Source organism: Mesoplodon bidens (genome assembly GCF_964165515.1).
Source record: "Mesoplodon bidens genome assembly, chromosome: 2".
Taxonomy (NCBI): domain Eukaryota; kingdom Metazoa; phylum Chordata; class Mammalia; order Artiodactyla; family Ziphiidae; genus Mesoplodon; species Mesoplodon bidens.
Genome location: NC_138177.1, coordinates 120566596 through 120638634, shown reverse-complemented (window position 1 = coordinate 120638634; position 72039 = coordinate 120566596). Strand labels below are relative to the sequence as shown.

At 38.1% G+C, this 72039-nt stretch overlaps 1 protein-coding gene across 2 annotated transcripts; it reads left to right on the top strand.

Moving 5' to 3' along the window:
- Nucleotides 1–23001: 23001 nt before the first annotated feature.
- On the top strand, nucleotides 23002–71820 carry ACADM (acyl-CoA dehydrogenase medium chain). 2 transcript variants are annotated; one of them, XM_081225771.1, is made up of 12 exons: nucleotides 23002–23106; nucleotides 32663–32750; nucleotides 34934–35031; nucleotides 35148–35217; nucleotides 35851–35951; nucleotides 36935–37015; nucleotides 46396–46526; nucleotides 48671–48779; nucleotides 52655–52795; nucleotides 53357–53452; nucleotides 69477–69725; nucleotides 71015–71820. In XM_081225771.1, exons 1-12 carry the CDS (start codon nucleotides 23077–23079, stop codon nucleotides 71084–71086), a joined length of 1266 nt encoding a protein of 421 aa, XP_081081897.1. In that variant the 5' UTR covers nucleotides 23002–23076; the 3' UTR covers nucleotides 71087–71820. The 2 variants fall into 2 exon arrangements, with proteins under 2 accessions (XP_081081897.1, XP_081081898.1); XM_081225772.1 differs by lacking the exon at nucleotides 69477–69725.
- Nucleotides 71821–72039: the final 219 nt, after the last annotated feature.

Below are 72039 nucleotides of genomic sequence, written 5' to 3'. Positions count from 1 at the left end.
GGGTTTCTGCTGGGAAATTCACTGATAGCCCTAATGGGGGTTCCTTTGGAGGTTACAATAATTTTTTTGTCTTGCTGCTTTTAGGATTCTACTTGTGTTTGATTTTTGACAGTTTCTTTATAATGTGCCCTGGAGAAGGTCTTTTTGCATTGAGATAATGGAGTAATCTATTCGCTTTGTGAACTTGTATGTCTAAGTCTCTCCCCAGGCTTGGAAATTCTCAGCTACTTTTTTCTTTAAATAGACTTTCTGCCCCTTTCTCCCCTCTTCTCCAACTGGAACTTCAATTATTCTAATATTTGTACATTTATGTACAAATGTACATTTGTACATTTAGTGATGTCCCATAGATTACGCAGGCTTTCTTCTCTCTTTTTCATTCTGAGAACCATACAACACTATTTTAGAACTAAAAAATTAGAAAGCATAGAAATAGCTCTACTGAATGTAATTTCAAACTCCAAACCCATTCTAATTTAAATTCCTTCTATCCTCTAACCTATGTGGAGTAGGGGGCCAAAATTAGCTTATCTTCTTTCCTGGCTCCATCTCCCCAGTTTGCTAGTCACTGTTTCTAATATCTGGAGGGTAGTAGGGTAGGTATTAGGCAAGTGGGGTACAGTTTTTGTGGCAGGTACAGTTGTAATCCACTGGCAGGGCCCTCTAGGTGGCAGTAGTCAATTGCTGACTCTATGGGGTACCTCTGTGGGTTCCTCATGAATACCATGGTTGGCTGGTCTGCCTTTTTCTGTCTGGCTCCTGCATTTCTGGGATCCACCCTCTGTATCTGCTCCTCAGGCAGCACGCCTGGTTAAGATTATTTCCACAGGGTCCTTATCAAGCCTCAAAAACATGCACCTTTACCCTGGCATGGGAGGAAGGACAGCCCAGTCTCAAAGTAGCCACATGTGTGTTCAGCCACCAGATGGGGCAGTTCCAGCCACAGCATCTCACTTTTAGAATAGTCATTGGTAAGACCCTCATGTTCCTAGAGACATGCATAAAGCTCTCCAAGTAGCCCCCAGGAGAAACCTCTCCTTGACTTGAGAAGAGGAGGTACTATCATATTCTGTACCTTTTGTTTGTTTGTTTGTTTGTTTTGCGGTACACAGGCCTCTCACTGTCATGGCCTCTCCCGTTGCGGAGCACAGGCTCCGGACGCACAGGCTCAGCGGCCATGGCTCACGGGCCCAGCTGCTCTGCAGCATGTGGGATCCTCCCGGACCGGGGCACGAACCCGTGTCCCCTGCATCGGCAGGCGGACTCCCAACCACTGTGCCACCAGGGAAGCCCCTATTCTGTACCTTTTAATAGTAGTAGTAGTAGCAGCAGCAGCAGCAGCAATCATACTGGGCAGTTTGTCAGGTCCAAGTTCAAGGACAGGTGAAAAGACAGCTTGACCTCTATTCAAGGTTTCTTTCTTTTTTGTTATTAAAGGTTTCTTTTACTTCTGTTTACTCCCAAAGCAGTAAATACACTGCCATTGATAAAAATAAGAAGAGGTCAGTGGATACAGCTCCCCATGCTTTAAGTACATTCCATAGAAGCCATTCCACAGTTCATTGGAAGTGGCAGCCTGCCAATTTTCCAGGTCAGAGAAGGATATGGACTTCATACCAGCTACATTAACATCCAGAAACAACTTAGAACACCAACAGAAGGCAATAACTCTGCTGTGCAGGCAGCCATATTCTCCAGGCTCTGAAATTCTTGCTGTACCAGTGCTGGGCAAACTCCTCTTTTCTGAGCAAGCTCTGCAGTGCCTAGAAGTTTCCATTTGTGACTATTTAGGGGATTTCTACCTTAGAGGAACACATTCTTCTCCTTCCCCTTCAGAAGAGAGTAGTAAGGTGAGTGAAATGCAAAGTACTCTGTCACCTCCTCTCCAAAGAAATCTCTTTCTCTTCAGCTGTTACTGAGTCCAAGATCTCTCTGCTTGCTGCACAACAGGCCAATAAATTGGGAGATGAGGTGTTGAGGCAAGGAATAGTGACTTTATTGGGGAAGCCAGGCATCCAAGAAGATGGCAGACTAGCATCCTAGAGTACCATCTTATAGGGGTCTGGATGCTAGTTTCTTTTATAGGACAGAGAGGGGAAGGAGGTGAGGAAGTAAAGTACAAAGGCCATAAGTCTTGCAGAACATCTCCTGGTTTGGCCAGCCTCAGGGAGGGGATGTGTTAATTTCTTCTTTCTTGCAGCCATTCACAGGTGGGCAGGGTCAGAATGTTTCCCTGTGAGCTGAACAAAGGCATTTTAGTATTACATTTAGGCAGAGGGGCAGGGTTCTCCGAGGGAGGCCATTATGTATGCCAATAGCTATAGACAATATTGTTTTAGTGATTATAGTAATAAAAAGCAAGAGAGAGCAAAGTTTAAAGTAAAAGTAACAGATCCAACATGGAGTCAGATTTTGTTCTTCCCTGTTATACAACCTCAGCTTTGTACATAGGCTGGAGGTGAGTAAACAGCTAAAACTGGCAGAACTAGTTTAGGACCATACACTTAGAATGTTCTACATGAATGGTCTGGTACCTATCTTTAAAATGAGAGGCGTATATCATTTTGTTGTCAGCTTTGGGGGCCTCCAATAGAGCATCTTGTTATTTGTCTACCACAGCCTGTTATTTGTCTACATTATCCTGACTTACATTATTACTGATGGCGTACTCGTGATTTCCTTCAGACAGAGACTGTATCACCCATTCTTACTTTCTCTGCAGTGCCTAGGAATGGTGTCTCGCTCACTGAAGACAGCTCATAAATGCTTGAGAGATTGAATTTAATTTTAAGGAATTAAAAAATTTCTCCCTTCCTCCTTTCTACCTATGCACATACTAATCACCTTTCAGTACAGGAACAAGACTACTTTTTCCATGAAGTAGTTCAGTTCCATTTCAGTCCCATTAATTTCTCCTTGTCTCTGAACTCCTCTAAAACATTGTTAATATGATGTTTGATATCACCATTCAAATTTTTGTTTATCTTACTTCTTCAGTGAGACCCTGAGCTCCTCAAGGATATGGATTATCTGACACTTATTTCTTTAGAGAAGGTCTTAACTAACATTTAACAAATATTCAAATAAATACCATGTTAAATCAGATAAATATCATCTTCCCTACATATATTTGAGAAGAGACCACTCCTTTTTTGGCTTGTGTTTTACATTGCACTGATCTAATGAAATTCAGACAAGTATCATCAGAGAATGTTAGAGCAAGAGGGACTTCAGAGAGTCCCAGTTCTGCACAGTGTACCCTGTTGTAATGTAACAGTACATTACAGAAGCTGCCTCCCTTCCCCCTCTGCTGACCATTCTAGTAACTGCACCTTCCTGAATCTCATTTCAGACTAACCGTCATTTCTCTAAGTTCCTGAAATTGTCTAAAGCCAGTTTTTAATTCTACTATATATAATACCACTTGTTTATACTCCAGAAAAATTGAAATTCTATTACTCATAGGGAATATTCATTTAGTCACTTCGGTTCTGGAGCCAGATTGCCTGTGTTCATAAGTTAGTTCTTCCACTTCATTGCTTGGATTTAACATCCTAACATCTCTGGTCCCAGTTTCCTGATCTAAAAAAATGAGAAGAGAACATCCCTGGTGGCACAGTGGTTAAGAATCCTCCTGCCAGTGCAGGGGACATGGGTTCCAGCCCTGGTCCAGGAAGATCTCACATGTCATGGAGCAACTAAGCCAGTGTGCCACAACTACTGAGCCTGAGCTCTAGAGCCCACGAGCCACAACTACTGAAACCCTCGTGCCTAGAGCCCGTGCTCCACAACAAGAGAAGCCACCGCAATGAAAAGCCTGTGCACTGCAACAAAGAGTAGCCCCCACTCACCGCAACTAGAGAAAGCCCACACGCGGCAATGAAGACTCAACGCAGCGAAAAATTAAATAAGTAAATAAATAAATAAATGAGAAGAAGAAGAAGAAGAACCTTGCAAGATTGTTGTGAGGCTAAGCGAATTAATGCCAGCAAAATACTTAGAACAATACCTGGGAAAAAACAAGTTCTCATTATTCTTATTGTTTTGTAGTGGTGGTAGTTGTGTTTAATAACTTTCATGCCAAAGACAAAAGTTTCTTATTTGTTTATGCTAGTACACTGAGTTCCTAAAAAAGACATACACACTTCTCTATCTTTAAATCCCTAGCACTATTCTTGGCACATAGTAATCACTCAGCAAATGTTTGTTAAATGCAATGTATAAATAATATGAATATTAAGAATACAGGCTTTGTGAGGCAGGAGGTAGATGAGCCCCTCCCCGCCAGAGTAAGCGATTGGAGATTCATTCCCTTTGGACTGATATTCCAAGACACGAATAGCAGGACAATTGAGAGAGGAGGCTGGGTCCTGCCCAGATAGAAGATAAGAGACCACATATTAGTCATTCTCAAAGTCAAGGAGAACTTCCCGACTATCGGCTCCTTGGAGGTCAAAAAGGGAGGGGGCGCCACCCCATAGTAAGTGATGCCAACTACCCTTAGGCCTCTTCGGTGGAATCCATCTTGGCTGAGAGATGCATGTGCACACACAGGAGGATCCTGAGATATACCAAATACAGACTCCGAACCAGGCAAATCAAAATGATTGGCCAAAGCAAACCTGGAAGAAATGCCTCATATAAGTGATTTAAACTACCATGAGGGCACGACTCTCTCTCTGAGTTCCCGTGTGTCTAGCCACACATATTATTTTTTTTCTCCTAATAAACACTTCACTTGTTTCACTACTTTCTGTCTTTGTGGGAATTCTTTTCTGCAAAGCCAAAGGGACAGGGCCTTGTCACTGACCATTGGTCTGGTGGCTAGGATTTGGTGTTCTCACTGCCACGACCCAACCTCAATCTCTGGCCAGGAACCGAAATCCTGCTTCAAGCTGCTGCAGGCCGAGGTCACTCGAGATCATTTGGACTCAGACTACTTGAGTTCAAATTCTAGCTCTGCCAGTTGAGACTTAACTTTCTGTACTATTATCACATACACAAAATGATGGTGATTACAGCTCCTTCTTCATAAGACGGTTGCAAGAATTAAATTATTGTATTCACGGAAAACACGTTAAGCTCTGACACACTGTAAATAATCCATAAATGTTAGATAATACTATTTGTAAAGGTTTCCCAAAGTAATGTGCACAAAGAATGTCACCTGCCATTTCAGTAACCAAAGAATGTTGCAGTCATAAAGCTGTCAGGCACTGCAGCCCTCCTGGTGCACCCTGAGGAGATTCAGGATGGAAAAACACCATATTGGTCCTAGAAAGTTAAAGTGCATATCAAAGGAATCATTTCAATAAGCCCAGGCTCTTTCATCTTCCCGTACATAGAAAAGCACAAAAGTCATTAACTTGAGATGTCTGGGTTGTTTTTTTTTTCTGTAATTAGCAGTAATCTTTTGATATTCAACTACCTGTTGTGTTTTTTTGTGGTTTTTTTGGGGGGGGTTGTTTTTTTTAAGATGTTGGGGGTAGGAGTTTATTAATTAATTTATTTATTTTTGCTGTGTTGTGTCTTCGTTTCTGTGCGAGGGCTTTCTCTAGTTGTGCCAAGTGGGAGCCACTCTTCATCATGGTGCGTGGGCCTCTCACTATCGCAGCCTCTCTTGTTGCAGAGCACAGGATCCAGACATGCAGGCTCAGTAGTTGTGGCTCATGGGCCTAGTTGCTCTGCGGCATGTGGGATCCTCCCAGACCAGGGCTCAAACCTGTCTTCCCTGAATTAGCAGGCAGATTCTTAACCACTGCGCCACCAGGGAAGCCCACCTGTTGTTTTTGTTTGTTTGTTTTTTGTGCAAAAACTCCTGTATATCCTGGCTCTTCCTTTACCTCTTCGAAACAGTTCCTCAGAGCTGTGAGGATGTTTCCGGGCTATAATCCTCAGTAACGCCCTGAATAAAACATAATTCTCATTGTTAGGTTGTGCTTTTTTTTTTTAGTCGACAGTTTTGTTCATAAAGTAATATAAGCAGACACGTAAGAGCATTTGACAGACCCGACTTTGAATTCTGATTCATTAGAAATATGGTCTTGAACACATTACTTAGCTTCTAAGTCCTATGTCCCGATCTAGAATTCAGATATTACCTCCTTTCCTAGGTTGGTTGTAAGGATTAAATGAAATGGAGTGGGTAAAATGACTTACACTGTGCCTGAGGCATTGTAATCATATAATAAATGGCTTGCTTTATTTTGCTGATATAGTTCTTGTTTCTATTATTAATATCTTTGACACTAAGGAATTTAAAATCTAGATGAGAAACTAAGAAATATGTATATATAAATAACTATATGCAAAGTAAATGTAGTAGAAATTAAAAGTTAACAAACGTGAAAGCAAGCAGGGCCCTCCAGAGCCCTGCTGGGTACAAAAGCCCTTCCTTGTCCCCTGTTTCTATTTGTAGAAAAAGTCTTCAACCTCCTAGACCTTTCCTGAATTCCAAAAGGCAGATTCAAATAATTACTAATCAAGGAAGGGAGGGGATGCAGAAACAAAGAAAAAGCAGTCAAGAAAGGATAGTGCAGCAGTAAAGCAGAGTCCTAGTTACTCCTCAAGGGAGATACACAACAATGTATCTTTGAGTTCTTCTATAGGAACTAAGGCCCCACACAGGTGGAAGTTGCTAACTTCAGGCTGAGCACAAGATTCCTGGAAGACCACCTTGTTAACTCACCACCAACCAACCATCTGGGAGTTCAAGTCTTCTGAGTATGAGTTGTATTGTACTCCTTGCTGGGCCCTTCAATAAACGCCGTAATTTCCTTCACCACAACCCAGTGTCAGTAAGTTGGCTTTTCTGATTGGCAGGCGAGCAGACCGAAGTTTGGTTTGGTAACAAATGCTTTGATGATTTGAGTAGAAGAGATCAATGTGGGCTACAGCAATAAAATTTCCTGAAAGAGATTGTAGGGGAGCAGAATTTGCCACCCTAAAATATGTCTCTTTGGCATATTAACTGTTTTAAGCTGGTTATTTTCTGAGTAACAGCAGACAGGGGAAGGAACCTGAAAACCAAGTAGGAGTTGCCTTTTTGTAAGAAACACTTACATTTGCAAAGGAAATCTCCATTTGTAAGGGTATCTCCCTCCCAGTACCTGTAAGAGGAGGATGGCCAAATCTCTAGAAACTTGTATCAGTGGAGAAGGCAAAGATGTAACTCTGCATCACAATCATCCTTGTTTCCTGTGCTTTCCCTGGTAATCTCCCAAAACTGACTAACCCCTCACTCAGCATCCTCTTTTGTCTTGTGCTGAGGATGGTATTTAAGGTGAGGACATCAGACATTTTGGAGAGTGAATTAGTTTTCTGGGTCTCTCTCATGTATACTTTTTTATTTTTATTTATTTATTTATTTTTGGCTGAGTTGGGTCTTCATTGCTGCACGCGGGCTTTCTCTAGTTGCGGCAAGAGGGGGCTACTCTTTGTTGCGGTGCACGAGCTTCTCATTGTGGTGGCTTCTCTTGCTGTAGAGCACAGGTTGTAGGCGTGTGGGCTTCAGTAGCTGTGGCACATGGGCTCAGTAGTTGTGGCACATGGGCTCTAGAGCGCAGGCTCAGTAGTTGTGGCGCACTGGCTTAGTTGCTCTGTGGCATGTGGGATCTTCCCAGACCAGGGCTCAAACCTGTGTTGAGGTTTGAGCATTGGCAGGCAGATTCTTAACCACTGTGCCACCAGGAAAGTCTTCATGTATACATGTTATTAAGCTTCATTTGATTTTCTCCTGTTAATCTGCCTCATGTGAATTTGGTTCTTAGACTAGTCAGAAGAACCTAAAAGCATAGAGGAAAATTTCTTCCTGCCTAAGAAAATAAAATTTCCATAAGGAAAAAATAGGAAATAGGTGGATACTCAAGGCAAAAAGAATTACCACACAAGGAAAGGTGAACAAAAGCACAACAGCAGTAAACACAAGGCTTATTTAAGCAGTAGAGAGAAGCACAATTGGTCGTGTCACCCGAAAACTGGGTTTGCCTGTTGGTGGGTGTTGAGCCAAAGATACAACCAAGCCAAAGATCAGGAGAAGGAAGGATTTATTACTTGTGAAACCTAGCAGGACCCTGTGGGGCTCCTGGGTACAGAAGTCTTTCTGTGTGTCCCCCATTTCTTGTTTGTAGGGAATAGACCCCAGCCTCCATGACCTTCCTTGAGTTCCAAAGGGCAGATTCAAACAGTTGCTAATTGGGGAAGGAAGGGGATACAAAGACTAGGGAGAAGCAGTCAAGAAACAATAGTGCAGGCTTCCCTGGTGGCACAGTAGTTAAGAAACCACCTGCCAATGCAGGGGACACGGGTTCGAGCCCTGGTCTGGGAAGATCCCACGTGCTGTGGAGCAACTAAGCCCGTGCACCACAACTACTGAGCCTGTACTCTAGAGCCCATGAGCCACAGCTACTGAGCCTGCACACCACAACTACTGAGCATGAGAGCCTAGAGCCTGTGCTCCACAACAATAGAAGTCACTGCAATGAGAAGCCTGAGCACCACAATGAAGAGTAGCCCCTGCTCGCTGCAACTAGAGAAAGGCTGCGTGCAGCAGCGAAGACCCAACGTAGCCAAAAATAAAAAATAAAAACAAATAAATTATTTTTTTTTAAATTAAGAAGAAAGGGCTTCCCTGGTGGCGCAGTGGTTGAGAGTCCGCCTGCCAATGCAGGGGACATGGGTTCGTGCTCCGGTCCAGGAAGATCCCACATGCTGCGGAGCAGCTGGACCCGTGAGCCGTGGCTGCTGGGCCTGTGCGTCCAGAGCGTGTGCTCCACAACGGGAGAGGCCACAACAGTGAGAGGCCCGCATACTGCAAAAAAAAAAAAAAATTAAGAAGAAAAAAGAAACAATAGTGCAGCCTTGGGGCAGGGTCCTGGTTCCGATCTACGGTGGCCTTGGCCTGCAGTGGCTTGAAGCAGGATTTCGGTTCCCAGCTAGAGATTGAGGTTGGGTCATGGCAGTGAGAGCACCAAATCCTAGCCACTAGACCAGTGGTCAGTGACAAGGCTCTGGCCCTTCAGCTTTGCAGAAAAGAATTCCCACAAAGACAGAAAGTAGTGAAACAAGTAAAGTGTTTATTAGGAGGAAAAAGAGTACAGTATGTGTGGCTAGACACACAGGTGAACTCAGAGAGAGAGTTGTGCCCTCATAGTAGTTTAAATCACTTATATGGGGCATTTCTTCCGGGTTTCCTTTGGCCAATCATTTAGATTTGACTGGTTCAGAGTCCGTATTTGGTGTATCTCAGGATCCTCCCATGTGTGTGCACATATCTCTCAGTCAAGATGGATTCCAACAAAGAGGCCTATGGGTAGCTTGGCATCACTCCCCTTTTGACTTCCAAGGAGCTTTCTAGTTGGGAAGGTCTCCTTGACTTTGAGAATGAGAAATATGTGGTCTCTTATACTCTATCTGGGCAGGGCCCAGCGTCCTCTCTCAATTGTCCTGCTATTCTCATCTTGGAGTATATGTCCACAGGGAATGAATTTCTAATTGCTTACCCTGTGGGGGCCCATCTACCTCCTGCTTTAGTTCCACCTGAAGGGATACACATAACTATATCTTTAAACTCTTCTGCAGAACTAAAACCCACACCAAATGGAAGATGTTAGCGTTCTTCATTCCAGAGGTCACAGTTTGATAACCTTGAGAAACTCATGAGACCACTTAAGGCAAGATCAAAGGAACCAGAGAAGCTCATTAGGAGACCACCTGAAGCCAGATTAAAGGAGTGCAGGCCCTGCACACACTCTGATCCTTATCAGCAACTCTGCCCTTGAACCATTGCTATAAAACCCTTCACCAAATCCTCCCTGGTTGGGACACACAGTTTTGAGAGGCATTAGCCTGCTGTGTCCCGCTTTGCCTGGCAAAGCAATAAAGCTATTCTTTTTCTACTTTACCCAAAACTCTGTCTCTGAGATTCAATTCGGCACTGGTGCACACTGCCCGAGTTGTCAGCATCACTTGCAACAAGTAAGGAGAACACCAGGGATAGTTCCTAAAGCCGTGTCTCCAGGAACAGCAAAATTGGGGAAGTTTTAAGCTAAGGGTGCATGTGAAGGAGCTTAAGCAAAGGAGAATTCAGCATACAATTGGGGCAAACATTGGCAGGCTCTAGTGAACAAAAGTCACGAGGGTGAGCCAAGGTCAACATCATCTTTTCTTAGTCACTATTTAGTCTGGTGGTTGAGTGCTCAAGGGGGTTTGGATTCTGCAAAATCCAAAATCCAGTTTTTGCTACATTGTGTACGATGTTATTGCTGTATGATAGTACGTGGACCAAGCACATGTATAATTTCTAGTATTATACATGATGCCGAATCTGGCCTCTGTACCCCAACACTGAATTAAATCTCAAAGACAGAGTTTTGGGTGAAGTATAAAAGAACAGCTTTATTGCTTTGCCAGGCAAAGGGGCCACAGAGGGCTAATGCCCTCAAAACTGTATGTCCTAACCCAGGGAACCCTGTGAAGTCTTATCGTCCAGGGGTGGGTTGCTGATAAGGATCAGTGTGTGTGCAGGGCCTGCATTCCTTCAATCTAGAGATCTTCTAGTGTCAGGTGGTCCCATGATCTGTGGCTCTTGAGGTTATTGAACTGTGACCTTCTTTCTGGATCACCTTCCATTTGGTGGGGGTTTTAGTTCACAGAAGAGCTCAAAGATATTATGTATAACTCTTGAGGAGGAACCAGGACCCTGCCCCAAGGCCACACTATTGCTTCTTCACTGTTCCTCCTTTGTTTCCACATCCCCTCCCTTCCCTGACTAGTAACTGTTTGAACCTGCCCTTTGGAACTCAGGGAAGAGGATACAGAAAAGCTCTTGTGCCCAGGAGCCCCATAGGGTTCTGCTCAGTTTCATATATAAATATATCACCAATTGTGATGGTTAATTTTATGTATCAACTTGACTGGGCCATGGATCAAACATTTGGTGAAACATTATTCTGGTTATGTCTGTGAGGGTTTCTAGATGAGATTAACATTTGAATTGGTAAATTAAGTAAAACAGATTGCCCTCCTGAATGTGGGCTTTATCCAACCCACTAAAAACCTGACTAGATCAAAAAGGTTGAATAAAATTACTTTTACCTGACTGTTTAAGCTGGGACATTGGCCTCAGACTTAGATTGGAATTTACACCATCAACTCTCCTGGTTCTCAGGGCTTTCAACTTGGACTGGAACTATACCATCAGCTCTCCTGGGTCTCCAGCTTGCAAACTGCAGATCTTGGTACTTAACAGCCTCCATAATCAAATGAGCCAATTCCTTAGACTGAATCAGTCTCTCTCCCTCTCTCCATATTTATTATATATATATAGATAGATATTATATATATATATATATATATATATATATAAAATATATATATAATATACATAGACTACCCATTTAGTCAGTATCAATGGATTGATTTGGTTCAATAAGTTTTTTCTAGGTGCCAACATAACACCATAATGTGTCTATCTGATTATATTATGCAGACAGCACAAGTTATAGTGATACCTAAATAAATCATAATTGGTAAATAATTGAAATACTTATAATTTTGAAATTATACTGTAATTAAGTTACTTTATAATTTAAAAACATAAGAATGGAAATATTTTAAATTTTGTACAAAGGCATAATACAATGTAGAATCAAATAGAGATAAAGAAACTAGTAATATTACTGGAATGGTAAAGAAAAAACAGACTGGAAGAAGGTATATTGCAAATATCACCATAACTGGCAATTGAAATTTGCTGCAGCAGAGCAAAATTTAAAAGCTGTTCTTTGTATAAGAAAATCTATAAATAATAAAGTAGACCATTTTAGGGCATAATTTCAGTAATTACATAAAGAATTTGGAAAAAAAATTTCTTCTCAAGAAAAAAAATCTATGAAATCAACCACTTAGAATCAAGTGTCCAACAAATATGGTTTTAAAGATTTATAACAGGATCTGAGCTTGTAACTTTGGCTGGTCATAAATTAGCTTGGATTTTTGCTCATACACAAATAAAATTTATGTGGAGAGATGATAAAAGAATAATTATTTTAGTCATGGAAATTGGAAAGTTTTGAGAAAAAGACTAAAAATGAAAATGAAATGTCAGAAAAAGTAAAAGATCTTCAATTAAGCCACCAAACAACTGTTTCCAAAATGCAAGACCTTTCAAACAATATCAAATACCATAGATTCAAATGTTTAAAAATTGCAAACACTTTTCCTTGGCTTTAGATTAGATATGCAATATGAGACAGTTACAACTGGAAATCCACATGCAAAAGAATGAAGTTGGACTCCTATTCCACACTGTACACAAAAATTAACTCAAAATGGGTCATAGACCTAAATGTGAGAAATGAAACTATAAAACTCTTAGAAGAAAACATTAAACTTTCATGACCTTGGGTTAGGCAAAATCTTCTTAGATATAACAAAAACACAAGTGACAAAAGAAAAACAGAGAAGTTGGACTTCACCAAAATTAAAAAACATTTTTATTCAAAAGACACCCATCTGGGCTTCCCTGGTGGTCCAGTGGTTGAGAGTCCACCTGCTGATGCAGGGGACACGGGTTCGTGTCCCGGTCCGGGAGGATCCCACATGCTGTGGAGCGGCTGGGCCCGTGAGCCATGGCCGCTGAGCCTGCGTGTCTGGAGCCTGTGCTCCGCAGTGGGAGAGGCCACAACAGTGAGAGGCCCGCGTAACGCAAAAAAAAAAAAAAAAAAAAAAAAAAGAACCCCATCAAAAAAGAGAAAAAATAGCCCACAGAATGGGAGAAAATATTTGTAAATAATATATCTAATGTGGGACTTATATATAAAGAAATTCTTTCAGATCAATAATAAAAAGATAACCACATTTTAAACTGAGCAAAGGATTTGAGTTGCCATTTCTCCAAAGAAGATATACAAATGATCAGTAAGCACATGAACAGGTGCTGGATAACCTTAGTCACCGGGGAAATGCAAATCAAAACCACAGTGAAATACCATTTCACATCCCCTAGAATGGCTGTAATCAAAAGGACAGATAATAAATGTTGAGGATGATATAAAGAAATTGGAACCTTCATATGTTGCTGGTGGGAATGTAAAATGATGCAGCTTCTTTGGACAACAGTTTGACAGCTCCTCAGATGCTAAACATAGTTACCATATGATCCAACAATTCCACTCCTAGGTATATACCCAAGAGAAATAAACACATACATCCACATGTACATAAATGTGTACATAAATGTTCATAGCAGCATTATTCCTAATAGCCAAAAAAGTGGAAAAAACCCAAATGTCCATCAACTGATGAATGCATAAGTAAAATGTGATATACATCCACACAATGGAATATTATTCAGCCGTAAAGAGCAATGAAGTACTGACACAAGCAATGTGGATAAACCTTGAAAACATGATGCTAAGTGAAAGAAACCAGTCACAAAAGACCACGTATTCCCTGATTCCATTTATATGAAATCTCTGGATTAGGGAAATCTTTGGAAACAGAAAGTAAATGGGAGAAGGTGGGAATGTGGAATGACTGCTAATGGGTATGGGGTTTCTTTCAGGGATGTTGAAATGCTTTAACATTAGGTGGTTGTGACCGTCACATAATCCTGTAAGTATACTAGAAAACCATTACATTGTGCACTTTTAAAGTGTGAATTTTAACGTGTATGAATTATATCTCAGTGAAGCCACAAAGAAAAAAAAAAGAGAGAGAAGCATAGGGGAAGAAAGGGAATGGAAGAGAGGAAGGTAGTGTCGAAAAGAGGAGAGGAAAGAAGATGAAAAAATGAGAAAAGCAAGAGCTGCTGTTGTGGGTTTTCTCCTCAATAAGAAATGAAGAATAAAGGAAGGGATAGAGAGAGATTTGGTTATGGTTTTGGAATGGAAGATAATAAATCAATAGAACAAAGAGAAAGGGATTTAATAGACCAAAACCATGGATTATAAATTGAATGTCTACAGTTTACCTGGAGGGATAGTAAAAGATTACAATTCCTTTTATTTAATACTTTTATTTTTATACTATGTGTATACAACTCTGTAGAGATTGGGCCATGTAGGGCCTAACCCTTTATTAACATTATATTATAAAAGAGGTTTGTACAAAGAACACACAAGATAAATTACTTGATTTGACAGATAGCTTCAGGAATTTCACCAAAGGTGACATTTGAGCTGCCTCTCATAGGACAAATAAAAATCAGATGGAGATCCAAGATGCAGGGTATTATGTGCTAAGGGATCAGTTCATGTGAAAAAGCATAGCATAGCAGAGAAATATGAGGGAAATGAGGTGGAGAAATTGCACGGGGCAAGGAAGTAAAAGTTCTTTTCTATTATGCAATGAAGTTTTAACTTTATCCTATAAATAATAAGCCAGGGAATGTGTTAAAATGAGATATAATCAGATTTTCATTTTAGAAAGGTAAACAAGGCCTTTATGATGAGGTACATTCTCTCTATACACAGTTTGCTGAGAGATTTTATCATGAAAGGATGTTGAATTTAGTCAAATGCGTTTTCTGCACCTATTGAAATAATCACGATTTTTATCTTTCATTTTGCTATGTGGTATATTACATTGATTGATTTACAGATGGTGAACCATTCATACATATCAGGGATAAATCCTGCTTGATCACAGTACATGAGCCTTTTAGCATACTGTTGAATTCAGTTTGCTAATATTTTGTTAAGGATTTTTGCACCTATGTTAATCAGGGATATTGGCCTGTAATTTTCTCTTCTTGCAGACTCCTTGCCTGGTTTTGGTATCAAGGTAATGCTGGATTTGTAAAATGATCATGGAAGTGTCCCCTCCTCTTTATCTTTTGGGAGAGTTTGAGAAAAATAGGTATTAATTCTCTTTTAAATGTTTTTTAGAATTCACCAGTGAAGCCATCTGGTCTTGGAATTTTTTTAGGAGGCTTTTGATACTGATGCAGTCTCCTTACAAGTAATTGGTATGTTCAGATTTTCTATGTCTTCATGATTCAGTCTTGCAGGTTGCATGTTTCTAGAAAAGTACCCATTTCTTCTAGGTTGTCCAAATTATTGGCAAATAATTGTTCACAGTTATTTCTTATGATCCCATGAATTTCTGTGGTATTGGTTGTAATATCTCTTCTTCTTTCATTTATAATTTTATTTGAGTCCTCTCTCTCAGTTTTAAAAATTGTCTTTTTAGCATATATTTCATTTATTTTCACTCTGGTCTTGGTTTTTTTCTTTCCTTTTCTGACTTCAGGCTTAGGTTTTTCATTTTCTTTCCCTTGAGGTATAAAGTCAGGTTGAGATCTTCATTTTTTCTTAATGTAGATACTTATTGCTCTGAACTTCCCTCTTACAACTACTTATGTTGCATTCCATAAGTTTTGGTATGTTGTGTTTCCATTGTCATTTATATCAAGATATTTTTTGCGCTTTTGATTTCTTCTTTGACCCATTGGTTGTTCAGTAGCATGCTATTTAATATCCACATATTTGTGAACTTTCCAGTTTTCTTCTTGTGATTTCTAGTTTTATACCATTGTAACAGTTGGAAAAGATGCTTGATATTTTAATTTTCTTAAATTTATCAATACTTTTGTGGCCCAGTATGTGATCAACCCTGGAGAATGTTCCATGTGCACTTGAGAAGAATGTATACTCTTGCTGTTGTATGTAATGTTCTGTAAAAGTCTATTAAGTCTGTTAATTCCATCTGATCTAACATGTAGTTTAAGTTGAATGCTTTCTTACTGATTTTCTGCCTGGATGATCTATCCATTGTTGAAAGTGGAGTATTGCATTATCCAGCTATTATTATATTGCTGTCTATTTTTCCATTCAGAAGTTTTATTTGCTTTATATCTTTGGGTGCTCCTATGTCTTACGCATAAATATTTACAAATGATATATCCTCTTGATGAATTGACCACTTTATCATTATACAATGACCTTATTTGTCTCGTTACAGTCTTTGGTTTAAAATTATTTTGTCTGATGTATGTATAGCTATCCCTGCTTTCTTTTGGTTCCATTTGCATAGAACATCTTATTCCATCCCTTCACTTTCAATGTACATGTGTCCTTAAACCTGAAGTGAGCCCCTTGTAGGCAGCATATAATGTGGTCTTATTTTTTTTAACATCTTTATGGGAGTATAATTACTTTACAGTGTTGTGTTAGCTTCTGATGTATAACAATGTGAATCAGCTATACGTATACATATATCCCCATATCCCCTCCCTCTTGTGTCTCCCTCCCACCCTCTGTATCCACCCTTCTAGGTGGTCACAAAGCACGGAGCTGATCTCCCTGTGCTATGTGGCTGCTTCCCACTAGCTATCTATTTTACATTTGGTAGTGTATATACATCAATGCCACTCTCTCACTTCGTCTCAGCTTACCCTTCCCCCTCCCCTTGTCCGCAAGTCCATTCTCTACGTCTGTGTCTTTATTCCTGTCCTGCACCTAGGTTCTTTGGAACCTTTTTTTTAGATTCCATACATATGTGTTAGCATATGGTATTTGCTTTTCTCTTTCTGACTTACTTCACTCTGTATGACAGACTCTAGGTCCATCCACCTCACTACAAGTAACTCAATTTCGTTCCTCTTTATGGCTAATATTCCATTGTATATATGTGCCACATCTTCTTTATCTATTCATCTGTTGATGGACACTTAGGTTGCTTCCATGTCCTGGATATTGTAAATAGTGCTGCAATGAACATTGTGGTACATGACTCTTTTTTGAATTATGGTTTTCTCAGGGTATATGCCCAGTAGTGGGACTGTTTGTAGATTTTTTGATGATGGCCATTCTGACTGGTATGAGGTGATACCTCATTGCAGTCTTGATTTGCATTTCTCTAATGATTAGTGATGTTGAGCATTTTTCATGTGTTTGTTGGCAATCTGTATATCTTCTTTGGAGAAATGTCTATTTAGGTCTTCTGCCCATTTTTGAATTGGGTTGTTTTTTTGATTTTGAGCTGCATGAGCTGCTTGTATATTTTGGAGATTAATCCTTTGTCAGTTGCTTCATTTGCAAATATTTTCTCCCATTCTGAGGGCTGTCTTTTCGTCTTTATGGTTCTTTCATTTATGATTTTATTTAGTTGAGTCCTGTTTTTTTCTTGGTAAGTCTAGCTAAAGATTTGCCAATCTTGTTTATCTTTTCAGAGAACCAGTTCTGAGTTTTACTGACCTCTTCTGTTGTCTTTTTAGTCTTCCTTTCACTTATTTCACCACTCATTTTTGTTATTTCCTTCCTTCTATTGATTTTGGGCTTCATTTGTTCTTCTTCCCGCTATTTGAGGTGTAAATTTAGGTTTCATAAATTCATTTTCTATGAATCATTTTTCATAATAATGTAATGTAGCATTCCTGGCTCTATTACTAATGCTAGAGAAGACAGAACTAGAGTACTATTTGAAAAAGGAATGGAAGAAAAAGAAAATCAGGTACCAAAAAGGTTAATGTTGTTGTTTTGTACCAAACTTATCAGCTTATAATTACAATTCTATCATCATTTTTCCCCCTATTTAACTGAGAGGAAAATATGGATGCTACCAAGAGTTTTAAACTTGACTCAAAGTCACTTTATCTCAAACTATGGTCATGATTCTTAGTAACTTCAATATCCACAGAAATGATCCTTCCATTAACCTGGCCTCTCAGTCTTTGACTTCCTTCCCCACAATAATATTGTTCTCCACTCTGCTTCAAGTGCTTATTCCCACAATGGTGCCCTAGAGCTTGTCTTTATTTTCCTGCATTCTTCCACCTGACTACTACTCTCTTTTTGGCTCATTCTTTCCAATATTCTAGTTCCATTAATTTTTCAAACTCACTAGATATGCCAACACATTGGAACTAGTACCTCTGCAGGGTCCCTCATATCCTCACAATCTCACTCCCAGGACGTTTGAGAAAAAAGAAAATAGTCTAGGTTCTTCCCTGGTGGAACAGTGGTTAAGACTCCATGCTCCCAACACAGGGGGCCTGGGTTCGATCCCTGGTCAGGGAACTAGATCCCACATGCATGTCACAACTAAGAGTTCGCATGCCACAACTAAGGAGCCTGCCTGCCGCAACTAAGACCAAATAAATAAACAAATATTAAAGAAGAAGGAAAGAAAGAAAATAGTCTATACTTGTAAGAGATAGGGTAGGGGATCCCTGGAGAAAGAGAACCAGGCATGGCTTTCTTGACATAAGAGAAGCCATTTTTGGCCTAAGCCATTTTGTGACCTAAGCCTGATTACAATACTTATCCTTGAACAGATCTCAGTAATTAATGATCTTAAGGGAACAAAAGAATGCAGAAGCAAATGACTTATTGGGCAAGAGAAGTAACCACAGAAAAGATAATATATCAGTTGTAAAGACTCCCAGTTCTGTTTCAGTGGTAAAGATTAGCCTGAAGAGCTCAACAACAGATCAACTGGAACCTAAGGGATGATGATGTTGACCTTTTCTGACTCCTGTGACTTTAACCAATAAGAGCTTGGACTCTGTCGACCACCCAATCCCTTTCATGTATATGCATGTACTCTTAGCTTAAAAATTCCCCAATATTGCTGTTTGGGGAGACACTGCTTTGGGAAAGATCGCTGGTGTTCCCTTACTTGCTGCAGGTAATAAATCCTTCCTTCTCCTGAGCTTTGGCTTGGTTGTGTCTTTTGGCTCAACACCTATCAAAAGGCGAACGCAGTTTTGGGGTAACATACTTACAAAATAATTTTTTGTTCTTTTCTCAAATTTCCAATATTCCCTCACTTTCTGTTAATAATCTTACTTCCCATTTCATTGGGAAATAGAAACAATCAGCAGAAAATCTCCAACTGTTCCCTCCATCACATCTACCAAATTATCAGCACCTGAACTTACATACTCTTACTTTCTTACCTGTGTGAGTATCTTTTCCTCAGAAATGTATGAAGGAATATAAAAATTTTTCCCTCAACTCCAAAGGAATCTCCGTTCTACCTTCAGCTTATTCAAGGGCCCCAGGTTAAGAACCATTAACCTAAAGAAGGGCCTGTCATTTATGTCATATTCCCATGAGTTAGGGGGATGGCAGGGAACAAAGGAACATTGGGGAGAGATATTTGAACTGTTGTATGTAAAAATGTAGTAAAAGGTTTGTGGAACAGTGCCCAATTAATATAAAGGTATTTATTAAGAGCTGATTCTGGAACCATGCAACCCAGATTGGGACTTGAACCCACGTGCTGCGACTCGAACCCAGCCAAAACCCAGAATGGGACTTGAACCCATGTGCCAGGACTTAAACCCAGCCAAAACCCAGATTGGGACTTGAACCCACAGTCTTTTCTTTGAGATCACACACGTGGTCTCAGGACTTAATGAAGCTCAGGTTCTCTTTTTTTTTTTTTTTTTGCCGTATGCGGGCCTCTCACTGTTGTGGCCTCTCCCATTGCAGAGCACAGGCTCCAGACGTGCAGGCTCAGTGGCCATGGCTCATGGGCCCAGCCACTCCACGGCATGTGGGGTCTTCCCAGACCGGGGCACGAACCCGTGTCCCCTGCATCGGCAGGCAGACTCTCAACCACTGTGCCACCAGGGAAGCCCGAAGCTCAGGTTCTTGATGTCTCATCACAGAGAGGAATTCAGTGACAGACAAAGTGATAAGCAAGAAGTGGATTTATCTAGAGAACCACACTCCACAGAGTGTTGGCCATCTCAGAAGGCGAGAGTGGGCCTCAGGGTATGGGGTTGTCAGTTTTTATAGGGGTGGGTAGTTTCATAGGCTAATGAGTGGGAGGAGTATTCCAGCTATTTTGGGGAAGGGGTGGGGATTTCCAGGAACTGGGCCACTGTCCACTTTTTGACTTTTATAGTTGGCCTTGGAACTCTCATGGTGCCTGTGGGTGTGTCATTTAGCTTGCTGATGTGTTATACTAAGGCTCAAGGTCTAGTGGAAGTTGACTAGTCTGCCATCTTGGACCTATTTGGTTCTAATCAGTTTATGTCATGTCCTCGGGCTATGCCATTCTTTTAAAGGTTGTGCCCTGCCCTTTCCCTCCTGTTTCAATTCCACGTCTACCAAGGGGCAAAATTTAGTAGAAAGATTGTTTAGCATAATGCCACGTATCACTGAAACTGAGCAGGACTCTGATACAAAAGCCTTTCCATGTCCCCCATTTCTTGTCTGTAAGGAAAAAGGTTTCAGCTCCTAGCCCTTCCCTGAATTCCAAAGGGCAGATTCAAACAGTTACTAATTAGAAGAGTGAGAGAATGCAGAAACAAAAGAAAAGCAGTCAAGAAACACTGCAGAGATGGAGCAGGGTCCTGGTTCCTGCTCAAGGGATATACATAGCAATCTGATACAAACTCTGAATTCTTCTAGGGGAACTAAGTGCCCTTGCCCAGGTGGAAGATGGTAACCTCATGCTTAGCACAAGCACATGGAACCCAGACTGGCTGAAACCAAAAGGCTGATGATTGAGATTCCCGGAACACCACCCTGTTACCTCACCACCAACCAATCAGAGGAAGATCACACATAGTGCAGACCTCCCCTCAAACTTTGCCTATAAAAACTCTTCCCCAAAAACCATTGGGGAGTTCAGGCCTTTTGAGCACAAGCCACCCATTTTCCTTGCTCAGCCCTGCAATGAACATTTCTCTGTTCCAAACTATGATGACATTTTGGTTTGTTTGGCCTCACTGTGTCTTGGGCACATGAACTTGGGTTCAATAACATCACCCTATAGATTGCTTCTTAATTACAAAGGGAAAAATATACCTTTACCATTGAAAGAAATGACCTTAATTGGTAAGCACGTTTATCAAACTTACCATCACAAATAATGGGACAAACCTGACATTAAACACCTCCTAATGTGATACAACATGAATTACACAGTATGACAAAAAGTATCCTTGCCAAATATGTTTAATCTTAACTACTCGAGCCTCTCATAACTAGCAGTGTATAGGAAATCCAAGGTCTAGAAGCAAAAATAAATACAATCAGACAACTCAGAATTAGGCCATTCTTCAAGACAACTGGTTGGTTTCTTAAGGAAAAAAATCAAAATTACTGGATTACAAGTTTTTGGTTAAAAGAAATCAAAGAAAGTTAAAACCTAACTGCAACAGGCAATCATTGATATGATCTTAGTTCAAAACCGAACAGCATACAAGAGTCATTTTGCAGACAACCAGGGAAATCTAAATATTAACTGGATATTAACTTAGAGAATAACCATTAATTTTCTTCCACGTGATAAAGTTTTGTAGTTATGTAGGACAATGTCCTCATAGGAGATATATAGCAAAAATATTCAGAGGTGAAGTGCCTTAATGTCAACAGCTTATGGTTCTCACAAAAACAAAAACAACCAGCAAACACAAACACACACACACATATATGTACATACAAACATACAAATAAAACGTGACATATAGTAACAATTTTAAAATTTAGTGATGGGCATATGTGTGATTTTGTATTTTTTGTTCATCTTTTCTGTGTTTAAAATGCTCACAATAAGAAATTGGAAAAAAAGAAGTCAAATCCTACCCATCTTTAACAGTCCATTTTGTGTTTTACCTACCTCTTCAAGAGCTTCCTTGCTGATTCCAGGACAAACTGCGTTCTACCTTTACTGAATTTCCCTGCTACTTTTTTTTTTTTTTTTTTCCGGTACGCGGGCCTCTCACTGTTGTGGCCTCTCCCGTTGCGGAACACAGGCTCGGGACGCGCAGGCTCAGCGGCCATTGCTCACGGGCCTAGTCACTCCGCGGCATGTGGGATCTTCCCAGACCGGGGCACAAACCCGCGTCCCCTTTATCGGCAAGCGGACTCTCAACCACTGCGCCAGCAGGGAAGCCCTCCCTGGTACTTTTAATTTAGCTCTTAATTAACGTTCTGTCTTGTACTCAGTCTGCAATAAATACATCATAAATTTCCAGAAGACAAAGTGGAAGGTTCTTGTAGGGGAGTACAATAACAGGATATAGAAGGTAAACAATTGACTTAGAATTAGATTATGGTCAGCCTCTACCAGGCAAGAAAAGTTAAGTTAGTAACAAGATTTAGGGGTGAGTGCTGAGGGCCTAAATTAGGATGGTACAATAAAAATGAAAAGTCCTGGGAATTACGGGAAACATTTATACTCCCGACTTGAACTGGGCTTTTACTAGCTTTCACAAAAAGCCACCAAACCTCGACAGCTTTACAAATCCCCCGGCTTTGAAACATCACAGTTATCTCAGAACTCAGGGTCTAACTGGGAAGGGTGACTTTAAATATAATTCTTCAGGCAGACATTGACTTCCAACATTCATTCGCTGAGCCAGAAGCTTTAGACAGGCTCACCTTGCACCCTTATTTCTACACACGTGTACAGTAATAAGTAGCCTTGGGAATACGCAGGAAGATCAAATTTACTTCGTTGATTAAATTCCCTTTGTTTAAATTTTCTTCAACACAGAACATCCTTTAGCTTTGTGTCCAGCGTTTGAGTAAAGTATACTTTGAATCGTCAAGGCAGAAATGATTTGGGTTTGATAGGTTTCTCCGGGTTAAAAGTCAAGGTCGAAAGCCAGGGAGACGTCTTTTCGCCAGGCTCCTCACCGCGCCCTCTCACCCAGATTCTCCGCCAGCCCGGTGCCCCGCCAGATCCCCGCTTGGCGCCAGCAGCCCGCCCAGTTCCCGCCTCCCTCGCCGTTGCCGCCCTCCCGGTTCCTTCTCCGCACCGCTGTCAGCCTCAGCTTCCCCCCAAGAGGGCGCATCGTCTAAACTCAAAGGACCAGCGGGAAAGCGAAGCCTTTTCAGGGACCACCCCTCGCGACTCTACAGGCACCAAGGCCGCCAAGATGGCGCAGAAGGCGCAGGCGAGGTCACCTAGCGAGCGAGCTTTCCGCACAAGGAGCCCCGCTTCCGCCTTTCATTTCACTTCCAGTGCCCTACTTCGGAGGCCCAGCCCCCTGGGCCCCGCCCACACCCTGGAGGGTGGTCGGTGCCAGAACATGGGCGGGGCCAGAACCGCGTCAGCGGTCTTGGCACAAGCTGCTAGGTTAGAGACTGAGTAGCCGGACGGAGAGTCAACATGGCAGCGCTGTTTAGGCGAAGCTGCGGGGTGAGAGGAAGAGCAGGGCTCGGCGCGGGTGGGAAATGGAGCTTGTGGTGTTTGGCGAGGGGGACCTAGACCGGAAATTGGTGTGGCCGGGTGGGGCGGTGTGGGAAGCGGTGAAGGAGTCCGCTTCGGGGCGCCTTAGCCCTCCTTACCCCACCTCTGGCAATAGCCTGGATTCCGGACCCTGACTTTCACGCCACACCCTCCTCTCGTTGTGGGACGGAATGCTTCCTGCGTTTTCACTTTCCTCTATCCCCTCGGCAGCTGCCCCCGATATAGGCGGCGTCCACTTTTCAGAATATCGCTTTTCTTTCTCTGGCCCGAGACCCTTCCAGAGGTTTTCCGGAGGAATCCCATCCTATCTCGAAGTAAACCCATCTCTGAATTGGCCGGTGCCTCAGAATTACAACCCTGAACTAACTAACTAACTAGTTTTTGCTGAACTAGTATGTCTTGGGGAAAGTCTCTACTGGCTTTCTATCCCCAGCCTAAGAAGGTTATAAAGTAAATTTCATTCTGCAATTGATGTATACTACAACAGCGGTCCCCAACCTTTTCTTGCACAAGGGACCGGTTTCATGGAAGACGAATTTTTTCCATGAAGGTGGGGGGATGGTTCAGGCGGTAATGCGAGCGATGCGGAGCCCAGGTGAAGATTCGCTCGCTAGCCCACCACGCACCTCCTGTTGTGCGTCCTGGTTCCTAACAGGCCGCGGCCCGGTATCCTGCGGCCCCGGGGGTTGGGGACCCCTGTACTACAAAGTGCAGCCTGCCAAGTTAGGGGGAAAAGGAAAACGGAGCAGCTGCTCATTAGGATAATAAGTTTAATATGCTTTTGGTTTCGTAATATGGAGGGAGACGCCTCCACGTTGTGTACGTAAAAAAAGGAAAGTAAATCATACGGCACACTTTTCTTTGAAGCTTGTTTGTATATTCTAGTGTTGTCTCACAGATTTTAAATTGTCTCAGTCACTAGATATATTTTGCTAGCTTTATTATTTATATAGTCACACAAGACTGCCATTTAAATATCATTTATAATTAAGAACGTTATGCCCTGTACCAAAATAGTAGCTGATTTAGAATTTAGGGTAATTCTGATGGATTTTTGCCCAATATTTGTCATTGTTATGCAGGTTAATGGACTCTGAAGGCAGAGATTGGGGGATTTAAAAAATGATTTTAAACTCTGACACCAGAAAAAAAGGGATTTCTCAATCTCGCAAAAAAAGGAAATAGAAAAACCTGATCCAGAAAACTTATACCCCTATAGTATCTCTTCTTTGACACTCCCATAAAACTAAGACTAATTCCTAAGAAATATGCAAAAGTCTTTAATTATATTTGTGCTGTTATTGCAGAGTTAATGCTTGATTAAAGTTGCTGCCTTTTGGAGGTTTGGAATTCCACTGTTCTGATCAGAGAGCTCAAAGTAGTAACCAATATTTATACAGCATTACGCTTCCAAAATATTATCTTATTTTAATCATCTCCGCAATTACCCAGTAAGATTAGCCTCATTTTCCAGGTTTGAAAAGTTAATTAACAGGGCTTTGGACATTGTTCCCTGGCTGTAGCTACCTTTGTACTTTGTTTTACACAACATGTTTTCCTGAAAAATCGTATGTAAACTTTTTGTAAATTATTTTAGATACATTAATAATTCCCTATTTAAAGTCTCTCAGCAGACCATTTTACCTGTATTGTGAGGTCTAATTTTGTGCAATGCTGTCAAAACACACATTTAGAAGGGTCAAGTTTTTTGGTCTGATTTTTGTGGGTTTTTTTTTTTTTTTTTAATGGAATCTAATAACCAATTAGGATACTTAAATTGAAAGAGCAGTATAGCAAGGTGGTTGATGGCATGAGTTCATGATAGTAAATGTTAGAATAATAATCCTGGTTCCTAATAGCAAGTAGAATGACCTTGGCCAATTTTACTTGACTTTTCTGAGCCTCAGTTTCTACATATGCAAAATAAGAATAAAAATAGTTCCTTAATCTTAGGGTTGACCGAAAGATTCAGTGCATTGATACTTGGAATGTGACTAAAGAAGAATACGTTTGGTCTATGATGACTGGACAATGAGTATCAGAGAAACCATGTTTTACTTCCAAAATAAAATTAATGAAAATTGCAAAACAGATGTGAATTTTTGTACCCTATTTTTTTCAAAATTGTAGTATAAAGTGTGTTATCACTTTGAAAGGGTTATTTAAATTAAGATACTTGACAGTCTTCATTGTCACTTTAAATGTAGATAATTCTGTTTACAAGTTCAAGTTGTCATCTACAAAGTGGATACTTTCTTTTCACAGATTTTGAAAAACATAAGCAAGTTCAGTTCTTGATCTTTTAGTATATTGTTGAGTTTCTCTTTTCTTTCAATATCTAGCTTACTAGAATTTAGTCCATCAAATTCCTTGAAGTGTAAATTGTGTAATTTTGGCTGTCCTTAAACATTTACTTAGGAGTTCCAGTATGATTTCCAGTTTGATAACTTTAATAAATGCGAGTGTTTACTTTTTATGTACATTGAACTGTTGTGAGTATAAAAATGGATTGCAAAGGAATAATATCTGCTTATATTTTTTATATATCTTTCTGAAGAAATATGCATGTATTTCAGGTATTAAGACAAGTAGTATATTAATGGTTTAGAATAGGGTTGGCAAACTGTAAAGAGACAGTAAATATTTTTGGCTTTGTGGACCATATGGTTTCACAACTCTGCTGTGAAAGCAGCAATAGACAATATGGTATGGCTGTGTTCCAACAGAATTTTATTTACAAAACTGGTGGGTACCATAGTGTACTTACCCTTGGCTTAGAATATTCTAAGAATACTTACAGACAACAGCAGAAAATATAGAAAATTGTTTTAGGCTAATTTGTTTTGTTAAATAAAGTGAGGTATCGTAGTAAATGGGATCCTCCAAGGGGAAGATTCCCAGAGGCATTCCTGGGAGGCTCTCCAGAGACAGGGTATCAAAGTTGATGGACTAGGCAACGCTTGAATATATGGTACCATCCTATTGTTGCCCCCCCGCCCCGTTCCAACTCCCCAATCACAAATGTTCTAGAACTTATAGGTGAGATTTCTCGAATAGTGGTTCTAAGTCTACCAATACCCCTGATTGGTATTTGTCTTGGAAACACTCCATGTTAGTAGTGCAAATACCACTGATCAGTTTTAGTTGCATTGCATTTTCTAAAAAATTTATTTATTTTTTATACAGCAGGTTCTTATTAGTTATCTATTTCATACATATTAGTGTATACATGTCAATCGCAATCTCCCAATTCATCCCCCCCACAACGTTCCCCCCTTGGTGTCCATACGTTTGTTCTCTACGTCTGTGTCTCTATTTCTGCCTTGCAAACGGTTCATCTGTACCATTATTCTCAGTTCTCCATATATGTGTTAATATACTATATTTGTTTTTCTCTTTCTGACTTACTTCACTCTGTATGACAGTCTCTAGGTCCATCCATTTCTCTACAAATGACCCAATTTCGTTCCTTTTTATGGCCGAGTAATATTCCATTGTATATATGTACCACATCTTCTTTATCCATTCGTCTGTCAGTGAGCATTTAGGTTGCTTCCATGACCTGGCTATTGTAAATAGTGCTGCAGTGAACATAGGGGTGCATGTGTCTTTTTGAATTACTGTTTTCTCTGGCTGTGTGCCCAGCAGTGGGATTGCTGGGTCATATGGTACATCTATTTTTAGTTTTGGGTTTTTTTTTTTTGCGGTACACGGGCCTCTCACTGTCGTGGCCTCTCCCGTTGCAGAGCACAGCCTCCAGACGCACAAGCTCAGCGGCCATGGCTCACAGGCCTAGCCGCTCCGCGGCATGTGGGATCCTCCTGGACACGAACCCGTGTCCGCTGCATCGGCAAGTGGACTCTCAACCACTGCGCCACCAGGGAAGCCCTATTTTTAGTTTTTTTAAGGAACCTCCATACTGCTTTCCATAGTGGCTGTATCAATTTGCATTCCCACCAGCAGTGCAAGAGGGTTCCCTTTTCTCCACACCCTCTCCAGCATTTGTTGTTTGTAGATTTTCTAATGATGCCCATTCTAACGGGTGTGAGGTGATACCTCATTGTAGTTTTGATTTGCATTTCTCTAATAATTAGTGATGTTGAGCAGCTTTTCATGTGCTTCTTGGCCATCTGTATGTCTTCTTTGGAGAGATGTCTATTTAGATCTTCTGCCCATTTTTGGATTGGGTTGTTGGTTTTTTTAATATTGAGCTGTATGAGCTGTTTATATATTTTGGAGATTAATCCTTTGCCTATTGATTCATTTGCAAATATTTTCTCCCATTCTGAGGGTTGTCTTTTTGTCTTGTTTATAGTTTCCTTTGCTGTGAAAAAGCTTTTAAGTTTCATTAGGTCCCTCCCTCTAGGAGGAGAGTCAAAAAACATCTTGCTGTGATTTATGTCAGAGTGTTCTTCCTATGTTTTCCTCTAAGAGTTTTATAGTGTCCGGTCTTACATTTAGGTCTTTAAACCATTTTGAGTTTATTTTTATGTATGGTGTTAGGGACTGTTCTAATTTCATTCTGTTACATGTAGCTGTCCAGTTTTCCCAGCACCACCTACTGAAGAGACTGTCTTTTCTCCATTGTATATCCTTGCCTCCATTGTCATAGATTAGTTGACCATATTTGTGTGTCTATCTCTGGGCTTTCTATCCTGTTCCATTGATCTGTATTTCTGTTTTTGTGCCAGTACCATATTGTCTTGATTACTGGAGCTTTGTAGTATAGTCTAAAGTCAGGGAGTCTGATTCCTCCAGCTCCATTTTTTTTCCCTCAAGAAAAAATATACTTTGGCTTTTTGGGGACTTTTGTTTCTCCATACAGATTTTAAGATTTTTGTTCTAGTTCTAGTAAAAAATGCCATTGGTAATTTGATAGGGATTGCATTGAATCTGTAGATTCCTTTGGGTATTAGAGTCATTTTCACAATGTTGATTCTTCTAATCTAAGAACATGGTATATCTCTCCATCTGTTTGTGTCATCTTTGATTTCTTTCATCAATGTCGTGTAGTTTTCCAAGTACAGGTCTTTTGCCTTCTTAGGTAGGTTTATTCTTAGGTATTTTATTCTTTTTGTTGCCATGTTTAATGGGATTCTTTCCTTAATTTCTCTTTCTGATCTTTCGTTGTTAGTATATAGGAACGCAAGAGATTTCTGTGCATTAATTTTGCAACTTTACTGAATTCATTGATTAGCTCTAGTAGTTTTCTGGTGGCATTTTTAGGATTATCTATTTATAGTATCATGTCATCTGCAAACAGTGACAGTTTTACTTCTTCTTTTCTGATTTGTATTCCTTTTATTTCTTTTTCTTCTCTGATTGCTGTGGCTAGGACTTCCAAAACTATGTTGAATAAGAGTGGAGAGAGTGGACATCCTTGTCTTGTTCCTGATCTTAGAGGAAATGCTTTCAGTTTTTCACCATTGAGAATGATTTTTGCTGTGGGTTTGTCATATATGGCCTTTATTATGTTGAGGTAGTTTCCCTCTGTGCCCACTTTCTGGAGAGTTTTTGTCATAAATGTGTGTTGAATTTTGTCAAAAGCTTTTTTTTTTTTTCTTTTCGCCGTACACGGGCCTCTCACTGTTGTGGCCTCTCCCATTGTGGAGCACAGGCTCCAGACGCGCAGGCTCAGCAGCCATGGCTGGACCCATGGGTCCAGCCGCTCCACGGCATGTGGGATCCTCCCAGATTGGGGCACGAAGCCATGTCCCCTGCATTGGCAGGTGGACTCTCAACCACTGCGCCACCAGGGAAGCCCTCAAAAGCCTGTTCTGTGTCTATGGAGATGATCATATGGTTTATATTCTTCAGTTTGTTAATATGGTGTATCACATTGATTGATTTGCATATATTGAAGAATCTTTGCATCTCTGGGAAAAATCCCACTTGATCATGGTCTATGATTCTTTTAATGTGTTTTTGGACTCTGTTTGCTAGTATTTTGTTGAGGATTTTTGCATCTGTATTCATCAGTGATATTGGTCTGCAATTTTCTTTTTTTGTAGTATCTTTGTCTGGTTTTGGTATCAGGGTGATGGTGGCCTTGTAGAATGAGTTTGGGAGTGTTCCTTTCTAACAATTTGTCCATTTCTTCCAGGTTGTCCATTTTATTGGCATAGAGTTTCTTGTAGTAGTCTTTTATGTTGCTTTGTATTTCTGCTGTGTCTGTTTTAACTTCTCCTTTTTCATTTCTAATTTTATTGATTTGAGTCCTCTCGCTCTTTTTCTTGATGAGTCTGGCTAAAGGTCTATCAATTTTGTTTATCTTCTCAAAGAACCAGCTTTTAGTTTTATTGATCTTTGGTATTGTTTTCTTTGTTTCTATATCATTTATTTCTGCTCTGATATTTATGATTTCTTTCCTTCTGCTAACTTTGGGTTTTGTTTGTTCTTCTCTAGTTTCTTTAGGTGTAAGGTTAGATTGTTTATTTGAAATTTTTCTTGTTTCTTGAGGTTGGATTGTATTGCTATAAACTTCCCTCTTAGAACTGCTTTTGCTGCATCCCATAGGTTTTGGTTCGTCATGTGTTCATTGTCATTTGTCCCTAGGTATTTTTTGATTTCCTGTTTGATTTCTTCAGTGATCTCTTGGTTATTTAGTAATGTGTTGTTTAGCCTCCATGTGTTTGTGTTTTTTACTTTTTTTTCCATGTAGTTTATTTCTAATCTCATAGCGTTGTGGTCGGAAAAGATGCTTGATATGATTTCAGTTTTCTTAAATTTACCGAGGCTTGATTTGTGATCCAAGATGTGATCTGTCCTGGAAAATGTTCCATGTGCACTTGAGAATGAAATGTAATCTGCTCTTTTCAGATGGTCCTATAATTATCAATTAAATCTATCTGGTCTATTGTGTCTTTTAAATCTTGTGTTTCCTTATTAATTTTCTGGATGATCTGTCCATTGGTGTAAGTGAGGTGTTAAAGTCCCCCACCATTATTGTGTTACCGTGGATTTCCTCTTTTATAGCTGTTAGCATTTACCTTGTGTGTCGAGGTGCTCCTATGTTGGGTGCATATATATTTATAATTGTTATATCTTCTTTTTGGATTGATCCCTTGATCATTATGTAGTGTCCTTCCTTGTCTCTTGTAGCGTTCTTTGTTTTAAAGTCTATTTTATTTGATATGAGTATTGCTACTCCAGCTTTCTTTTGATTTCCATTTGCATGGGATATCTTCTTCCATCCCCTCACTTTCAGTCTGTGTGCATCCCTAGTTCTGAACTGGGTCTCTTGCAGACAGCATATACATGGGCCTTGTTTTTGTATCCATTCAACAAGCCTGTGTCTTTTGGTTGGAGCATTAAATCCATTCACATTTAAGGTGATTATTGAAATGTATGTTCCTATTACCATTTTCTTAATTGTTTTGAGTTTGTTTTTTAGGACCTTTTCTTTTCTGTGTTTCCCACTTAGAGAAGTTCCTTTAGCATTTGTTGTAGAGCTGGTTTGGTGCTGCTGAATTCTCTTAGCTTTTGCTTGTCTGTAAAGCTTTTGATTTCTCTGTTGAATCTGAATGAGATCCTTGCTGGGTAGAGTAATCTTGGTTATAGGTGCTTCCCTTTCATCACTTTAAATATATCATGCCACTCCCTTTTGGCTTGTAGAGTTTCTGCTAAGAAATCAGCTGTTAAGCTTATGGGAGTTCCCTTGTATATTGTTTGTTGTTTTTCCCTTACTCCTTTTAATAATTTTTCTTTGTCTTTAATTTTTGTCAGTTTGATTACTGTGTGTCTTGGCGTGTTTCTCCTTTGGTTTATCCTGCCTGGGACTTGGGTGCTTCCTGGACTTGGGTGGCTATTTCCTGGACTTGGGTGGCTTCTTGGACTTGGGTGGCTATTTCCTTTCCCATGTTAGGGAAGTTTTCGACTATAATCTATTCACATATTTTCTCAGGTCCTTTCTCTCTCTCTTCTCCTTCTGGGATCCCTATATGTGAATGTTGTTGCATTTAATGTTGTCCCAGAGGTCTCTAAGGCTGTCTTCACTCTTTTCATTCTTTTTTTAAATTCTTTCCACTGCAGTGAATTCCACCATTCTGTCTTCCAGGTCACTTATCCGTTCTTCTGTCTCAGTTATTCTAATATTGATTCCTTCTAGTGTAGTTTTCATTTCTGTTATTGTATTGTTCATCTCTGTTTGTTTGTTCTTTAATTCTTCTAGGTCTTTGTTCTTTAATTCTTCTAGGTCTTTGTTAAACATTTCTTGCATCTTCTTTATCTTTGCTGCCATTCTTTTTCTGAGGTCCTAGATCATCTTCACTATCATTATTCTGAATTCTTTTTTCTGGAAGTTTGCCTATCTCCACTTCATTTAGTTGTTTTTCTGGGGTGTTGCCTTGTTCCTTCATCTGGTACATAGTCTTCTGCCTTTTCATTTTGTCTGTCTTTCTGCGAATGTGGTTTTCGTTCCACAGGCTACAGAATTGTAGTTTTTCTTGCTTCTGCTATCTTCCCTCTGGTCGATGAGGCTATCTAAGAGGCTTGTGCCAGCTTTCTGATGTGAGGGACTGGTGGTGGGTAGAGCTGGCTGTTGCTCTGGTGCGCAGAGCTCAGTAAAACTGTAATCCACTTGTCTGCTGATGGGTTTGGCCGAGTTCCCTTCCTGTTGGGTGTTTGGCCTGAGGTGACTCAGCACTTGCACCTCCCTGGCTCTTTGGTGGGGCTAATGGCGACTCCAGGAGGGCTGACACCAAGGTGTACTTCCCAGAACTGCTGCCAGTGTCCTTGTCCCTGTGGTGAACCACAGCCACCCCCCACCTCTGCAGGAGACCCTCCAACACTAGCAGGTAGGTCTAGTTCAGTCTTCTACAGGGTCACTGCTCCTTCACCGGGTCCTGATGTGCACACTACTTTGTGCCCTCCAAGAGTGGAGTCTCTGTTTCACCCAGTCCTGTTGAAATCCTGCAATCAAATCCCACTAGCCTTCAAAGTCTGATTCTCTGGGAATTTCTCCTCTTGTTGCTGGACCCCCAGGTTGAGAAGCCTGACGTGGGGCTCAAAACCTTCACTCCAGTGGGTGGACTTCTGTGGTATAATTGTTCTCCAGTTTGTGAGTCACCCACCCAGTGGTTATGGGATTTGATTTTATTGTGCTTGCACCCCTCGTCCCATCTTTTTGCGGCTTCTCCTTTGTCTTTGGTAGTGGAGTATCTTTTTTGGTGAGTTCCAGTGTCTTCCTGTTGATGATTGTTCAGCAGTTGTGATTCTGGTGCTCTCTCAAGAGGGAGTAAGCGCACATCCTTCTACTCCGCCATCTTGAACCAATCTCTCCACATTGCATTTTTTTAAAAAAGAATTTCCTTTATGATAGGTGTTCAAATATCTGATAATTGGTTTAATACAGAAGTCAAATTGTGGTTGAGGGCATTTAAATACTGACTTAAACTGTTTTCTTGAATATGGTCAAAGAAGCTGTTCTACTCACTTGTGTTGTCAGTATTCTATTTGACTCATGTTTAGTTTATCAAATTTATTGTAATAAAATTGTTCTTTGCAGGTACTGAGAAGTCTTTCTCGCTTTGACTGGAGATCACAACATACGAAAGCTGCCCAACACCGTGAACCTGGATCAGGATTTAGTTTTGGTATATGCTTTGTTCTGTGTTTTGATTTTAATCTTTTGTTTGTGGTATGTATGCAGCTTTTTATATGTATTTATCAGGAACATGTTTGTAAACAAACTTAGTAATGTCTGTAAGTGAATGGAACCAATTGCCATCCACAGATTGTTCACAGTTAGCCATACCCATTCTTCCTGATCTTTTTTTCTTCTCCATCATAATACCCTATACATAAATCTGTATTAGCAGCATACATATATATTTCTGCCATTTTTCTTAAGTATATATCCCCAAATAAATAACAAATTCACTGCTACATATGACTAGTCTTCAACTTAGAAATGAATGCAACAAATACTTCTTAAACACTTATTAGTTACAAAGTGCTAGGTGCCTGCTAATAAGCTAGAGCCTGGTTTTTCCATAATATATCTGAACTGCAGTTTGGTGCTAGTACATATGGTTCTCAGTTTTGGGATCAGGGAGCCATGTGGTGTCGGAGGGCAAAGGAATAAGATTTTGCTTCCCTTTTCTCTCTAAAATGAAGAGCCCCACCAAGGCAAAAAATTTGAAAAATAATCCCTTTCTTCAGCATCCTTTGCCCCCTAAAGTGCTTCTTGCTTCAAAATTATTACCTTTCCTCTAGTTGAAAACCCATTTTTTCAGTTCACTTGGTCTCAGAAAATAGTTAAAAGGCAGCTGAGATAATTAACTCACACCGAGGTAGAAATAACAAACTCAAAACTCCCTAGGGTTATCATTTTTGGTTTTTATTTTATTTTTTAAGATTGTTAGCATCTTTAAAAGTTTTTTTTTTTTTTTAACAGAATTAAGTGAAAATTTTGAAACAGCATGAGGATAGCAGTTTGGGAGACTGGATCTTATTTTCTTATTGAGATGTTAGCATAGGTTTGGTATGGTTGCTCTTCAGTTTCAGTTTGTCAGGTACAGATTCATACTCAATAGTAAGAGACTAGCAGGAGAAATCTATGGTGGTTCGCTGACTGACAGAAGATGAGATAGATATAAGTGTTTAGGAGGGAGATTGTGGAGCTCAAGAAAAGGAATAGGGATAACACCTATGACCAGTTGCACCTGGTTGTTTAGCTATAAAATGGGGATAATATCTACAACACAGGATTTATTTGAAGATTAAATTATATGACATATGTGAAGTCCTAGCACATAGTAACTGGATCAAAGTAGATTCTCAAATAATACATAATAGATCCTTGCCTTCCCTCCCCTTTAACCACTCACAATTTTGATACGACTTGGCCCCAGTTTTAGAAGTAAAGTTGTGATGTAGAGAACACTAGACTGAAACGCTAAGTATACTTTTATTGCTAATTCATTGTAAGACTCTGGGGCTATCGTTTCCTCAGTCTGGGCTTTTGTTTCCTTACTTATACAATGAGAGATTCAACACCGAATTTCTAATGTCTTTTACATTTTATTTCATACATCCCTATAGAAATGATTACTATACTCCTAAACATTCTTGCTTATTCTTGCCTTTCTGCCTTTTTTCTCATTCTTCTTGCCTGAAATACCCTATATCTTTTAAAAACTTTACCTATCCTTTGATAGTATGGATTTTAAAAAGTATGGTGGTAATTGGCTTCTGTCCTTGGTCCAGTCACCCTATTCACTTCATTAATTTGAGAAGCTTTCCCACCACTTTTGCCAGTTGCTTTGTACTAATTTATAAACTTAAATTATCTGAGTTTAAAGGAGGAGTAAAATTGAAATTATATTAGTATTATATGATATTTTGGAACAAGTTTTATTGGTTTATGGTCACTGGTCATGTCTTAGCTCCCTAATTAGATTGATTCTTGAGATCAGGGCATTGTCATATGTATTAGTTTTATTTCAGTGTTAGTCAAAGTTTGATGAGTCTGCTTTGGAACTAATAATAAGTAAGAAAAATTGTTTTTACCTTAACACTTGGAAGAGGAAAACTCAAGTTTATATCTGTTACTTATTTGTAAAAGCTAGAAATCTTACCTAGCTTTTTGGCATGAGTATTGATATAGATTTATTCATATAGCACAGTGAAATCTTGATTAGTCTGAAGGCACACTGTAGTCTGACTTTCTTGTTATCAAGGTTTAAAGTCTCCATTATAAATATATATTTCCACATACTTCATTTCCCTCAACTCATTGTCCTATTTTAATGTTTTCTAAATAACTTTCCTTTAGCGTTCACTGAACAGCAGAAAGAATTTCAAGCTACTGCTCGTAAATTTGCCAGGGAGGAAATAATCCCAGTTGCTGCAGAATATGATAAGACTGGCGAGGTAGGTTTATGCATTTTAAGGAGAGAAAAGTCTTTGACATATTTTACAAGATTTTAAATATAAATAGATTTTAAATATAACTGGCTTTTATCTTTATTATTATTTTTTTCTTTCAGTACCCTGTCCCACTAATTAAAAGAGCCTGGGAACTTGGTTTATTGAATACACACATTCCAGAAAGTTGTGGTAAGTTTTCTTTACATTTTTAATTCTAGAATGCCTATGTACAAGAAGAATTTTGAAATTCTATTCAGTCATTCTTTCAGATATTTGTTGCCATTAAATGGCTTTCTACTTTTGTGCCCCTGTGTTCAGACTTCAGTATTTGTCAGCTTTTAGAAGCCTTGTACTCAACACTTAGAGGCATTCTTCCTTCTTTATAACTGGTTCCGATGTTAACTTGATCCTAATCCTTGGTAACTTCTCTCTCTACAGTTAGTTGATTTGTTGCATTTTAATTCTACCTTTGATTTTACATTTTATTGAGACTTTCCTTTCACTCCTTTCATCAGTCAAAAGGTTAAAATTTTAGCAGAGTTGAATCAAGTTTTTACAAAATCAAGCTGAAACAGGAAGACAGGTCCAGATTACAAATAGTAAGAGAATTTTTTGAAATTTTAAAACTTATTTTAGAGAAGTATACTTTGTTACTGTACTAGCCAGAAAACTTTTAGTTTCTAGTGTTATAGATACTGTATTTGCAAATTTGCTGTTAAAATCAATTAGGTTATATCGGAAGTAATTTAAATAGTTCACCCTTATTTCTGTTGAGGTGTGCTATATATTATAATGGGCTCTTAAAACATTTTGATACTGTAGGAGGTCTTGGACTTGGAACTTTTGATAGCTGTCTAATTACTGAAGAAATGGCTTATGGATGTTCAGGGGTTCAGACTGCTATTGAAGGAAATTCTCTGGGGGTAAGTTACCTAGAAAATGAATTGCTTAACTGAGCTGTTGTTAATGAAACAGTACTGCTAAGTTAGGTTAGCTGGTGGAACACAGTTTTCTTTAAAAAGGAACACAAGATTCTGCAGTGAAGCCTGGAGTTCTTTTCCATGAGTTGATCATTCTGGCTGTTGTCTTTAGTACTCGGAGTCCTAGCTGTCTCTGTGGGAAACTGTTCACTTTGGCTGTGGCTTCAGTGGCAATTCTTAGGTAAGGGCATTGAGGAGAAGGATTGGGATGGCTTGCTGCCACTGCTGGCAATGCTGAAATTTAGTGAGTAATTCTTAGGACACCTGATCATATATACCATGTCATTTATTGTAAATTTAATTCTTTTTTGTTTGTTTGTTTATTTTTGGCTGCATTGGGTCTTCGTTACTGCGTGCAGGCTTTCTCTAGTTGCGGCAAGTGGGGGCTACTCTTCATTGCAGTGCGCAGGCTTCTCATTGCGTGGCTTCTCTTGTTGCAGAGCACGGGCTCTAGGCGCGTGGGCTTCAGTAGTTGTGGTGCATGGGCTCAGTAGTTGTGACTCGCAGGCTCTAGAGCACAGGGTCAGTAGTTGTGGCACACGGGCTTAGTTGCTCTGTGGCATGTCGGATCTTCCCGGACCAGGGCTCGAACCTGTGTCCCCTGCATTGGCAGGCGGATTCTTAACCACTGTGCCACCAGGGAAGTCCGTAAATTTAATTCTCTACTTGTGCATCTTACTACAGTAAATTTTTATATATTATATTACCAACAAGTCCTATATAACTTTGTTTTATGAAAATACTTGGATTAATAGATTTATATCCTCGTGGCTTTAGCTCTCTAACTTAGAGGCAGAATAAAGGCCAATTCTTTGGACTTACCCTTGGGGGAAAATAGTTCTCATGTTTTGAATTAAGTATTTCAATTTACATACCTAATTTTAAAATATCTTGCTTTTTTAATATCACTTTTCTTTGGTTGATAGCAAATGCCTGTTATTATTGCTGGAAATGATGAACAACAAAAGAAATATTTGGGGAGAATGACTGAGGAGCCACTGATGTGTGTGAGTATGTGTAGCTGCTGCTTTATTTCACATTTAAAGACGTGAGTAAGTGTGCTCTTCTTCCTTTTCAGTCTGTATGTATACACTGGGCTACAGCACATTAAGGCAAAAGCAACATATTTAGGTACAATGATGTTTCTGGGGTGCCAGAAAGTGTCATAAAATAATCCTTTTGCTTATTTCCAGAAGAAAGATACCTACTTATAATGTTTCTGGGATGCCAGAAAAGTATCATAACAATCCTCTAGCTTATTTCCAGGAGAGTAATAGCTACTTAATGGAGCACTCTAGAGCTCTAGAACTGAGCAGTTGTGTCAGGAATTTCAGATGGAATACATGACAGTAGGTGTTTGAACTAGTAGTTTTTTGAACTAATAAGAAATTAATATGACTGAAAAGATAACAGTTTGTTTGTTGAATGACTGAGTGACTTCAGGAGGATATTTATAGGTTTTATTTAATTTTCTGAGAACTACTCAACAAATTTTTAAATTGGAATTTATTTTGGCCGTGCCATGCAGCATGCGGGATCTTAGTTCCCCAACCAGGGATCAAATCTGTGCCCCTTGCAGTGGAAGCGCAGAGTCTTAACCACTGGACTGCCAGGGAAGTCCCTAAATTGGCTTTTTTATGAAAGATATTCTTATACATTTTACACACATGCATGCTGCAGTTCTATTCTGCAAGCGACTTTACATAGGATATTTCTTTCTTTTGGTTATTAGTCAAACAGATTTCAGTCTAGGGTGTGATTGTGATACCAAAATATAGTAAATTGCTATCATTTTGAGCTAACTGTGAGAACTGGTCTGAAAGAGTAGAAAGTAGTATTTAAAAATAAATGTTTTGGGCTTCCCTGGTGGCACAGTGGTTGAGAGTCCGCCTGCCAATGCAGGGCACGCGGGTTCGTGCTCCGGTCGGGGAAAATCCCACATGCCGTGGAGCGGCTGGGCCCATGAGCCACGGCCGCTGAGCCTGTGCGTCTGGAGCCTGTGCTCCGCAACTGGAGAGGCCACAACAGTGAGAGGCCCGCGTACCGCAAAAAAAAAAAAAAAAAGAAAATAAATGTTTTTTATTTATTTTAGGTACCTAAATTTCAGGTATACTTATGAAGACATTTATATGTATTTCCTACTTAGTTGTCAATTTGTTTCAACAGGTGAGAGTTACCTAGTAGGCTAATTCTCAATATTGTCTAAGAATTGTGTGAAACATCCAGATTCTTTTCTTGTAATGTATATAATATTAGAAACAGGCTAAAAAATTGTAGCATAGAGATGCTTTGGAGAACGTAACTTATACACTGATATGAATATTTGTAATTATCTTACTGTTTATAAATAGGTATTTCTAAAATATTAGAGTCTTTAAAAGTAGTTCAAGTATTTTAAACATTTCTTTGGCAGTTTTGTTATTAATATCTTCAGTATATGTAAAAATACATTCACTCTAGTCCCTAAATTATTCTAACTTCTGAATTAATAAAGGTTTACTGTACATTTTCCCCCTTCTAGTGCATAATATTATTCAAATATGTATCTAGTGCAATTTATATACTCAAAATATGAAGCCAAGGGTGAAAATGAAAATAGTCAATAGGTATATTAATGAAAAATATTGATTAATTTCTACTGAGAGTCAGTTAACTCTCAATAATATTTATAAAATTATACTACATAGGGCTTCCCTGGTGGCGCAGTGGTTGAGAGTCCGCCTGCTGATGCAGGGGACACGGGTTCGTGCCCCGGTCCGGGAGGATCCCACATGCCGTGGAGCGGCTGGGCCCGTGAGCCATGGCCACTGAGCCTGCGCGTCCGGAGCCTGTGCTCCGCAACGGGAGAGGCCATAACAGTGAGAGGCCTGCGTAGCGCAAAAAAAAAAAAAAAAAAAAAAAAAAAAAAAAAAAAAAAATTATACTACATATAATGTGTTTTATTTAAACTTTTTAGAATTAATATTTAAAAAACTTTCAGGTTGTAAAAATAGTATAGAAGATTTAGAAAGGTATGAAGAAGAACAAAAACATCTGTAATCCCTCAGATATGAAGTTAACTGGTATAACTGTCTTACTGTATACTCTATTAGATTTTTTAATACATATAGATGTATTTTTCACAATCAAGGTCATATTATATATGCAGTATTACATCCTTTTTAACATAACGAGCATTTTCTTATGCTCTACTTCTTTTTAAATACTGTGATATTTATGACTACATAATATGCTATCTAATTGACGTACTATAAATTATTTCACTATTCCCTATTGTTGAATATTTAAATTCCTTAGATTTTTGCTTTTAAAAATAATGTCAGGGGCTTCCCTGGTGGCACAGTGACTGAGAGTGCGCCTGCTGATGCAGGGGACACGGGTTCGTGCCCCGGTCTGGGAAGATCCCACATGCCGTGGAGCGGCTGGGCCTGTGAACCATGGCTGCTGAGCCTGTACATCTGTAGCCTATGCTCCGCAAAGGGAGAGGCCACAACAGTGAGAGGCCCGCGTACCGGAAGAAAAAAAAAAATAATAATGTTGGACCTCCCTGGTGGTGCAGTGGTTAGGAATCCACCTGCCAATGCAGGGGACATGGGTTTGAGCCCTGGTCCAGGAAGAGTCCACATGCTGCAGTACAACTAAGCCCATGTGCCACAACTACTGAATCTGTGCTCTAGAGTCCACGAGCCAACTACTAAGCCCGTGCACCACAACTGCTGAAGCCCATGTGCCTAGAGCCCGTGCTTCTCAGCAAGAGAAGCCACTGCGATGAGAAGCCCATGCACCGCAATGGAGAGTAGCCCCTCCTTGACGCAACTAGAGAAAAGCCCACATGTAGCAATGAAGACCCAATGCAGCCAAAAATAAATAAATAAATTTATTTAAAAAAAATAATAATGTCATGGTAGGGGACTTCCCTGGTGGTCCAGTGATAAAGAATCCACCTTATAATGCAGGGGACATGGGTTTGATCCCCTGTCAGGGAACTAAGATCCCACGTGCTGCAGGGCAACTGAGCCCATGCGACATAACTACTGAGCTCGTGTGCCTCAACTAGAGAGCCTGCATGCTGCAAACTACAGAGCCCATGTGCTCTGGAACCCACATGCCTCAATGACAGAGCCCAGACGTCCTGGGGCCTGTGCTCCACAACTAGAGAAGAGAAAACCTGCACGCCACAACAAGAGAGAAGCCTGTGTGCCATAATGAAAGATCCTGCATGCCTCAACGAAGATCCCACATACCACAACTAAGACCTGAAGCTGCCAATAAAAATAATAATAATAATAATGTCATGGTAAAAACTGATACAGAAAAAGATAAGTTTTTGGATTTAATTTACAGTTACAGTGTTAATGCATGTTCGTAAGACTTAATCTCTTACCAGATCATGTGATCAGTTATACTCTTGCGGAGGAAAGTGAGTACAGAAATAAATCAGGGTGATACTATAATTATTTTTTAATACCACTTAGTGTAAAAACATTTTCTAAAAATCAAAACTAATTGTATTATTGCATATATATTACATATATAGTATTAAAATATCAATAATAAGTTAGAAACCTATTTCTTTTTCAAAGATTGGATTAATCTTTTAAAAAGTATATACCTAAAATATAGTATATATTTTAAAAAGTATATACCTAAAATATATGCAGTATTAGACAACTGGAAACAAGTATTAGACTACTAGGACAAGCTTGTTATGGGCAAGACATTCAGTAAACTTACTTGTCCAAACATGGTCTAAGAACTCACAAGTGTTTGAAAAAGCGTAACAGTGGTAAAGGAAACTCTTGTCATAAAACCATGCATTTCCAGTGGAACTGAGAAGTAGCTGAAATGTAACTGAACACTGAACTTGGGGTCCCAAGACCTGGCTTCAAGCCATATAATAGCAATATGATCTTATATAGATACTTATCTTCAAAGTCTCTTCTGTATTTTCTTCTGTATTGTTATACACACCTATTTTGGTCGTATAACATCTAAAAAGGATATAGTAAAGATAAAACAAAATGCTTATGTTTTTATAAGAATATCTTCACATAGTGTCCCTTTTGCAAAAATATAGTATTTCTTTCATACCTAATGGCCAGGGGATACCTTGTTTTTCTTTAACTGCCATTCATTTACTCAATATCTGAATTCCCGGCTATATGCCAGACTTCAGCTTATAGGCAGTTTACACTTGTAACTACAGTATAGTATTTTTTTTTGTTTTGGTAAGTAGGAAGCACAGAGGCAATTTTATAGTTCTCCATTAGTAATTATTTGAACCTCGAAGCATGTGTTGTAGTATATTATTCTTTCCGGTTTATCTTTATTTTCACTTCATTCCTGATTTTTTTAAAAGCATGCGTTATATGAACAACCTCCAGTCACTTTAGAGTGTAAGGCAAAAAAGAAAAAATTAGTAGAGAATGAATGCAAAATTGTTTAGTAAACTATACAAAGATAAGTTGGTGGTATCATCACTAATAAAGAAAAGTATAATGTTCTACTCATTCTTTTAAATATTTGAATACTGTGTACCAGGTGGACTTGGAATAAAACAGTGAATAAAACTGGGCTCTTGGGACTTCCCTGGTAGCACAGTGGTTAAGAATCCCCCTGCCAATGCAGGGGACACAGGTTCGAGCCCTGGTCCGGGAAGATCCCGCATGCCGCGGAGCATCTAAGCCTGTGTGCCACAACTACTGAGCCTGCGCTCTAGAGCCGGTGAGCCACAGCTACTGAGCCTGCATGACACAACTACTGCAGCCCATGTGCCTAGGGCCTGTGCTCCACAAGAAAGAGAAGCCACTGCAATGAGAAGCCCGCCCACTGCAACAAAGAGTAGCCCCCGCTCGCCGCAACTGGAGAAAGCCCGTGCACAGCAGTGAAGACCCAAAGCAGCCCCCCCCCAAAAAAAAATAAAAAAAAAACCCACCAAAACTGGGTTCCGGCTCATAAGTTAACAATCTGGTAGACCCTTAGATCCTTACCCAAAATGTATTCATAGTATTATAGAATTCATAGAATTATGCAAATTAAGTAAATAATAAATTCTTCATAAATAAATAATTATGCATAAAAGAATGTTACTAATTTGCTTGACTTAAGAGAACAAGTTGCACTGGAAACAAAAATGGCTTCTGCTGAAAGAGCATTATAAAATTAATTTTACTTACTAGGAAACAATCAAATAAGACAAGAACAACTCTGAAGAACCAGCCATTGTGCATAGAAACACACAACTCATACACTTCATAAGTTCTAAAAACTATGTCTTGGGCTTCACTGGTGGCACATTGGTTAAGAATCCACCTGCCAACGCAGGGGACCGGAGTTTGAGCCGTGGTCTGGGAAGATCCCACATGCCGTGGAACAATTAAGCCTGTGTGCCGCAACTAATGAGCCTGCGCTCTCGAGCCTGCGAGCCACAACTACTGAAGCCCTCGTGCCTAGAGCCCATTCTCCGCAACAAGAAAAGCCACCGCAATGAGAAGCCCGTGCACTGCATCGAAGAGTAGCCCCCGCCCGCCACAACTAGAGAAAGCCCGCGTGCAGCAACAAAGATACAATACAGCCAAAAATAAGTAAGAATAAAAGAAATTTATGAAAAAGTTTTAAAAAATAAAAACTATGCCTTATTATAAAGTAGAGGAATGTCAAATAGCATATTTCAGAGGAAAAGAAATTCCCAAAGTTACTTAAAATAAAATTTTGGTATTTGAAAGAATTATCTTTTCTGGAGAGTTCATTTGTATAATACTTCTTTGTTGTGACGTTGAAAACAGATTTGAACATCTAGGTAGAAGAGTAATGCAGTTAACCTACATGACACCTGAATCTCCTCTATAGCTCACCTGTGAAAAGGCCATCTAGCTCATGTTTTCATGTCTAGGAGTCTCAGCTTTCTGAAGCAGCTCCATTTGGGAGTGTCCCTGACTGTTAGAAAGCTCTTCTAGATTGCATGCTCCTGAGGGAAAGGATTGTGTCATTTCCTTTTGTAATGTCACCACCTGATACCATAATAGGTGTTCAATAAATTTGAATAATTTCACACTAGTTTTCTCCTATCAATTCAAATCCTCTCCCTTGGCTGTATAGCCCTTCAGGTATTTTAATATGGCTGTCATGTGGATCTTACTTTTTTCTAAGCAAATTAGCCCCAATTTTTTCATCTTTTCTTCATACAACACAGTAAAGTCCCACCGCCTTCTTAGTAATCACTGACTCAAAAATATTATTATAGAGCTAAATATAGTACTCTAGTATGGTCTGATGAGTACAGAGTAGCATGGTTCCATCACTCTTATTTTAGATACTTTTATTTTTTTTTAATATCCCCTCCTGGCCTTGCCCCCACCCCCCACCTTCATTTTAAACTGGAGCTGATTCAAACCTGCTGCTCTTGGAAATAGGCCATCAGTATAGTCTCCAACAGAAAGATGATCTGTGAGGGGATGTGAGTGTGAGAGAGCAGGGCAATCAGAAAGAATGAGAAAATGAGACAAGGGAATGGAAAAGGTGAATAAACAGAGGACGATGAAGGAGGGAGAAAGACTGAAAGATTAAAATGTTGGGCTGAGTGGGGAGCTTGAAGAGAAGGGAGTTACTGAAAGCCTCGAGTTGGAGCAAGTCCAGAGCTGATCCTACTGGGCACTGTTCTCTCTCACAGATCCAGAGGGTTGCAATAAAGATGTGTCTCTGAGATTTTCCAGGTCTCTTTCCCATAAATCTGTATTTTCGTCTTAATTAAGGTCTTCTGGACCAAAGGTGTCATCTAAGAATTGTGTAAAGAGCACAAAGATAAGAAGAGGTAGATACTATTCTTTCGTAAATATAGCTTATAGCATTAGCACTGTTGATTTACATAAAGCTTACTCTTGACTTAAGTTGTCAAATCAGTCTCCCTGTCTCATGTTAAGTTTTGGTATATTCACTGAGTAGTCTATTAAGTCTCCAGTTCCAGGCCTTATCTCTCCCCTGACCTTTACCCTCCTATATGAACTTATCTATTAGACATTTCTTCCTAGCTAGACTCAAATATCTCTTTTTTTCCAAATTGTATTTTTATTTATTTATTTATTTATTTATTTAATTTATTTATTTTTGGCTGTGTTGGGTCTTCGTTTCTATGCGAGGGCTTTCTCTAGTTGTGGTGAGTGGGGGCCACTCTTCATCGCGGTGCGCAGGCCTCTCACTGTCGTGGCCTCTCTTGTTGCGGAGCACAAGCTCCAGACGCGCAGGCTCAGTAGTTTGGCTCACGGGCCTAGTTGCTCCACGGCATGTGGGATCTTCCCAGACCAGGGCTCGAACCCGCGTCCCCTGCATTGGCAGGCAGGCAATCACTGAGCCACCAGGGAAGACCTAGACTCAAATATCTTAAGCGAAATGTGTCCCAAACCAAATTATTTTCTTCCCACTCTATAGTACTGCTTCTCTTCGAGATTATCCCTAATTGGAAGCTTCCTAAACTAAAAAATTGAGTCATCATAACATCCTCTTTAGCTCCCCAACATCCTATTCAGTCATTGTGTCCTGTGGATTTCACACCACAATTCTAAACTTCATCTTATCTTCTTGCCTTATCTTGCTTCTTAGTTTAAGCTTTCTTTCTTGCATAATTTGTGTCCCTAACTCCAGTCTTATGTAGGTATTTATGCCACTTACTAGATCTGTGAACTTGGGAAAATTACTTAACCTCACTGTCTCAGTTTCCTTATTTATAAAATGTAGATACCTAGTACCTGTGTCATAAGGATTATTGTGAGGTTTAAATGAGTCAAGTACTTAGAACAGCACCTGGAAGATAGTAAAAAGTTATTATTATTTCCCCTTAAATCTGTCCTTTATACTTCTGTAATAATAAACTATCTAAAATGTAAATCTGTCACTTTCCTGCATTTACAAAAACATTGTGTTTCCATTTCATCAATAGCAGTGGTATCTAATATTTTTTTTTAGTTTGTGAACCCATTTTAGAATCTGACATCCTCAGAAAAATGCATGTATATTCCTCACTTTTGCACACTAGGCTGCTCTGGATTTCCCTGAAGCCCAGGTTCTGTGGCACAATAGCAAGTGTTTGATAAACTTTTGTTGAATGCATAAAAGTCTGCTCTCCTTAGCATGGCATACACCTCAGCCTCCAGGACCAGGTCCCTGCCTGCCTTTTTAGCCTGTTTTCATGGCTTTCAGTTTCATACTTTACATTCCAGTACTGAACTGCTAGTACTTTGCCTTGTACAACTGCTGTTTCATTCTTCCATGCCTAGATCAGCTTGCCTCACTTATTTGTCATTCAAGACCTATCTCCTTCAACGAGTATTACTTATTCTTCTTTTCATCTTCCTTACCACTCCACCTCCCACCCCCTACAGGTCTAAGTAGTCATTTCTAATGTCCCTATGTACCCTTACTACTTTGAATTAAAATTAACTGTTAAGGTTTCTCTCTTTGGACCATAAGTACCTTAAGGGTAAGGAACTTGTGTCTTTAGGCCTTGTATTCCCAGTACCTGTCACTCAGTAAACTTGAATGAACTTCAGCTACCCATTGCTTGCCTTCCACCACTCCCTTTATCCATTCTGCTTACATCTTGTCACACATCTGTTGAAGAGCTTTAAGAGGCTCCCTTTTTTCCACCAGATAAAATTTTAACTTCTTAGTGTAGTATAAAGTGTTCTTTGTCATCTGTTCCCTTCTTTTCTTTCCAGACTAATTTCTACCATTCCCTTACATGCACAGAGTATAGATGTTATAGAATCTGGTACTTTTATATTACAAACACTGGGTAACCCTGCTTCTTATCTCGGTATCATTGCATATGTATTATTTCCTGGAATACACATTCCCCCTTTTCCTTACCCCCTAAGAATTCCTTTTCCTTTTTGAGACTTAATTTAAGCATCACCTCTGGGAAGCTTTCTGACACTCTAAAGCTAAGATAGTTTCTTAAGCCCATTGTGTGTGACTTTAATACTTAGATATATAATTACAATATAATATTCATCTCCACTGCTACATTGTAAAAATCTTGAAGACAAGATGTCTTTCATCTCTGGCTTTTCCATCTCCTCCTTCATAACCTGGTAAATGGTAGATACTACTCAATAAATGTTTGAATGAATGAGTTCGTGTGAAATTTATTTAACTTGGTTGAAGATACCTAATATTGTAATTTTTTATATGGTTTATTGGTATCCTACATCTAGTTTTAAATTACATATTAAATGTTTTTACATTTGAGCAGTTTGATTCTGTAAGAACATTTTATTGTTAAGTATTTTAAAGTATTTAAAATACTGACTTAAAAAAATACCCTCCTGGTTCTAAATGTTCATAATTTAATAATTAACATATAATTATTTTCTCTTGTTTCCATATATTCAAGGCCTACTGTGTAACAGAACCTGGAGCAGGCTCTGATGTAGCTGCTATAAAGACCAAAGCAGAAAAAAAAGGAGATGAGTATATTATTAATGGTCAGAAGATGTGGATAACCAATGGAGGAAAAGCTAATTGGTATATTGTTTAAAACCTCTCTATATTGATTCTTAAATGCTTTATATTCAGAATCTCCCCCTCTCTCCTTCCTTTATTATTAAACCACCACAATTAAGACAAGTTTTATTCATGGAACTGGAGGGTCCATAAAGGATTATAAATAGTTCAGTGATTTTCACAAACTATTCTTAAGTCCTGAACTATTTCTTCAAATTGTATCAGAAGTTTAATTTGTAAAATAAAATAAAACAAAAATACCTGCTCTGGTTGAATCTGATTAGGAAAGCTAGAGTTCCCTCTACTTGGCTTACTATCCTCACTCTCCCTAGCCCCTACCGGGACCTCCTTGGAACCATTCCCCCAAGACTCTGATGAGAAAGGAAAGCCATTTGTATAGCACATTTCTCTGCTTCTGAGCAATAAGTTTAGAGAGGACAGACTTTTACTTTAATAAAATCTAAAAGGTCCAAATATATAGGTCCAAAAATAACGACATGAAGTTCAACAAAGGGTCATAAAATCCCTTGTATTAATATAAAATGTTGAAGGAAAACATATTTGATAGCATTATTTGTGGAAAAAAGATGAAGAAAGTTCTATAGGAATCAACAGTGTGATGTATCTGCCTTTAAGAAGCGAATGTAATTTTTTGCTGAAGTAATAGAAGTATAGCATCAAACAAGCAGGAAAAAAAATGGTAACAGTTCTGGGCAACACTTGTAAGACATGCACTGACAAAATGAAATAAATTTAGAAGCAAGTAAATGTCCTTCATTAAGGTGAGCACAGAAAACATGTCCTATGAAGAGTAAAGGAATTAGATTTGGTTGTGTAGGAAGAATTTTTAAAAATTTTAAATAATGTCTCGTACATGGAAGAGTAGGCTTGTATGTTTGCTTCAGAAAGTCAGTTTAGAATAAATGTGTGAAAGTGAGAAAAATGTAAAGTATAGCTCAACATAAAGGTAAGAATTTCAACAACAGTTCTATCTAGTGTGTGTTAAGTGGTCATGGGAAAAATGTATTTACTCATCACTACAAGTATATAAATAGGAACTTATAGAAGAAGGACCTTCTGGTGATTGGTATAATGAACTAAAAATGGGTTATCTTTCCTTGTCTGCAAAAATTCTGATTCACTATATATGTGTGCTCTTCAGTGCTATTTTTTGGCAAGAAAAGCATTACTCCTGAGAGTGAGTTTGCTGTTTATTTTAAATATGTCAATCACTTTATAAGTGTCCAGTAATATGGGGTGCTATATCACTGTCTTTAATTAAGTTATCATAATATCAGCAAGTAATAAAAAAGTGAAGAAACGATTAAAATGTAACAAGTTGAGGGAAATCCAACAATGCAAGTAGAAGCTTTCACAATTTTGAGAATTGATTAAGTACAGCGCATCATGTAGTAAGACAAATTTGGTAACATATGAAACTAGAAAACAATTTTTACTATTTTTAAAACTATTAAGTAAAACTGTAGAGTAGATGATAGTTTATTAGTTTTAAGCATAGAAAATAAATTAGTTATTTAAGAAATTAAAAAAAAAATTCTCCTATACCAGGCTATTTAGAACATGGGTTACCTGGATATTTGGATGTTTTGCCTTTTTTCCTCATGTTTTATTTTTAAATCTTCCTGGAAAGAATTCTTCTGGAGAGAAAACCCAGGAGATATTCATAATAATTCAGCTGTAACACAAACTCTGATTTTGCTGCATGAAGAGGACAGTAGTCAGAACATAGGGGTCACTGTCTCATTTCTTTTCACAGGCAGCCCCATTTACCCTCCTTTTCTAGATAACTTGTCCCTTAAATACTTAAACTAGTTTTGGGAAAGAAAAAGTGACAGTTCCAACACACACATACTTTATTTTATGTCATCTTGATACAAGGAATTTTTACTTGTCAATCAAACTACAAAAAAAAAAGCTAGATATCATATTAGTTAAGAAGTAAATGTGGGGTGAAATACTAGCTCTGCCATGTTGTAAGTATGTGACCTGGGTGAGCTTTTAAACCTCTCTGATTCTTCATTTCTTCATCTGTAAAATGGGGGTAATAATAATTGGGATTGTTGGGAGGATTAACTGAGATGGGAGTCACCATATGTTATCTGCTGATACCATTATCTATCATCATGTATGTATATGTGTATTAGGTATTTTTTATTGGCTCGTTCTGATCTGGATCCTAAGGCTCCTGCTAGTAAAGCCTTTACTGGATTTATTGTGGAAGCAGACACCCCAGGAGTACAGATTGGAAGAAAGGTAAAGTGTGTATTTATCAGTGATTAAGGCCTCCAATATTATTTTAACTATAAATTTCAAAATTACTAATTTCAGTTTCCTTTATTGAAAACATTTTGGTTGTATTAAGTTGCAATAAAAATAAATCTGCTTTTGATATTATTGGGTGAAATAGTCCTTGCTAAAGATTTTTAAGTTGAGAATAGTCATGTCAAGTAATTATTTGAAAGAGTAGCCATTCTTGGTGCCAGTCTATGGAGAATGCCAATAACAGCTGTGAGGGATAATGAAGCAGAAATTAAACTATCATTTGTATGGCCTGCCCAGTAATAGAGTTTTAGATATTTCAAAACACTTCCCCATTCTTTTTCTTTGCTCACAGCAACATTTCATGTAGGATAAGTGGCATTATGCCCATTTTATGGATTAAAACACTGTGACATAAGTTGATTACCCAAGTTCATACAACACTAAGAGAAAAATCTGTTCCTGAGAAAGTGTAGAAATGGCAAAGAGCCTTGAATGTGGGAAGGCAAGAAAAATTTTATTTGAACAAGAAAAGGTAATTTAACATATTTGAAAAGGATAGTAATATGGGGAACTTCCCTGGTGGCGCAGTGCTTAAGAATCCGCCTGCCAAAGCAGGAGACACGGGTTCGATCTCTGGTCCGGGAAGATCCCACGTGCCATGGAGCAACCAAGCCCGTGTACCACAACTACTGAGCCTGCGCTCTAGAGCCCACGTGCTGGAACTACTGAGCCCACATGCTCTAGGGCCCACGTGCCGCAACTACTGAACCCATGTGCTGCACCTACTGAAGCCGGTGCGCCTAGAGCCCATGCTGTGCAACAAGAGAAGCCACTGCAATGAGAAGCCTATGCACCGCAACGAAGAGTAGCCCCTGCTTGCTACAACTAGAGAAAGTCTGCATGCAGCAATGAAGACCCAACACAGCCAAAAATAAAAATAATATATTAAAAAAAAAAACAAAAGCACAGTAATCTGAATGCTTGGATATAATTTAGCAGTAGCATTTAAAGTAGATTAAAGAGAAAAGAGTTTAAAATTTAGTAAATCAAAGAAGGAAAGAAATGAAGTCATTAAAGTAGCCCTAGTGAGAGCTAAGGAAGCATGATTTAAGATTATAACTCTGAGAAAAGGAAGAGGAGATGCAGTTTTACAGATGTAAAACTCTTTTTTAAAGTGAATTTGTAAAAAAACCCTATTAAAACCTATTAATGACTAAATGATGTCTATATCTAAGGATTATGGAAGTTAATTAAGAGTTACATGAATTTTCTTCCAAATGGGTAAAGGTTCAGATTATCTTGTCAGATATTAGACTAAGGGTGGCATAACCTGAACTGGAAAGGCTACTTTGAGTTGACTAAGTCATGCAAACTTCTAAACCAATCATATGTATTTGTATGTTTTATTAAAAGCCATGAGAATCTCTCTTTTGTACCAAAGCCTCTTCAAAATGGAAGCATGTTGCTAATGTATGTAAGAGGGGTACTTTCCCTTTTAGGCCGTAGAATGTTAAAAGTGGAAGATACCCTACACATTTTTTATGGTCTGTTTGCTGAACACTGAAACTGAAATCCAAGTGAAATGATTTACTCAAGGTTACATACTTAAGAGGCAGAGTTGAGATCAGTGCTAACGTGTCCTAGAAACTTGCCTAGTGCAGTTTCCTACACTGTATTATTCTATACTTTCTTTTAAGATAGATATTAAAGGTAGACTGCACTTCACAAATAAAACTATAATGAGATTATTGTATATAACAAAATAGAAGTACTAAGAATGGTTGTGCTTCTTCCAAGCAATTGGTTTGTTTTTATTTATGTTTTATTCATTTTTCCTTTTTAGGGATGGTTGCTAGAAAACTCAGGGCCAAATTTATGGCTGTCTCTAGAAAACGTAAAGGTCCTGACAGATTATATTTTATTACCTAGTAAACCGACTTCTGATTTTATCTTGCTATGTCTAGTCTCACTTTCCTTTTTCCCATATTCTAACTTTAAAAAAAATCTCTAATTCAATAAATATTTATTATTGAGTTCATACTGTATGCTAGGCATTATTCAAGGTATTGAGGATACTGTATGGATCAAAACAGAAAAAATTAGATCCTGCCCTTGAGGATCTAATTTTCTAGTGAGAGAGATAGATAGTTATATTGTATATATTTAAATCTCCTTAAGTCTTTTTTGAAATTATCAGAATTTTACAAATTTGTGAAATCTGATGTTTTTCAAAATGTTTTGTGTTTTAGAAATTATATGGCTTGAGATGAGTCCAGGAAGCATTTTGGTTTTAAATGTTCTGGTGTTTGGGATGAGTCTGGGAAACAGGATAGAGTAAAACTGTTTTCGTAAACAGTGTTTTCTCATTATGTCTGAGTGAGGGTCTAAAGGTACTAGAGTTTATCAACTTATAAAGACAAAGAGATGTTGGGTTTTTTCTCAAACTATATGTTAGTGTCACTATTTTTCAAGCCTGGAAGCAGATTATTAGTATTAAATCAAGTAAATTAAAGAATTTGTTTACAGCTCTACGTTCCCATTGCCCCTGATTCTCATGCTGCTTATTAAAAATGAGATTAAATTGTTAAGATGGGTCATGATATCTGCAACTTCCTCTCAAGTAATTCAGCAAATAATGCTAATAGTTATACGCACCCACAAAACACAGAAATAAAGGAAATGTGCCAAAATTGGCAACTCTAGGTAAAGATGAGGTATTCATTTTACTACTCTTGCAGTTCTTCTGTTGGTTTGAAAATTTTTTTAAATGAAATGTTGAGGGGATATAGCTACCTTGGCAATTTCTTTTTTCACATATATGTTTTATTGAAGTGTAGTTGATTTATAATGTGTTAATTTCTGCTGTACAGAAAGGTGATTCAGTTATACATATATATATTCTTTTTCATATTCTTTTCCATTATGTTTTATCACAGGATATTGAATATAGTTCCCTGTGCTATACAGTAGGAACTTGTTGTTTATCCATCTCATATATATATATATATATATATATATATATATATATATATATATATATATATATATATGAGTTTGTATCTGCTAATCCCAAACTCCCAATCCTTCCCTCCCCCACCTCCACCCCCTCCTTGGCAACCACAGGTTTGTTCTCTATGTCTGTGAATCTGTTTCTGTTTCATAGATATGTTTATTTGTCATATATTTTAGATTCCACATATAAGTGATATCATATTGTATTTGCCTTTCTGTTTCTGACTTACTTCACTTAGTATGATAATCTCTAGGTCCATCCATGTTACTGAAAATGGCATTATTTCATTCTTTTTATGGCTGAGTAATATTCCATTGTGTGTGTGTGTTTTATATATATATATATATATATAATACATATATATATATATATATAATACACACACACACACACACACATCTTTATCCGTTCATCTGTCAATGGACATTTAGGTTGTTTCCATGTCTTGGCTATTGTGAATAGTGCTGCTGTTAACATAGGGGTGCATGTATCTTTTCAAATTATAGTTTTGTCTGGGTATATACCCAGGAGTGGAGTTGCTGGATCATATGGTAACTCTATTTTTTGTTTTTTGAGGAACCTCCATACTGTTTTCTATAGTGGCTGCACCAATTTACATTCCCACCAACATCTTGTCTCTGATTCACTGGCCTGTCTTGCAGTGAGCAGAGTGAGCTTGGACTCAGTAACAACTGTAGTCCAATAAAGCTATCTTTACAAAACAGGCATTGCAGGCCATAGTTTGTCCACCTCTGTCTCAGACAATTGCAGAAAAGTCATAAAACAGTGGTTAAAGCAAGAATACATGCTAGCTCAAAAAATGTTCCTTAATATATCTTGTTTTCCTTATTAGGAATTAAATATGGGCCAGCGATGTTCAGATACAAGAGGAATTGTCTTTGAAGATGTGAGAGTACCTAAGGAAAATGTTTTAATTGGTGAGGGAGCTGGTTTCAAAATTGCAATGGGAGCTTTTGATAAAACCAGACCTCTAGTAAGTAATATGACTTAATAACCTTTATAGGATTTTTCATTTATTACATTGAGTAGTTTTATTTTAACACTGTATTCTTGGTCTCTATTTCTTTTTTAATATCTGCTTCTTTTATAAGGAAAGAGGGATATTGTTTTTTGTTTGTTTTAGAATTCTTCAACACTCTTGCTGTTACAGAAGTTATTTTAGTAAATACAGAATTACTATAGCTGTTTGATTTACAAAGAAGCATTTCACACTTAATCATTCCTGCTGATGTGTACTCATTCCTCTTCCCTCACTCATTAGGAGTATTTCCCCCGAGAAGCTTTCCCTTGTTAAACAGAAAGAATGACTTGTCTCTAGGCTATGATCCTGTGCCTTACAAATGCCTTCCATTAACCTTTAATTCATAAATAATATAAATTTAAATGCTTGTTGTCTCCCCCACCCTTTATTGCCTTAAGGTATAGGTCAGCTTCTCTTTGTGTAATCCTTAACTTAGATTTTAGGCAAATAGCCATTATACATGTGTTTTAAAGACAACATGAACTTTTGCTTTGTAAAATGTTAAAATACTAGGTAGCAGCTGGTGCTGTGGGACTAGCACAAAGAGCTTTGGATGAAGCTACCAAGTATGCCCTGGAGAGGAAAACTTTTGGAAAGCTGCTTGTAGAGGTAATTTTAATACTGTACTTGCTTTGTTCAAATGTAAAGACATTCATTTTCATCTAAATATTTGAAAATTATCTTTTAAGTACAAAATAATTTATTTGTGCTTTGGTAGTAAGAAGATAATGTGAACTGTCAGGGTGAGTTTTAATTTATTTATTTGTTTATTTATTTTAAATATTTATTTATTTATTTGGCTGCGCAGGGTCTTCATTCTGGCAGGCGGGCTCCTTAGTTGTGGCATGCGAACTCTTAGTTGTGGCATGCATGTGGGATCCAGTTCCCAGACCAGGGATTCAACCCAGGCCCCCTGTATTGGGAGCATGGAGTGTTAACCACTGTGCCACCAGGGAAGTCCCCAGGGTGGGTTTTAAGAATAGATTTTCTTTAGACTCTGCTACTAACTATTGTCCACTTTGGGGATTCTGTTAATTAAGAAGAAAAAGAACAGCTAATATTTGAGTGCCTTTGGTGTACCTGACACTGTGATACACATTTAAAATATATTATGTATTTCCTCCATTACACTCTTGTTTTGGTAGTACTATAATTTCCATTAAAGATCAGGAGACTGCAACTCAGAGAGAATAAATAATTTATCCAAGGATACACAATTTAGAAGTCATAGGTCCAGGATTCCATTTCATGCTCTTAATTCATGTTACTTCTCATGTCTTCTTGAGTATCAAGTAATTTTAGTACTATTTATTATTTTTCTATTATTTTTTTTTTGGCTGCACCACACGGCCTACAGGATCTTAGTTCCCCAACCAGGGATTGAACTTGGGCCCTTGGGGCAGTGAAAGCTCAGAGTCCTAACCACTGGACCGTCAGGGAATTCCCAGGAAATTTTTAATCTTATTTTTTCAAATGTTGATGTTCCCCCATTGTCTATATTCTCTCCTATAGCTCCTGTTAACTATAGGTTGTACAGTGAACACTCCCTGTTTCTACCTGTGTGTCAGTGGTTCTCAAGCTATCTGTGGTGAAAGATTGTTTTTAATTTCCAATCAATTGTGAACCATTATTCTTGTAAAATATAAGAATGTCACAATAATATCAAATTGTTGCAAATGCTTACTCTCACTTTCTGTATCATGAACTAGTCCAGTAACAATTTGTGGACTGGCGGTGATCCACAGATCAAACTTGGATTAGTACTGCTCTGTATCTCTTAACCTCAATTTTGTAATTTATCTTTGCTGTATTCTAGATAATTTTCTCAGATTTGCTTTTCAGTTTTTCTTACCCTGTGTCTAATCTGCTACTTAATGCATATAATGACTTTTTTCATTTCTAGAATTTATATTTGGTTCTTTTTCATCTCCACCCTTTCTTTTATGGTAGCCTGGTTTTTTTAACATAGCTTCTCATTCTCCTTTTATCTCCTTAATTATAAAATACTTAAGTTATAGTCACTTTCTGATTTTTTTTCTGTTATCTCAAGTTATTAGGGTGATTATTTTTTTGGTCTGTTGCATATGTTCTTTCTGTCATGACAAGTTATTTCCTCTCTTAATTTTTGCTTGTAAGTTTATCTGCAGCAGGTATTATTTTCCTTCAGTGCATTGTGGAAACATCCAGGGGAATTGGTTTTTGTACTTTTATCAGGTAGTCCAGAGGTTTCAGCATTCTAAGAGCTGTTTTTAAATCAAGTATTTCTTTGTGTTTGTCAACAAAAAGAGACTCTACATTAGCTCATTTATGTTGCCAGAACTATATGTATACAGATTAGTGGAATGTATATTTATTACTAAATATTGGTTTAGTTTAATTGTAAACAGATAACATACTTTCCAGGTCCTCCCCACCAAGTATCTGATGATAACTCTTCTGGCTATTTTCAACTCAATATGGAATCTTTTATGTTCCACTTCTTACAGACTCTGAAGTTGATATTTTTTCCTCATGGCTCTTACTGTTAAGTGTAGAAAAGTCATTGTTTTAGCTTACTACTTTTCTAGGCTAAACAAAAGTAACACTAAAGGGCTGATTTATATATAGCTTTGGTCTGTTATTTCCATAAAGAAAGAAAAGATTTTTTTTGGTTCTGTTTCAAGAGACACTATGGAGTGTAGTACTCTAATCACAGCTCTCCTATTCACTACCATGTTTATTATTGTTGTTATTATCACTTCTTTCTTTAAGAGAACACTATGTCACTATTTATCCTCACAGTGCTTAACTTGATGTGGCTAAAGAAAGCTGCCAAAAACAGAGAATGGTACTTTTTTAACCAATGAGTAGAACTAGAAACATTGATAACAAATTACGGGATGGTAGAATCTCTTAATGGCAATAACTGCCTACTCCTTTTTCTAGTCAAAACCCTCCATCCAGGTGAAGTTGGAGTGGTTTGGGATGATATGAAAAAATCTGTTGAGAATAACTTCCGTTTGTATTGATTATTATTGCTAGTTAACAGTAACTTTTCTTGAGGGGAAAATGGATGAGGGGACATGTTATTTGGGACATAAGACTGAAATAAGATATACTTAGAAAGAAATACACTTATATCTCCTTGTTACTTAACCATTTTATGCTCAAAATTCTTTCATATCTTCTCATCACACTCAGATTAAAATCCAGAGTCCTTAAAATGGTCATCTGTCAGCCACAGTGACCTTTTGTTGTTGTTTTTAACTATACTCTTCCCCCTAGATATCCACTTGCTCATTCATTTCACTAAAGAATGTACCCTTGATTACCCTGCGTAAAATAACACCTCCAACATTCTATATAGTATTCCCACTTTTTTTCTTTGTCTTAGCACTGCCCAACATTATACCATGTATGTGTTTGTTTATTGTCTTTCTTTACTGCCTCACTAGAATGTAATATCCATAAAAGTAGTAAATTTCTGTTTTGGAAACTTTTATACTTCTAGCACTTACGATATGTTTTGCAGTGTGAACTTCTCAACAAATAGTAGTAATTGAACTGCTACTATATTAAAATATTAATAAATAGCTGCTTTCTTTGTTCTAGGCACTATCCTAAGTGCTCTACATATATTAATTCATTTAATCCACAAAATACTATAGAGTAAGTACTGGTAGTCTTATTTATTGTATGTAAGAACATAAGTAAATGATGAAATCAAGATTTGAACCCAGGGAGGACCTTCAAGATGGTGGAGAAGTGAGACGTGAAGATTGCCTTCCTCCCCACAAGTACATCAGAAATACATCTACATGTGGAACAACTCCTACAGAACACCTCCTGAATGCTTGCAGAAGACCTCAGACTTTCCAAAAGGCAAGAAACTCTCCACATACCTGGGTGGGGCAAAAGAAAAAAGAAAAAACGGAGACAAAAGAATAGGGATGGGACCTGCACTTCTGGGAGGGAGCTGTTAAGGAGGAAAGGTTTCCATACACTAGGAAGCCTCTTCACTGGTGGAGACGGGAGTGGCGGGGTGGGGGGGAAGCTTCGGAGCCATGGAGGAGAGCGCAGCAACAGGGGTGCAGAGGACAAAGCAGGGAGATTCCCGCACAGAGGATCAGTGCTGACCAGCACCCACGAGCCTGAGAGGCTTGTCTGCTCACCCGCCGGGGCAGGCGGGGGCTGGGAGCTGAGGCTCGGGCTTCGGTCGGATCCCAGGGAGAGGACTGGGGTTGGCTGCATGAACACAGCCTGAAGGGGGCTAGTGCACCACAGCTAGCCAGGAGGGAGTCCGGGCAAAAGTCTGGACCTGCCTAAGAAGCAAGAGACCATTGTTGTGGGTTGCACGAGGAGAGGGGATTCATTCAGAGCACTGCTTAAATGAGCTACAGAGATGGGTGTGAGCCGCGGCTATTAGCGCAGACACCAAGACGGGCATGAAACGCTAAGGCTGCTGCTGCAGCCACCAAGAAGCCTGTGTGCAAGCACAGGTCAGTATTCACACCTCCCCTCCTGGGAGCCTGTGCAGCCTGCCACTGCCACGGTCCCGTGATCCAGGGACAACTTCGCCAGGAGAACACATGGCACGCCTCACGCTGTTGCAATGTCATGCTGGCCTCTGTCGATGCAGGCTCGCCCCTCATTCTGTACCCCTACCCCCCCGGCCTGAGTGAGCCAGAGCCCCCTAATCAGCTGCTACTCTAACCTCCTCCTTTCTGAGTGAAGAAGAGATGAGCTCAGGTGACCTACATGCGGAGGTGGGACCAAATACAAAGCTGAACCCCAGGAGCTGTGTGAACAAAGAAGAGAAAGGGAAATCTCTTCCAGTAGCCTCTGGAGCAGCAGATTAAATCTCCACAATCAACTTGATGTACCCTGCATCTGTGGAATACCTGAATAGACAACGAATCATCCCAAAATTGAGGCGGTAGACTTTGGGAGCAACGCTATATATTTTTTTACTTTTTCTCTTTTTGTGAGTGTGCATGTGTATGCTTCTTGGTGTGATTTTGTCTGTATAGCTTTGCTTTTACCATTTGTCCTAGGGTTCTGTCTGTCTGGTTTTTTTTTTTTCTTTTTTTTTTTTTTTAAGTATAGTTTTTAGCACCTGTTATCATTAGTGGATTTGTTTTTTGGTTTGGTTGCTCTCGTTTCTTTTTTTCTTTTTTCTTTTTTTTTTTGTGGTACGTGGGCCTCTCACTGTTGTGGCCTCTCCCGTTGCGGAGCACAGGCTCCGGACGCGCAGGCTCAGCGGCCATGGCTCACGGGCCCAGCTGCTCCGCAGCATGTGGGATCTTCCTGGACTGGGGCACGAACCCACGTTCTCTGCATCGGCAGGCGGACTCTCAACCACTGCGCCACCAGGGAAGCCCTCACTTTTTAATTTTAAATAATTTTTTAATTTTTAATTTTAATAACTTTATTCTTTCCTTCCTTCCTTCCTTCCTTCCTTCCTTCCTTCCTTCCTTCCTTCCTTCCTTCCTTCCTTTCTTTCTTTCTTTCTTTCTTTCTCCCTTTTATTCTAAGCCGTGTGGCTGACAGGGTCTTGGTGCTCTGGCTGGGTGTCAGACCTGTGCCTCTGAGGTGGGAGAGCCGAGTTCAGGATATTGGTCCACCAGAGATCTCTCGGCTCCACGTAATGTTAAATGGTGAAAGCTCTCCCAGAGATCTCCATCTCAACGCTAAGACCAAGCTCCACTCAACAACTAGCAAGCTGCAGTGCTGGACACCCTATGCCAAACAACTAACAAGACAGGAACACAACCCCACCCATTAGCAGAGATGCTGCCTAAAATCATAATAAAGTCACAGACACCCCAAAACACACACTGGACACTGTCCTGCCCACCAGAAAGACAAGATCCAGCCTCATCCTCCAGAACACAGGCACCAGTCTCCTCCACAAGGAAGCCTACACAACCCACTGAACCAGACTTAGCCAATGGGGGGAGACACCACAAACAACAGGAACTACAAACCTGCAGCCTGCGAAAAGGAGACCCAAAACACAGTAAGTTAAGCAAAATGAGAAGACAGAGAAACACACAGCAGATGAAGGAGCAAGGTAAAAACCCACCAGACCTAACAAATGAGGAAATAGGCAGTCTACCTGAAAAAGAATTCAGAGTAATAATAGTAAAGATGATCCAAAATCTTGGAAATAGAATGGAGAAAATACAAGAAACGTTTAACAAGGACTTAGAAGAACTAAAGAGCAAACAAACAATGATGAACAACACAATAAATGAAATTAAAAGTTCTCTAGAAGGAATCAAGAGCAGAATAATTGAGGCAGAAGAACGGATAAGTGACCTGGAAGATAAAATAGTGGAAATAACTACTGCAGAGCAGAATAAAGAAAAAAGAATGAAAAGAATTGAGGAGCATCTTAGAGACATCTGGGACAACATTAAATGCACCAACATTTGAATTATAGGGGTCCCAGAAAAAGAAGAGAAAAAGAACGGGACTGAGAAAATATTTGAAGAGATTATACTTGAAAACTTCCCGAATATGGGAAAGGAAAGATAATCAAGTTCAGGAAACAGAGGGAGTACCATACAGGAAAATCCAAGGAGAAACACACCAAGACACATATTAATCAAACTATCAAAAATCAAATACAAAGAAAAAATATTAAAAGCCACAAGGGAAAAGCAACAAATAAAATACAAGGGAATCCCTATAAGGTTACCAGCTGATCTTTCAGCAGAAACTCTGCAAGCCAGAAAGGAGTGGCAGGACATATTTAAAGTGATGAAAGGGAAAAACCTACAACCAAGATTACTCTACCCAGAAAGGATCTCATTCAGATTTGATGGAGAAATTAAAAACTTTATAGATAAGCAAGAGCTAAGAGAATTCAGCGCCACCAAACAAGCTTTACAACAAACGCTAAAGGAACTTCTCTAGGCAGGAGACACAAGAGAAGGAAAAGACCTACAATAACAAACCCAAAACAATTAAGAAAATGGTAATAAGAACATACATAGCGATAATTACCTTAAATGAAAATGAATTAAATGCTCCAACCAAAAGACACAGACTGGCTGAATGGATACAAAAACAAGACCCATATATATGCTGTCTACAAGAGACCCAATTCAGACCTAGGGATACATATGGACTGAAAGTGAGGGGATGGAAAAAAGATATTCCATGCAAATGGAAATCAAAAGAAAGCTGGAGTAGCAATTCTCATATCAGACCAAATAGACTTTAAAATAAAGACTATTACAAGAGACAAAGACACCACATAATGATCAAGGAATCAATCCAAGAAGAAGATATAACAATTGAAAATATTTATGTACCCAACATAGAAGCATCTCAATACATAAGGCAAATGCTAACAGCCATAAAAGGGGAAATTGACAGTAACACAATAATAGTAAGGGACTTGAACACGCCACTTTAACCAATGGACAGATCATCAAAAATGAAAATAAATAAGGAAACACAAGCTTTAAATGATACATTTAACAAGATGGACTTAACTGATATTTATAAGACATTCCATCCAAAAACAACAGAATACACTTTCTTCTCACGTGCTCATGGAACATTCTCCAGGATAGATCATATCCTGGGTCACAAATCAAGCCTTGGTAAATTTAACAAAATTGAAATCATATCAGGTATCTTTTCCTACTACAACGCTATGAGACTAGATATCAGCCATGGGAAAAAATCTGTAAAAAATACAAATACATGGAGGCTAAACAATACACTAATTAATAACCAAGAGATAAGTGAAGAAATCAAATAAGAAATCAAAAAATACCTAGAGACAAATGACAATGGAGACACGACGACCCAAAACCTATGGGATGCAGCAAAAGCAGTTCTAAGAGGGAAGTTTATAGCAATACACTCCTACCTCAAGAAACAAGAAACATCGCAAATAAACAACCTAACCTTACACCTAAAGCAATTAGAGAAAGAAGAATAAAAAAACCCCTAAGTTTGTAGAAGGAAAGAACTCATAAAGATCAGATCAGAAATAAATGAAAAATAAATGAAGGAAACAGTAGCAAAGATCAGTAAAACTAAAAGCTGGTTCTTGGAGAAGATAAACAAAATTGATAAGCCATTAGCTAGAATCATCAAGAAAAAAAGGGGAAGACTCAAATCAATAGAATTAGAAATGAAAAAGGAGAAGTAACTACTGACACTGCAGAAATACAAAAGATCATGAGAGATTACTACAAGCAACTCTGTCAATAAAATGGACAACCTGGAAGAAATGGACAAATTCTTAGAAAAGCACAACCTTCTGAGCCTGACCAGGAAGAAATAGAAAATATGAACAGACCAATCACAAGCACAAAAGTTGAAACGGTGATTAAAAACCTTCCAACAACCAAAGCCCAGGACCAGATGGATTCACAGGCGAATTCTGTCAAACATTTAGAGAAGAGCTAACACCTATCCTTCTCAAACTCTTCCAAAATATAGCAGAGGGAGGAACACTCCCAAACCCATTCTACGAGACCACCATCATCCTGATACCAAAACCAGACAAAGATGTCACAAAGAAAGAAAACTACAGGCCAATATCACTGATGAACATACGTGCAAAAATCCTCAACAAAATACTAGCAAACAGAATCCAACAGCAAACTAAAAGGATCATACACCATGATCAAGTGGGGTTTATTCCAGGAATGCAAGGATTCTTCAATATATGCAAATCAATCAATGTGATACACCATATTAACAAATTGGAGGAGAAAAAGTATATGATCATCTCAATAGATGCAGAAAAAGCTTTTGACAAAATTCAACACCCATTTATGTTAAAAACCCTCCAGAAAGTAGGCATAGAGGGAAATTACCTCGACATAACAAAGGCCATATATGACAAACCCACAGCCAACATTGTTCTCAATGGTAAAAAACTGAAACAATTTCCACTAAGATCAGGAAGAAGACAGGGTTGCTCACTCTCAGCACTATTATTCAATATAGTATTGGAAGTTTTATCCACACCAGTCAGAGAAGAAAAGGAAATAAAAGAAATCCAAATTGGAAAAGAAGAAGTAAAGCTGTCACTGTTTGCAGATGACATGATACTATACATAGAGAATCCTAAAGATGCTACCAGAAAACTACTAGAGCTAATCAATGAATTTGGTAAAGTAGCGGGATACAAATTAATGCACAGAAATCTCTTGTATTCTTATACACTAATGATGCAAAATCTGAAAGAGAAATTAAGGAAACACTCCCATTTACCATTGCAACAAAAAGAATAAAATACCCAGGAATAAACCTACCTAAGGAGACAAAAGACCTGTATGCAGAAAATTATAAGACACTGATGAAAGAAATTAAAGATGATACAAACATATGGAGAGATATACCATGTTCTTGGATTGGAAGAATCAACATTGTGAAAATGACTCTACTATGCAAAGCAATCTACAGATTCAGTTCAATCTCTAACAAAGTACCAGTGGCATTTTTTACAGAACTAGAACAAAACATCTTAAAATTTGTATGGAGACACAAAAGACGCTGAATGGCCAAAGCAATCTCGAGAAAGAAAAACGAAGCTGGACGAATCAGGCTCCCTGACTTCAGACTATACTACAAAGCTACAGTAATCAAGACACTGTGATACTGGCACAAAAATGGAAATATCGATCAGTGGAGCAGGATAGAATGCCCAGAGGTAAACCCACGCACATATGGTCACGTTATCTTTGATAAAGGAGGCAAGAATATACAGTGGAGAAAAGATAGCCGTTTGAATACGTGGCGCTGGGTGAACTGTACAGCTACATGTAAAAGAATGAAATTAGAACACTGCCTAACACCGTACACAACAATAAACTCAAAATATATTAAAGACCTAAATGTAAAGCCAGACACTATAAAACCCTTAGAGGAAAACACAGGCAGAGCACTCTATGACATAAATCACAGCAAGATCCTTTTTTACCCACCTCCTAGAGAAATGGAAATAAAAAGAAAAATAAGCAAATGGGACCTAATGGAACTTAAATGCGTTTGCACAGCAAAGGAAACCATAAAAAAGATGAAAAGACAACCCTCAGAATGGGAGAAAATATTTGCAATCGATGCAACTGACAAAGGATCAATCACCAAAATATACAAGCAGCTCATTCAGCTCAATATCAAAAAAGTAAACAACCCAATCCATAAATGGGCAGAAGACCTAAATAGACATTTCTCCACAGAAAATATACAGATTGCCAACAAGCACCTGAAAGGATGCTCAACATCACTAATCATTAGAGAAATGCAAATCAAAACTACAATGAGGTGTCACCTCACACCAGTCAGGATGGCCCTCATCAAAAAAATCTACAAACAGTAAATGCTGGAGAGGGTTTGGTGAAAAGGGAACACTCTTGCACTGTTGGTGGGAATGTAAATTGATACAGCCACTATGGAGAGCATTATGGAGGTTCTTTAAAAAACTACAAATAGAACTACCATACAACCCAGCAATGCCACTACTGGGCATATACACTGAGAGAACCATAATTCAAAAGGAGTCATGTACCACAATGTTCATTGCAGCTTTATGTACAATAGGCAGGACATGGAAGCAACCTAAATGTCCATCGACAGATGAATGGATAAAGAAGATGTGGCGCATATATACAGTGGAATATTACTCATCCCTAAGAAGAAATGAACTTGAGTTATTCGTAGTGAGATGGATGGACCTAGAGTCTGTCATGCAGAGTGAAGTAAATCAGAAAGAGAAAACAAATACCATATGCTAACACATATATATGGAATATATAAAAATAATGGTTCTGAAGAACCTAGAGGCAGGACAGGAATAAAGACGCAGGTGTAGAGAATGGACTTGAGGACACGGGATGTGGGGAAGGGTAAGCTGGGAGGAAGTGAGAGAGTGGCATCACTAATATATACTACCAAATGTAAAATTGATAGCTAGTGGGAAGCAGCCGCATAGCACAGGGAGATCAGCTTGTTGCTTTTTGACTACCTAGGGGGTGGGGGGGAGGGAGATGCAAGAGGGAGGAGATATGGGGACATATGTATGTGTATAACTGGCACACTTTGTCATAAAGCAGAAACTAACACACCATTGTGAAGCAATTATATTCCAATAACAATATTTTTTTAAAAAAAAGAAAAAAAAAGATTTGAACCCAAGTAGTCACTTATTAAAGAGTCTGTCCTCTTTGCACACTCTACATGTGCTATTTCCAGAGATATAAAAGAAGTTTGATATAGCCTCTGCCTTCAGGAGCCATTGACTTTGGAGATAAGATATATATCAGAAAAGAAATATTAAGAAATAATATAGAGCAATATAACATTAAGTCCCAAAATGAGATCTACATACAGGGTTACGGAACCAAAAGGAGAGAGACTGTCTTGGGCTAGACGTGTTACAGGGATTCTGAGCTGGATTTAGAAAAGAGTTTCTCAAAGCATGGGCTGAAATGGAACTGAATGAGACTCTTTGGGAGTATTAATTAAAAACATAAACTGGGTACCACCCTAGATTTTTAAATCAAAATCTTTCAAGAGAAGCATGGGCATGTTATACCAGGTTGCTGAGGCTGTAGTGAAATAAGTGATTCTGCCTAATGCCAATGGGAATATAAATTGGTGTAACTTTTATGAACCACATTTTGGCAATATATATCTAAAGTACCTACCTTTAGGCCCACATTGCAATGGTTATCCTACAGCTATATTTCATATAATATTTATCTTTCAGATATACTCCCATTATGTGCAACATGACATATTTATAGGTTGTTTATTTCAGCATTGTGTGGAAACAGCCTAATACTATAAACAGCCAAGATTTTGATCATCAATACAGTGGAATACCGTGCAGTTCTAAAAAAGAATAAAGAAGTTCTCTATGTATTGATATATAGAGTGCTTAGATTTATTGATAAGTAAGAAAAGCAAAATGAAAACCCATCAAAATGGTAGGCTACCATATGTATAAAAAAGGGAGAGACAATGGGGGGCGGGAAAAAAATGAGGGATAGACAATAGATGTATTTGCTTACGTGTGTATATAATATCTCTGAGAAAATGAAAAACAAACTGTTAACCTGATTACCTCCAGGAGGGGGAATTAAATGGGGTGGGGAAGGGCAGGGATGATACAAGTAGGAAGAAATTTTGAACTTTCAACTGGTGGTTGTATTACCTATTCAAAAATGAAACCAAAAACAAAAAACTGAAAGAATCATTGACTTAGAAGAATGGACACAATTCAGGCAGATAGTAATAAGGGAAGATATTACTTTCCTTATCCTACATAGGAATTATTCATATTGGTTAATAATGCCTCCTCTAAGACTTAATTACCACACCGGTCTCAAGCAACTTGTCATGTTCTAAAGTACTAAACAGAGTAAATATATGAAATTGAACACCTCAGTTTTTTGTTTTATTTTCTGTGACCTTTAGTTCCTATTAGTTTGTACACAGTCATAGAATGTATGTGGTCTTTTTTATAACCTATTGGTCTTCAAAACCGATTTTGGTGTTGCATACTACACAAAGCACCTTTCTAATAATCTTAGTATTCTTGTTTCTGAATGCCTTTAGGACTTCTTTGAATGTATATTAAAGGATATGTTCCATTCCATGTCCATTGTAGAATAATTTATGTGATACAATATAAGTAAGATTAAGTAAAAAAAGTTATTCATAATCCCGTTGTCCAGAGAAAATTACTGTAAATTTTTTCATTTTGCTCTATATTCCCTTTTTCCAAAAAAAAAAAAAAAATATATATATATATATAGTACATGTGTTTGTGGTTTTTTAAATTGATGTATAGTTGACATACAATATTATATTGGTTTCAGGTGTACAACATAGTGATTTGACAGGCAGACACATTAAGAAATGATCACCACTATAAGTCTAGTAACCATCTTTCAACATACTAAATTACTGTAGTATTATTGACTATATTCCTTATGCTGTATATAACATCCCTATGACTTATTTATTTATATAACATGGGAGTGCATATATCTTTTTGAATTAGTGTTTTTCTTTTCTTCAGGTAAACCCAGAAGTGGAATTGCTGGATCATATGATAGTACTATTTTTAATTTTTTTAGGAACCTATATACTGTTTTCCATAGTGGCTGCACCAATTTACATTCCCACCAGCAGTACATGAGGGTTTCATTTTCTCCACATTGTCGCCAACACTTGTTATTGGTTGTCTTTTTGATAACAGCCTTTCTGACAGGTGTGAGGCAATATTTCACTGTGGTTTTGATTTGCATTTTCCTGATGATTAGTGACTTTGAGCATCTTTTCATGTGTCTATTGGCCATCTTTGTGTTTTTGGAAAAATATCTAATCAGGTCCTCTGCCCATTTTTTATTGGATTTCTTTTTTTGATAAGTTGCATTTTTTAATGTAATTTGGATATTAACCCTTATCAAATATATCATTTGCAAATATCTTCTCCCATTCAGTAGGTTGCTTTTTCATTTTGTTGATTTCCTTCACTGTACAAAAGCTTTTTAGTTTTTACTTTTATCTACTTCCATTTGTTTATTTTTGCTTTTGTTGCCCTTGCCTGAGGAGACAGATCCAAAAAATATTGATAAGACCAATGTAAAAAAGCATACTGCCTCTGTTTTCTTCTAGGAGTTCTATGGTTTCTGGTCTTACTTTTAATTCTTTAATCCATTTTGAGTTTATTTTTGTATATGGTGTAAAGAAATGGTCCAGTTTTGTTTTTTGCATGTAGCTGACCATTTTTTAAACTGGCTGTCTTTTCCCCATTGTATATTCTTACCTTCTTTGTTGAAGATTAATTGATCATATAAGTGTTCATTTATTTCTGGGCTTTCTATTCTGTTCCATTGATCTATGTGTCTCTTTTTGTGCCAGTGCCATACTGTTTTGATTTCTATAGCTTTGTAGTATAATTTGAAATCAGGAAGCATGATACCTCCAGCTTTGTTCTTTCTCAAGATTGCTTTGGTTTTTCAGGGTCTTTTTGGTTCCATACAAATTATAGGATTATTCTAGTTCTGTGAAAAATTCTGTTGGTATTTTGATATTCATATTGTTATGAATCTGTAGATTGCTTTGGATAATATGGGTATTTTAACAATATTAATTCTTCCAATCCATTAGCATGGACTCTCTTTCTATTTGTATCATCTATGTGTCTTTCATCAATGCCTCACAGTTTTCAGAGTACAGGTCTTTTACCTCCTTGATTACTTTTATTCCTAGCTATTCTTTTTGATGCAATTGTAAATGGAATCATTTTCTTTTCTCTTTCTGACAGATCATTATTAGCGTATAAAAATGCTACAGCATTCTAATAGTTTTTTTTGTGGAGTCTATAGGGTTTTCTATATCATCATCTGCAAACAGTGACAGTTTTACTCCTTTCTTTCTAGTGTGGATGCTTTTTACCTCTTTTTCTTGTCTGATTGTTGTGGATAGGACTTCCAATTCTGTGTTGAATAAAAGTGGTGGGAGTGGGCATCCTTGTCTTGTTCCTGATCTTAGAGGAAATGCTTTCAGCTTTTTGCCATTGAGTATGATGTTAGCTGTGGTTTTTGTCATTTATGTCCTTAATTATGTTGAGGTATGTTCCCTCTACACACACTTGGTTGAGTGTTTTTATCATAAATGGGTGTTGAATTTTGTCAAAAGCTTTTTCTGCATCTATTGAAATGTTTATATGGTTTTTATCCTTCATTTCGTTAACATGGTTTATCACGTTGACTGACTTGCGGCTATTGAACCATCATTGCATCCCTGGAATAAATCCCTCTTGATCTCATGGTATATGATCTTTTTAAGATATTAATGAACTTGGTTTGCTATTATTTGTTGAGGATTTTAGCATCTATGTTCATCTGGGATATTGGCCTATAATTTTTATGTATTTTTACTTTTTGTTTTTGGTAGTGATTTGCTTTTGGTATCAGAGTAATGCTGTCTTTGTAGAGTGAGTTTGGGAGCATTCCTTTCTCAATTTTTTGGAATAGTTTGAGAAGGATAGGTGTTAAGTCTTTGTTAAATGTCTGGTAGAATTCACCTGTGAAGCTGTCTGGTCCTGGACTTTGGTTTCTTGGGAGTTTTTCATTACTGATTCAATTTCATTACTAATTGGCCTGTTCAAATTTTTCTTCCTTTAGTCTTCTTAGGTTATATGTCTAAATGAATTTACCCGTTTCTTCCAGGTTGTCTGATTTGTTGGCATGTAATTTTTGTAGTAATCTCATGATATTTTGTGTGTCTGTGATATTGGTTGCATCTTGTCCTCTTTTGTTTCTGATTTTATTTGTTTGGGTCCTGTCTTTCTTTGATGAGTCTGGCTAAAGATTTATCAATTTTGTTTATCTTTTCAAAGAATCAGCTCTTAGTTTCATTGATCTCTTTTGTATTTTTTTGTCTTGATTTCATTTATTTCCACTCTGAGCTGTATTATTTCATTTGTTCTATTAACTTTGGACTTATTTGCTTTTCTTTTTCTAGTCTCTTTATGTGTAAGGTTAATTGTCTATTTGAGATTTTTCTTGTTTCTTGAGGAAGGCCTGTATTGCTGTAAACTTCTTAGAACTGCCTTTGTTATGTCCCATAGATTTTAGAACATTGTGTTTCCATTTTCATTTGTCTCCAGGTATTTTTAAATTTCCTCTTTGATTTCTTCAGTGAACCATTGGGTTTTTTAGTAGCATGTTGTTTAGATTCCACGTTTGTGTTTTTTGCAGGATTTTTTTTTGTTTTTGTAGTTGATTTATAGTCTCTACCATTGTGGTCAAAAAAGATGTTTGACATGATTTCAACCCTGTTACATTTATTGAGACTTTTTTTGTGGCCTCACGTTATCTATCCTGCAGAATGTTCCATGTGCTGTTTAACAGAATGTGTGTTCTGCTCTTTTGGGGTCATGAATATATTTTTCCAACACTGTAAGCATACTACATTTTTGAAATTTTCACATATCAAGGTATGGTGAACATATTTCCATCTTATAACATATCTTGGCCATCTAACTCATAGAAAACTTACTGTCTCCTCTTGAAAGTATTTGTCTAAGTCTCCTATTTAATTATGAACCTGTAGAGGTTTTATTTGTCTTTGTCACTTTCCCATCAGCACCTGATACAGTGCCACATTATTTTTCACTACCTATGGCAATTTTCTTTAAAAAATCCCAGAAGATACTCTGAAGGATCCATATAATTTTTGTGGTATTTTTGTCAAAAATTATAACCTCATTCCACTCCTGAGAAAACATCAGGCAAACCCAAATTGAGGGACAGTCTACAAAAAAATAACCAATCAGTATTATTCAAAAGTGCACCATGGTCATGAAAGAGAAGGAAAGACTAGGAAGAAATAGCAACTTAATTCAGTTGGAATCCTGGATGGGATCTTTCAACAGAAAAAGGACATTGGTGGAAAACATGGCCAAATTTGAATAAAGTATATAGTTTAGCTGATAACATTTTACCAATGTTTATTATACTATGGTTTTGTAATATGTTACCACTGGAGGAAGCAGAGTGTAACTTTTTAAGTCTAAAATTAGTTTTAAAAGTTAAAAAAAAAGTTCCAGGGAAAAAACTTTTAGTCAATAAATATCCTTAAACTTTTTTCTGTTTAATTCTAGCACCAAGGAGTATCATTTTTGCTGGCTGACATGGCAATGAAAGTTGAACTAGCTAGATTGAGTTACCAGAGAGCAGCTTGGGAGGTTGATTCTGGTCGCCGAAATACCTATTTTGCTTCTATTGCAAAGGCATTTGCTGGAGATATTGCAAATCAGGTAGCTACTGATGCTGTTCAGATTTTCGGAGGCAACGGATATAATACAGAATATCCTGTAGAAAAACTAATGAGGGATGCCAAGATCTATCAGGTAGGGTGTTAAAAATGATTTTTATTGATTTTTAAGGAACATAATATAAATGACAGTAGATTTCTGATTGTTTATAGATTTTTATGTCACAGGTAATAATAAATCATTGTAATAAATGGCTGTGAGCCTAAATTTTTGGAACTAATTAACACAAGGAAGAATGTTACATTGAAGTGTATTCCTTGAGAGAGAATAGGCTAACAAAGTAAATGGTGCAGACATGTACAGGATGTCTGGATCAGCCTTCTTTGATTCTTAACATCCCAGCTAATTGTAACCCACTCTTTGCTCTCCTAAAAGTATGTGTATCATTTAAATTAATTAAATTATTTTATTTTGAATCTCACCTGACAACTCTTGAAGTCATATTTGGGAGATAAAAAAACAACATGAGGAGAAAGTGATATAGATGACTCTGTCTTATAAATTAAATTCATGGTTAGAAAAACTTAGAGATAGGAGTAATTTAGTGAAATAAATGCTCATGTCCACATGTAGTTTAAGTAATTATAAGCCATGATTCTCAATATCTCTTCCCTTGCTTTCCTCAACCCCCAGCAAATTATTTGACAAATCCAGTCATTTGAAATCCAGAGGTAGAATCATAGAATGTTAGAGAAAGAAATTTAGACAGTGCAGCCCCTCAATTTAGACTTGAAAAAACTGAGAACCAGAATTTGTGCCTTATCCAAAGTTATGGGTTTATCTGGTAATACTCTCCCTTCCCTGGAGCTTGTAATTATTACGTTTTAGCTTTTCTCTGCCATCTGAACTAATAAATGGTTAGAAGTTTAAACTGGAAGTGAGGGCTGGCTACTAGGGCTACCTAAATGAACAAAAACAAATCCTTCCAGCATCTTTTTCTTTAGCAACTGTGTTCCTTAGGCAACAAGAGATAAAAATCAGGTTTAAGAGCAGAACAGAAAATGACTGAAGGCGACAACTAGCTAAAAACAGTTCAAAAAAGTTGGTTAAATATTTTAGCAACATTGAACTTTAGATTTCCGAAACACTTTTTGAAATGTTAATATCCTTTTCTTTGATGTTTTAAGACTGTCCTCCAAAATTTTGGTAAATGAGTTTTTATAATAATTTTAACTAATCTTCAGAGAATTTATGTATTTTCCTGGGTTTCAGAAAATCAAGTTTCAGAATCACTGTAGACTACAGACCTTATATATGGTTTGATTCAGTTTGGTATTGCAGTGGAGCTTAGAGTACTGTCCGAAATACTGGGTGTTTACATATGGAAGATATTTAACCTACATGTATTTTCTTATTTTTTGCAGATTTATGAAGGTACAGCACAAATTCAAAGGATTATTATAGCCCGTGAACACATTGGCAGGTATAAAAATTAACCAGATCACCATGTTAGTAATTGTTGAGTAATTAGAACATGATCTACTACTTAAAACTCCAGGAAAGAGAAAGAGCGGGCTTTAAGGTTTTTTCCAGTAAAAATTTTAAAAGAAGTACTCTTATACTAAACCTATGCAACTGATGCTAATAGTATTCTATTTTTGTTTAGCTTTATGACTTGCCTTTTCTATAATAAATTTGGTTTTATTAAAATTATGTGTTGTCCTTTAGTTCCACTGTACCTGAATCACATTAACCTAGAAAGATACATTTGGCTTGTTGTTTTGACCTCTTATAATTAAAGTAACAGAAATTTCTTGGAATTTCAGTGTTTTTCCAGTGACAGGAAGGAGGGTTTATAAAAGTATTCAGAATGTTCCAAAATTTACATTGAGAAAGTATTCTAGGATTTAAATAACTTGCCAGTGACTTTGTAGACTTAGTGGTATTTGTGTTAGAGGAGTTAATTTTACTGCAATTTGAAAAGCATTTGTTTTCCATTTTGTACAGTAATAACCAAAAATTTGATGTTCATATTCTCCCTTTATACAATGACCAAAAGTTACTTGAAAATCTTGTTTAATTCTGAGCCCACATTTCACTTGCCTTATTTAAAATAAATCAATAAAATTTCCCTTAAATTATTTTTATATGACTCTATTGGTCTCTGGTTAACCTTTGGTCTACTGTACAGTCTCATTCCATGCATATACATTCTAAAAATAAACTTAACTAAAATTGTTCAGTGTTGTGTATCTGTTCAATTTGTGTATCTGTATTCTTTTCAAGACGTCTTACTACTTCATGCAAGTGTGTACTTGATTTATTTACTGTGATAGAAAAAATTCATGTTTTGATTTTGAACTGCATAGTTACCTGTCCATTTGTTCATTAGATTGCATTATTAGATACTTCAGAAAATATCAGTATGAAATAATGAAAGAACCAAATG

What these genes read in the sequence shown, in the direction of transcription:
- ACADM (XM_081225771.1), top strand. Translation starts at nt 23,077, where the DNA reads ATGGCAGCGCTGTTTAGGCGAAGCTGCGGG. An exon ending in TGGATCAGGATTTAGTTTTG is followed by an intron (nt 32,751 to 34,933) that starts GTATATGCTTTG and finishes ACTTTCCTTTAG; the next exon opens with CGTTCACTGAACAGCAGAAA. An exon ending in TTGGAAAGCTGCTTGTAGAG is followed by an intron (nt 53,453 to 69,476) that starts GTAATTTTAATA and finishes GTTTAATTCTAG; the next exon opens with CACCAAGGAGTATCATTTTT.